Source organism: Xiphias gladius, chromosome 21 (genome assembly GCF_016859285.1).
Source record: "Xiphias gladius isolate SHS-SW01 ecotype Sanya breed wild chromosome 21, ASM1685928v1, whole genome shotgun sequence".
Taxonomy (NCBI): Eukaryota; Metazoa; Chordata; class Actinopteri; order Istiophoriformes; family Xiphiidae; genus Xiphias; species Xiphias gladius.
In genome coordinates this window covers 28,224,670-28,296,758 of record NC_053420.1, presented here as the reverse complement: position 1 = coordinate 28,296,758, position 72,089 = coordinate 28,224,670, and the positions used below count along the sequence as shown (strand labels likewise).

The window sequence follows — 72,089 nt, the reverse complement described above, 5'->3', positions numbered from 1 at the left end:
TTAACAGACAAAACAAATCCAGTATTAACTTCATAATGATATGCAACAGAGAAATTTACACAAATCGGCAGCTGAAGTTATTTATCAGTGACCAGATTTTCTGTTGGATCAGTATATTATACAGTTACCAGCCCAAGTGCTAGGGAGTCCATATGCCCTTTTCAGACATGCAGTTTGCTGCAAAAATGTGCTGGCAATTTAACAAGTTGTGTTCATGTTCCTTGCGGTGTGGGGCAAAAAAAGCAAAAAATTCCCCTCCGAGAACCTCATTTATCAAATTGCTAGCCAAGCCAGTTTTCAAGTTCCTTTAATGCCACCTGCTTGCTAGCTTCACCTGCTGGAAAGTTTTCTGAGAGGTCTACTTTATCCCATCCCCCCTCCATTCAGGTGCCACAACAAACCAATAGAAGTCACGTCTACAGTAGCAGGAATGTAAACCCTCACTGCCTTCCACCGAAAATCGTTGGCAGTTGGCATTATTATGCCACACAACCAAACTAGAAGTACAACAACTGAGAATCAAGGAGAGGGTGCAGGTTCTCAGATAACTACTAGTGGGATTAAAGTCGGCTTTATCAGCCGTCCTGCTTGTTGGATGTTTGGATAGCCCCCCCTACCCACACCACCTTTCTAACGTTGTATTAGAGGGGTGTTTGTCTGACCATTTCTGTAACTTCCCAAAACCGACAATCATTCACACCCACTTCATATAGGGGAGAAAAGTCTTTTTTTTTTTTTTTTTTTTTTTCCCCATTCTTGACACTGCTACTTTTGGCACTTCTCGTGTACACCTGAGTGCAACACTACTAATGTCTTTCAGGAGAGACTCTCTGAAAAGGTGCCCTGTTATCCCTGAATTTAAAAGATATGGTGTTTTTCCCCACTCTCTATGACGGACGTCTTTTCACCCTGTATTCTAGTGCGGTCGTTTTGAACAATTATAAACCCTTTTGATTTCAGACGTGGTCAGATAGCATGTCTTACAAACTAGTTCTGACAGAGGTTGAACTGGCCCTAAAACCCTTTCAGACTGTAAAGCAACATCCACCTTGTCCTGCAAACATCTTACTGCAACAAACACATCAGCCTGTCATGTTTTCACAGTTAATATGGAACTTGATAACAGCTTTATGTTTAGAAGTGGAAAAAGTCTCAGCTAACAGATAAAAGAACAAAGGAATATTACACATTCCTCGTCTGAGGAACATACAAGGGCATGAAAAGGTTTGGTCAAAATTTCTGTTACTGTGAATAGTTAATTGAGTAGGAGATGAACTGATCTCGAAAAGGCATAAAATTAAAGATGAAACATTCTTTTTAATATTTTAAGCAAGATTAGTGTTATTTTTGTTTTGTACAGTTTTAGAGGGGGAAAAAAGGAAAGGAGCACCATACAAAACTTTGGGCACCTCAACAGATTTGAGCTCTCAGATAACTTTTACCAAGGTCTCAGACCTTAATTAGCTTGTTAGGGCTATGGCTTGTTCACAATAATTGTTTGGAAAGACCATGTGATGCAAATTTCAAAGCTTTGTAAATACTCTGACTCCTCAAACCTTGTCCCAACAATCAGCAGCTATGGGCTCGTCTAAGTAGCTGCTAAGCACTCTGAAAATTAAAATAAATTATGCCCACAAAGCAAGTGAAGGCTCTAGGAAGATAGCAAAGCGTTTCAGGTAGCCGTTTCCTCAGTTTATTATGTAATTAAGAAATGGTAGCAAACTGGCACATTGGAGGTCAAGTTGAGGTCTGGAAGACCAAGAAAACCAGAACCCCCGTTTGACTACAAAAGACATTCAAAACATACAAAAGACGCTTTACTGTGCAGTGCCACCTGCACAAATATGACCTTGATGGAAGTCATCAGAAGAAAACCTTCCTCGCCACAAAATTCAGCATCAGAAGTTTGCAAAGGAAACGTCTGAACCAGCCTGATGCATTTTGGAAACAAGTCCTGTGGACTAATGAAGTTAAAATAGAACTTTTTGGCTGTCACGATCAAAGATATGTTTGGGGGGGAAAAAGGTGCAGAATTTCATGAAAAGAACATCTCTCCAACTGTTAAGCAAGGGGGTGGAACGATCACGCTTTGGGCTTGTGTTGCAGCCAGTGGCACGGACAACATTTCACTGGTGAAGGGAAGAGTGGATTCAATTAAATAATTGCAAATTCTGGAAGCAAACATCATAGTTTCTGTTTTTTTTTTTTTAAATTAAAAAAAAAAAAAAAGCTGAAGATGAAAAGAGGATGGTTTCTACAACAGGATAATGATCCCAAGCACACCTCAGAATCCACAATGGACTACCTCAAGAGGCACAAGCTTTTGATGGTTTTGCCATCAAAAATTTGTGGATAGACCTCAAAAGAGCAGTGCATGCAAGATGGTCAAACAATCTTGCAGGTCTAGATGCCTTTTGCAAGGAAGAAGGAGTGAAAATCCCCTGAACAATAATTGAAAGACTCTTTGGCTACCAAAAACATTTACAAGCTTCGATACTTGCCAAAGGGGATGTGAAGTACTGACCCTGCAGGGTGCCCAGTCTTTTGCTTCAAGACCTTTTAATTTATTTTGAAACTGTAAAAGATGAAAATAAAAAAAGTAATTTTGCTTTAAATATTTAAGAAATTTGTCATCTTTAATTTTATTACTTGTGGAAATCAGGTCATGTTTCACATGTTTAACTATTCACAATAACAGAAATTTTGACAAGGATTGCCCAAACCACTTTTCACGCCACTGTAATTTTCCATAATTGGCACATGGAGGATTGTTTTGGGCTTAACATAGTGAGCTTGTCTAAATATTCTAGTATGATGTGGATTGTTTAATTGATTTTGTCTACTAGCATCCCCTATAAAAATGCATATATCTTTTATATATCCCTTGTATAGGACATGCCCTATACAGATGCCCTAATCTTTTTGCATCTGCATTCATTCCTATTAGCTGCACACTTTAGTCTATAGTCCGGGTCACTTTTATTGAGCCTTGAAGAAACTGGCCCTTAATCAAGGTTGCAAGCTGTTTAGTTTGTGCCTCAGCCTGGGCTGCCTCCATAACTGTAATCTATTAGCTGGCCGTTACCAGAATCAGATGTACTCTTTATATCAATATTCTACCCTGACAGCTTCTTGGACAGGAAAACTCTGTATTTTTTGATCAGGTGTTTACTTGATATGATTTCATTTTTTTTTTTTAATTGTAGTTAATATGAAAAAAGTTTTTTTTTGTAAGGAAATCATTTTAATAGTCAGTAGCACTAAACATTCAACCACATATAATATAAAGGCCTATCTAACGTAATGTCAGTGTACTTTGCAAAGAAACTAATTTGTTAAAGTAATCAGTGCGTTACATGAAATTTTGTGGGACATCCATCTGTGTTCTGTTCCTTTTGTTAAACCATGTTCACACTGTAACACTTGCTGCCTGCAGTTTTTCTCCCTCCTGCTTCTCTCAATGAAACCCCCATCCTCACACAGTGGTGCAGAGCTCTGCAGTGGCTTAGCGCTGACACGCTAACTTATTGAGGAGACACAGGGGAATACTGTGGTCTACATACTACATAGTGTGTTGTCTTAAAATGCACACTGCATCAAGATGCACCGCGTTGTTACAGACAGATTCAATGTCAACGTTAATAATTGTACTCATCTTTACAGGCCCTTTTCATTGAAGATATATTGACATGTGTAAATAATCCAATAAATGATGGCTGAATTTAGGGCTGCAGCCATGTAAACTGTCAGAAAATATTGAAAAATGCCCATTAAAATTTTCCACAGCCCAAGGTGGCATGCTCCAGTTGTTTTGTCTGACCAACTGTCCAAAACCACAAAATACTCAGTTAACTGATATACATGACAAGGAAAAGATGCAGATCCTCTCATTTGAGAAGTTAAGCTCATATAATGTTTGGCATTTTCCAGGAAAATTGTGGAAATGATTAATTGATTATCAATATAGTTCCCAATTTATTTTCTGTTCATTTATTAATCAACTGATATTTTCAGCAGTAGCTGAATTCCATGTAACCGCTTCAGTTTAAGGGTTCTGGCACTGCCTGCTGGCTCACAGTCACACTGTCATGGCCTATTGTCACACTTAAATTGAACAGAGCCATCATTAATGTCATTAGTAACACCTGTTTTTTGCTACTATGAAACGTCCAAATGCTGTGAAAAAGGCTTGTTTAGGTTCCGTGTAGGCATTGTTATTTTATAATATAGTCTATGTGCAGCTGAACAGGTGACCTTTAATTATCACAGCATTGTTTGGATTCTGAAAATTGTCAAATTGTCATGTAATGAGTTTAATATTATTTTCATTAGTGTTCACATCTGATGCAAACCAATGGTTTGATTGGATTTCCATTCTGTTTCTTGGGAATTTTGTGGAGGGGACAACCCCAATCTGTTGTTTTTTTTTTTTTTTTTTTTCCTTCCACATTTCCTCCACCAAAATACTCTTAAATCTATGGTAGCACAACCACAGCATTTGCAGTGCCTTTGTGTGGAGTACATTGATACTGTGTTACTTCCAACTTCCATTAACTCTGTGTTTTATCGGGGAGGTCCAGTTATTAATTGGTGACTGGATGGGTTTATCTCACCATAAACTTCAGGTGTCTAGTAAATTATGAGACTTTCACGTAGGCCTTGGATCACAGCAATATTCAGATTTAGGCCAGGCTTCAATTTTACAGTTATATTAAAGTGCCATCTGGGTTTCAGCTACTCAGGGTATCCCCCAGAAAACTGGTTGGTCCTCACCACATTCTTTCTTCTCCTTCCGTATGTCCTGCTCGCACAAAATGTCCACACAGTACAATGCACTTCTCATTTAGATCCAAGTAAAATGGACTAAAAATGGACCTGAGGAAGATGCAAATACTTGCGCAGTGAAATGCTTAATGTTACATATTTGTGTATTTAGTTATTTGTAAAGACTTGGTTTCATGTTTATGTTGCAAAACAACTGCAATTACGTCTGCTGTGATTCAGTGTTGTAAAACGAAGCATAAAGGCCAAAAGGGGTGTATTCTGTGACTGTACAGTGACATTAACTAATGAAGTTTCCTCTCTGTTTGTCTGTTCCAGATCTTGAATGAGTAGTGAAGACTGTAAAACACAGCTATGCAGACCATCAAGTGTGTTGTAGTTGGGGACGGTGCTGTGGGTAAAACCTGCCTGCTCATCTCTTACACCACAAACAAGTTTCCCTCTGAATATGTACCTACGGTAAGTGTGTGAACGGCTGTTGTCAAATAGTCACGGCTGTGATTGATTGACAAGACTTCAACTCACGTAAATGTAAATATGGTCAATCTTTGCTAACTTTCTCACAGTTGACAGATGATATCCCAACTTCATAGCTGCATTTTTAATTGTTATGAAGTTACTTCAGAGTTAGTCAATTTCTTGGTGTTTATATGATTCTGGTTACCCCCTCTGTGCTACCTTGCTGCACTATCTACAAATATTTAAGACTGATACTCTGGTTAATATAACTAAATACTGTTTCAGTATGTATTCAGTATTTGTTTCATTCTAGTTTCATTCATAGTTCAGAACAGGATCTTCAGTTTGGAACATGACTGGTTTCGGTTTGATAAACCCTATTAACCAAATAATTAGGCTCTATTAATCTAATTACAGGCTATGTGTATCAGTCTTTCAGTCGGGTTAGCCCAGCTGGTGTCACTGATAATTGTAAATGTAAATTAGAAGTCTATTTTCTTCACTACACTTAACATGTACCAAACCATGGTAAACCAGTTTTGACCACCTCTGGCAAGATTGAGGTTCCTTTGGGAATGCAGCTAAAACAGTTTAGAGCTCTATTGAATAATATTGACAAGCAATAGATATTTACTCTTTAAACAGAAAATTAAATATATATTTAAATATCGACACTATATTTATCAAACTCTAGTGGTAATAGAATGTATACATACTTCACTACTTTATAATCACTAACCATTGGTTGTGGTCTGTGTGTTGTAGGTGTTTGATAACTATGCTGTAACTGTAATGATTGGAGGCGAGCCCTACACTCTGGGCTTGTTTGATACAGCAGGTATGTCTTTTCTTTTTCCAACGTACACTTGTTTAGGTCTGTTCAGCCAGGGTATCCAGTTTATATAACTAGTGCCTATTAAGCTCTTGTCATTATATACTGTACATTTAGTACTGTAGTATTTTTATGAAATAAAATGGAAATCATAGAAAATTTTTTTTGAGTTGTCTTCCTACACATTCTATACACAGACTAACTTTTGTGCATGTAAAGTGTGTTAATGTTTTATTTTAGACTAAGGTGTGCTTCTGTGGTTTTGGTGCACTGCCATATTCTGCTAACAAAGATATCCCACTTTTTCCAATGTGTCAGTGATAGTAACTCAATTGCCAGACGGTGCGAGCTAAACATGTTTGTATGTGGTTTCTCCAGGTCAGGAAGACTACGACAGGTTACGGCCTCTGAGTTATCCTCAAACAGATGTCTTCCTTGTCTGTTTCTCCGTTGTGTCCCCCTCTTCCTTTGAAAACGTTAAAGAAAAGGCAAGTATACCCCCTCCTCTTTTTCTTTCCACTGGTGTTGGCTGTGAATTTTTTTCACGGGGGGGGGGTGTCGGTCAAAATCTTAAAATAATCATAATTATGACTAATTAAAATGCCCCCTTAACAATATTTTAACATCTTAACCACAATTTAACATTGTGATGTGCATTTGATGTCATTGTCAGTTTTTATTAGTAATTGTAGGAGTTGGCCAATCCATACTTACATTTTTAATTAAATGTAATATCACAAAAGTTTTCATCAGATTAAAGGAGGACTTTGTAAAGTAGTAAAGTACAAAGAGTGTTTTGTAAAAATAATGCTTGCTCATGGCAGACCTACCAGAAATGTTGGCGCAGTTGGTCCCGTGTGTGTCTCTGCCATGACTGTTTACATGATAGCGTGAGCAAATAGAGCAAAAGAAGGAAAAAATGGCCGATACTGGCTGAAAACAATATTGATCCAAAGTCCCAAACCACTTCTGGGTTAGCTTCTGTTCTATTTGCTTTTGATTGTCAATGTTTTTTCTGTTAGAGGCTATCATTATTGCTCTTTTTAAAAAGCTGAGACAAGATGATTAGTTTTTCTGTCCAAATTCCAATATAAATGGGTATCCATTACTGTACTGTACAGAAAATCTGTCATTTTATGTAAGATGAAATAAACAGTTTTGTTGGCAATCATCAGCTACAGTTGCTCCAGAGTACTTCAGACCCCTTCGCTTTTTGCACACTTTATTTTGTTGTAGATTTAATTTTAAATGGAAAAAATTGCCATTTTTGCCCATCAGTCTACACTCAATAACCGCTAATGACAAAGTGAAAACATGTTTTAGACATTTTTACAAATTTATTAAAAATCAAAAACTGAAATCTCTTTTACAAAAGCTTTCAGACCCTTTGCTGTGGCAGTCCAAATTGTAGTCAGGTGCATCCAGTTTGCTTTAATTATCCTTATGTGTTTAGAATTTAATTGGAGTTCACCTGTTGCAAACTGAAATCATTTGACATAGTTTAAAAAGCCACACATGTATATAAGGTCCGACACTTAACACTCCATGTATTTGATTTTTAATAAATTTACAAAAATTTCTAAAAAAGATGTTTTCGCATTGTCGTTGTGGATTGAGTGTAGATTGATGGGAAAAATTTCAATTTAATCCACTTACAGTTAACTCTACAACACAGTAAAGTGTGCAAAAAGTGAAGGGGTCTGAATACTTTCTGAATCCACTGTATGGCTCTCCTGGCTCTAAAACTTGGACATGATCAGAACCTCATTTGTGTAGTTGAATGCTAACAAATAATAACTTTTACTCTTTTAGTTTGTAAAAATAATAAATTGCTCAAAAATCTTCTGTCCAGTACATTACTAGATACAAATTTAGCAGCAAATATGGACATAACAGAGAATTTGTGTGAAGAAAATATATTATCTGGCAGAAGCTAGAGCTTAGAAAGGAGGTGGTATTTTGGCTGTGAGTCCGAATAATTTCTGAAGGAATCTTTACATTTTTCTGATGGATCGGACCTTCACTGAAAGTGACAATGAATTCTATTGAAAACCTGATCTTAAATGCATGTGACATGGTGTGTTGATTGTTGCATAACTCTGGGTTTGTGTATCCAGTGGGTTCCAGAGATCACCCATCACTGTCCAAAGACCCCCTTCCTCCTAGTGGGGACTCAGATTGACTTGCGGGATGACCCATCAACTATAGAGAAGCTGGCCAAGAACAAGCAAAAGCCCATCACTCCGGAGACAGCCGAAAAGCTGGCAAGAGACCTCAAGGCTGTGAAATACGTGGAGTGCTCAGCCCTCACACAGGTAATATACACTTAGATATGTGCATATACAGGACTTACAGTCTCACGCAGGCACACATACTCTATCTCTCAGACACATACAATTCACACCATTATGGCAAGAACTAAGAAAGTGGAGGAAAGAGGGACATGTTCATATTTCCCCTTGGCCTTTGCATGCTGTGGTTGATGAGTTTTGTTTTGCATGTTTGTTTGGTTGATTGACCGTTCTAACTGGGTGGTTTTGCTAATTATAAATCATCAAATGTTTTCATATGGCTTAAAAATCCTGGTTACAGTAAGCAGTCATTTAGTTGTATTAGTGCTGGTGAAGAGAATAGTGTAGGCTGTAAGCAGAGTATGTAGTGGAATCGGTAGCTGATCAGATTGGACCCTTGTAGGGTTTGACATGTTCTCTACAAGCCTCTCCAATATAAAAGCCCAGTGGGACACTAATCTTGTCTGTTGCACAATTTTCCTGGGAGCATCCACGCAGAGTGGATCTGCTTCCCACACCCAGAGTTAAAGGTGGGCTGGTAGTGTCTGTAGTTTTAGAATGGGCACGGTGAAGCATTGAGGGATTTGCATTAAAAAATAAAAATAAAAACCAATAACTTAATGACAAATGGCCTCAGTTTTCCAATGGGAGGTAAAATGTCTTGTGACATGTGAAAATGCTGTTATTGGTGAAGACAAATACATAACTTTTTTTTTTTTTTTTTGGCAAAGGGGCCATGGTTATGCAGGTAAGCCTACCGATAGCCTCTTCGGTAGCATGGTAGCATGTCAGCCTTATTTTTCTGTTTCACTATTTTAGTTACATGTTTTTTAATGAGAATTATAATGGCCAGTGTGTGATTACATCCAACAAATTATATGCTCTCACTGGAAATGGTTAAATGGGGCAAAAAATAACAGCATGAATTACTGTAAAATTCAGATTTATTTTGTTCTTGAAATTGGATTTAATACTCAATACTTGTGTTGGGTTGTCTGATTAATAAAGCAGTCAATGCTTTTATGAGCTGTTCTGCTTGAGTACTTGTGTTGGTATTGATGGATTGAAACTCGAGGGGAGCAAGCAGAGAGAACATGACTCAGAGGAGAACATATGAGTTAGACCTCACTCAGACAGAGAACAATAGTGTTGATGGAGCTGAGCTGTAGCCCCCAACTCCCCGTTCTGCTCCTTCCTTCCTCCCTCCCTCCCTGGCACTACTGTTACATAGCTGCTGATGTCATTTCCTGTTTCCTGTCAGAATCTCAGCACTTGGTCCACACCTCACTTTCAGCCCACTGTTGAATGACTGCCCTCTCTCTTTGCAGTAGAGTTCAACTCAACACTATTGTAATTCACTCTTCATCTTTGTACCATGTGTTACCTTCACACAGTCATCTTGCAACTCTTACACCATCTTTCTGTATTTCACACATACTTTCCTGCTTGTTCTGCCATGTTCCTCTTATCCTCCTCTTCCATCTATCTCTTTCTGTGTTTGCTGTGCTAACTGTGCTGTTGTTCTCTTCCTTCTCCTGTTGTTGTAGCGAGGGCTGAAGAATGTATTTGACGAAGCTATCCTAGCTGCCCTAGAGCCACCTGAGACGCAGAGAAAGAGGAAATGCTGTATATTTTAAACTCTATGTGCCACTTCTCTCATCTCATGTCTTCCTCCTCTGATCGCCATTATTCTCTGCATTTTTCATTCCTTTACCCCATCTCTCTCCTTTCCTCTCTACCCCTCACTCTGTCTCTTTACATGTGCTGCTTTTTAAATCTAGACCAGTCTCAATCTCAGCCATCCCACTAACCACTCCATCATTCTGATACCGGTCTAACTCTCAATACAAACTACTCTGTATTGACAGTGCATTCCAACTAATCTCTGTCTTCTGGCCTGATTCGCTCAAGGCCGTTTCTGCACTTCAACGACTTGTTGCCTTTTCTAACCTGTAACTGCTGACAACTGGTTAGGTGTGGTAACGTACTTTATATCTTATTCACAGAGTGGTTTATGTTTGCTTAGTTTTACATCATAAATCTTGTAGGTCACCAGTGTAACATTTTTAGTTTTCCCACTTTGACCCAGTGCTCATTAATGTGGCCCTTGGCCAACAGTAGAGCCATATTTTACAGAGGATGTAGGATGTAATTTGGGATGTAGCCATTGTTTTAGTTAGTCTTTCCTCCCTGTCTTGGGGTCTATTCCAGAAAGGAGGTTTAACAAACTCTGAGCCTAACCCTGGATTCTGAGTTGATGGGCCCTGAGATGGGAAACTGAGTTATTGGTTCCAGAACAGCTGATCAGAGTCAGTTCAATCAACTGAGTACGTTCACTCTGAGTTAAGCAGGTGCCAGGTTAAGCAAAAAAAATGCCATCATCAGTGGAGCTCCGATAATGCCATTCACCATGGCAACAGGTGAATAAAGAACAGAGCTTCCATTTTAATCCAGTTGAGCTAGAAGATTAATGTTTGGTAATGCACACGTATCTTTACAAAACAGCAGCAGTGAAAGAGCCTGAGATGGAGGAAAGAGTCAATAAGTGAACACTGTTACGTTTTATTCAGCGTAGGCAACTAGACCACATCATTTTGCAGGCTTCAATTTCCTTAATGAATGCTAAAGTGCTGAAATCCTACTGTTTGTTAGATTCAATTTTTAAATATATTCATTCACTTGTAACGTGATGACGACAAAGTGCTGGTGGTAGCTGAAGATGAAAATATAGATCAAACAGGTAGACACAACTTTATAGATCTATGATATAAGCTCATAGCCTGACCCAGTAACAGCCTCATGACTTTGGTTGCAGTTGAAAAAGCATTGAGCTTAAAACTGAGTGCAAATTTTCGGATGTCCATTTTACATTTAAAAATCTTGCTCAGCAGCATTTAATGACTATATTTCAGACTGTAATAAATTTAAATGTAGTGATTGAAATGCTGTCAAAAAAAGGTCAGACTGTATGCAGCCTATATTCAAAAAGTCACTTTTTAAAAACCACATCTAGTCCAGTTTTTAAATGTTTGTCTTTTGAGCTGCACTACAATCATCTTCCCTCAGAAATATCACATAATATACAGTCTGATATGATAACTATGGTAGGAATGTCCCATCAGGGCGACCATTTACCAGTCACACCATGAGAAATGATTATTCATAGATCAGTGTCTAAAGCTTCACACAGATTTTTGCAGCAGTTATTGCACGGTAAGTGTTTCAGTGCAGGGGAAATGATTGACAACTTGACAGTTGGGGTAACACACTAATGTTCAGTCGGGATTTTAATCTACTGCCAAGGTAAACTTAACACGCTCCAATACGCACTTTGATAACAACTGTATGAATGAGAAAATGGAACTCGTGTTGACAGAAACTCGGGTTTTTCACTGAGTAAGTTACCATGGTAACTGACTCCGAGTTAAAGTAATTTCAGTTTCTGAAACAGAAAACCCGGAGTTTCCCTCATCTCAGGGTTAACAAACTCAGTTTTTTAACTAAACCCACTCAGGGCCCTGTAGTAGTATTTAATGTGGGGAGGATTTGGACTACAGTAAGGGCGGTGGATTTACATGGCACCACACTGAGATTCATCTCAACACTAAACAGAGCTTCCATTTCTAATGCTAATGTATTTTTTGTACTACCGTTGATGTATGATAAAGCAGAACTTGGAATCTGACTATGGGTGATATACAATACATTCAGAAAATATTTATACCCATTCCCTTTTTTTACATTTTGATATGTTGCAGCCTTATGCTAAAATTTTTTAGCTAATTTTTTTCCCTCATTAATCTACACTCAATACCCCATAAGGAAAAAGGGAAAACAGAATTTTAGAAATATTTGCAAATTTATTAAAAAGGAAAAATGAAATAACACATTGACATAAGTATTCAGACCCTTTGCTATGACACTTTAGCTCAGGTGCCTCCCATTTCTCTGAGATGTTTCTACACCTTGATTGGAGACCAACAGTGGTAAATTCAACTGATTGGACATGATTTGGAAAGGCACACACCTGTTTATGTAAGGTCTCACAGCTGACAATACATATCAGAGCAAAGACCAATCCATGAGATCAAAGGAACTACCTGCCTGCCCCGAAGGTTCCCCTTCCAACAGGAAAATGACCCTACACACACAGCCAAGACAACGCAGGAGTGGCTTAGGGACAACTCTGTGAATCTCTTGAGAGACCTGAAAATGGCTGTCCACATACGGCCCCGATCGAACCTCCTTTAGGGGATCGGCAGAGAGGAATGGCAGAAAATAACCAAATCCAGGGTTTCAGAGCTTGTCGCGTCATACCTAAGAACACTGGGGGTTGTAATCGCTGCCCAAGGTGCTTTAACTGAGTACTGTGTAAAGGGTCTGAATACTTACGTCAGATTGATATTTCAGTTTTTCGTTAATAAATTTGCAAACATTTCTACAATTCTATCTTCATTTTGTCATTATGGGGTATTGAGTGTAGATTGATGAGGGGAAAAAAAATTTAATGATATTAGCACAATGCTGCAACATAACATCAAAAAAGTAATGGGGTCTCAATACTTTCTGAATGCACTGTGGGACTTTTAAATACTAATGTCAGATATAGGGGGTGTTTGGCCATTTTGTCTACATAACTTGATAAACTTTTTCCTGTTTGTTAATATAATGATACTGTCTTATTGATTTGGTTTATTGCTAAGCTACATTTGCTGTTTCTTTAAGTTGTAGTATTCTGAGAAATGTTTTTTGACTTGTTTGGCCCAACCTTCTCTATATATGACATTATTGTGCCATTAACTGTGGTGCATATCCTGCTATCTTGGAAGTCCAGATAATAAAAAAGCTATGATTGTGTGAAATGACCTGTGAAATTAATTAATAAAGGACAATAAACTTGCTCTCATCTCTCTGGCTCCCTTCTTTTCCCAGTGCTTTGTCAGAGAAGAATTTAGCAGGGTTAGTTGACTGAGTTAAGCAATGCTGAGGGGCTTACTGGTTTACTGCATAGTGAAGCACTGTGTCAGAGCAGCTCTGGTTACTTCACATGACCAAGCTCATGGTGTAAGCAGCTCTGCTCAAGGGCAAATACAAAGTGAGAGAAAACAACCACCTCATAAACTGAGCAGTTAGTTTGTGGTGGTTATTTTAAAATGTGTCTTTTCTATGTTGAATCCTGATGTCCTCTTGCAGGGAGTCAGTCAGCAATTTTGATCTGACGAGTAGAGCCAGTTAAGTCGAGAAAAAAAAACCCCACAGGAGGTGAGGGATAAAAATGGTCATTCCATTTTTGTTTTTGCGCTATAGCATCAGGGATTATGCTGTTTTTCCTCCACTTTCTTGTTTGACTTGCCTTTGATTTCAGCTGCATTTAGCACTTAAACACGAATGTGATATATGTTGACTGCTGACACTTGGTCTCTGACATGTCTCTCACAACTAACTGAAACAACCACATTTAAAAGAAAACTCTCGTTGTTTGATATAGATCTGTTTTAATTTGCTTGAAATCATTTATATCTTCGTTGAAATTTTTGTCCCCAACAGCTCTCTCACATTCTGTTAGTTATGATAGCCCACTAAATTATGTTCAATACTGTTTCTGTTTTCACTTGGTTATTTTTCTTCTGGTAAAGCTGATATTGTGGTTCCCCTCAACCTTTTTCATTGTGTGTGTGTGTGTGTGTGTGTGTGTGTGTGTGTGTGTGTGTGTGTGTGTGTGTGTGTGTGTGTGTGTGTGTGTGTGTGTGTGTGTGTGTGTGTGTGTGTGTGTGTGTGTGTGTGTGTGTGTGTGTGTGTGTGTGTGTGTGTGTTTGCGATGCCCCCTCATTGAGCCCGTGTGTTATGTGTTTGTGTTCACAGAAAGGCCTAAAGAATGTGTTTGATGAGGCGATATTGGCTGCACTGGAGCCCCCAGAGCCCAAGAAGAAACGCAAATGTGTGCTGCTATGAGAGGCTCCTACCTTTTTCAAAGCACGCACATGACACATCCACACATCTTAAATACATACACACACACACACACGCCCCCCTATCCCCACGACCCTTTCCCTTGCTCTGCTAAGGCTGGTTGACAGCATTGTCTTCCATAGGGAAGACTAGAAAGAAAACAGCCTACCAAGTTTCAGATGATTCTCTGCAATAATAAGAAGCTTCACCCCCAAGTCTGAGTTTGGGAGAGAAGATGAACCTAACCTGGCCAACAGGCCACTGTGGGCTCCGGGCAGGGTGGCATAGCCTCGGACGGTGATCCAGATACCAAGCTTACATACAAGTAGAATTCATTCTGTTGAGCTTTTGATAGGTTGATATTAATTCAGTCAGTGTTGTGGCCTAATCAACTTTTAGAAGCCCAGCCGTTTAGTTGACCTCAGCAACTGTAAAGGTTTCATGGATATAAGCCCCACCACAACCCCTCCCAGCTACCCGATTGGTGGCTGCTCATGCTGCTGGTCCTGCGCCCTCTTTTGACGAGCACACTTATCGTCCGATTCCCTACGTTTGTCAGCACTACCAGAAGAAATGCAAAGGGTAGTTTCGTTTGCCAACAACCCCTTTCCCCTCAAACACATGACAGGTCTGAGGTATTTATTCCACGTTCCAGATAGACACACTCTCAACCACTAAGAAAACTGTGTAAGTCTGACAGGACTTGGTAATTCAGAGCAATGGGACTAAAACTCCTCACAGCTCTCTCTTTGAGGAAACTGGTAAATATTGCCATCTACTATCCAGTCCTCTTAGTGTGGACTTTCACAGTGCAGAGTCACAGTCAATTTGGAGTGTGGTAATCACTTGAAAAGCTAAATGCATCCAGTGGTAATGGGTCCACTAGTTGACCACAGGAATTGGCCTTTTAGATGCAGGGAACTTAAACAGTGTTAGCAGAACAAGCGGTGTGTTCTTCATGCGTTGCCAGGGACCAAGGGAGAGTAAAGCAGCATACTGTTTTAACATTGTCATCACTTTACAGTTAGAATGGGTACAGCAGAGACATCCATGTAAAACAAATGTTTCTTGGCTGGAGTTCCGTATTTAGAGAACTGATCAATGAACAAGAATTTCCACCAGATTTCTGTGCTAGGTCAGAATTTGGTGCCTTCCTGTAGTGGGTTGTATCCAGGCTGAATGTCTGAGATGTGAAGGGCTGTCCTGTCTGTTGTACCCATTCCAACTGTGTGGTGCTGCATGTAGCTGAACCTTGGCCTCTGTTCTAAATGATAGGTTTAACAGATGTAATTATAATGTAAGCTGGCACACAATGTTGATGTAGGCTCCAGGTGTTTTTACCAAAATCTTTTTTTTTCTTCATTATCTGTTTGTGCTGTTTTGTTTTTTTGTTTTGTTTTTTTTGTTTTGTTTTTTTGTTTTTTTTTGTTTATTTTCTTTTTTTTTCTTTTTTTAAAATTTTATATATATAAATATATAAAAAAGGTTGCTTTCACTCCTTTTACATTAGGGGTCGGAACTCATCTGAACTCTTACCTGCCAGTTCATACCAAGAAAACCTATGATTGGTTTAGTTGAATAAAAACCTCTAATAGCAGAGAGACTGTTTGTTAAAGATTATTTGTGATTGGTTGGTTCTTGTTTTTTCATTACTGGTGGCTTAGAGTTGAGTTGACATCCAGCCCAAAACAGTATAATTATTATAACCTGTTGTTGTTTTGGTGCAAAACCAAATGCTTTGTCTAAAGTCTTTGTTCTTTGTATATGCATTCTTTTCAAAAATATTAAACTTATACCTTAATTGCCTTTACCACTTTTCCCTTGCCATTCTTTTTATTTTTACTGCGACTGGTGAAATATAGAATAACCTACTTATAACCAAACAATTGTTTTCATGACTGGAAAATTCCATCTGTTTGTTACCTTGCTTGTGATAAAGTAATGCCATCAATGGACAAGTATTTTTTTTAAATCCTCTAACGAGGTATTATTCTCTCAGAAGTTGCAAAAAATCAAAAGGAAAAGCATGCATATAGGTGGACCTATAATTTAAAGTGGTTTACATGCCATTTGTACATATAATTTTTCTAACAACAATATAAGTCGGATTGTTCCCTTTCCATGTCTTGGTGGCAGTTTCTACTCCAAATGTTGGGGGCATCACTGCTGGATGATGTCATGGCATGTTCAGTCAGTAGGAGGTGCTGTTCACCCAAACATCACACCTGTTGTTTGTACCCTCCTGGTTTACAGTGAAGCTGATACATGAAAATGTGAAGAACCCGTGATGCCATTCACAATCCACCTAGTGCATTTATTCCTGTTGTATATACTGATAATTGGATATTGACACTGCGATTGTTTGCGCTGTTTGGTAGTGAGGTAAGGTGAAACTCAATCACATATGAAGATAGTTTTTGAAGTATAATGCTGGAATAAAATCATAAATGTTAAGATGCACTGCACAATATGTGAAAAAAATATAAATGCTGATCATGGTTCCAGCTCTACTAATTTTTTCTTTATTTCAAAATAAGAGCATGTTGTTCAAGATAACTTTCATCCAAAATTAAGAAATCAACCCTTAAAATGCGTTCAAAGGACCACAGTAGCTCGGTGAGAATAAACAGGGTTAATTAAGCCTAATGGCATCATGTTAGCCTGAATTAGTTAAGTCACATTTGAAGAATGGGGTCCTGGTCCAGAAGACTCTTGATAATCAATGGCTTTATTACATAGAAATAGTTTAAATGCTTAAAGAGAGAGAGCACTGATTTTACACATCAGATCGAATCATCATGAGTAGTACTACTTAGCCCGTGAAAGCAGTTTTATTATGTCTTCTATGGATACGCGGGAGGATTCTGTGAAAATGACCTCTGATGTCATCGAGTTTATTTTCTCACACTTTGGCTTGGAGGGAATTGTAGAATCCAACATTCATGAAGCTTGACCCATATAGTCCCTTGTATGGGCCACCCATTGATTAGAAGTAGACAGGGAGTTTACTCAGAATGTCTTTAAAAAGGAAAAGGTACTCTTGAATCTTCCCTCATAGTTTTAGTGAGACCCATCCACTGCACACATATATTACAGCGATGAATTTAAATAAATGATAAACAGGATCACACCTATGCAGTAGTGAGTCGGATGCATGCATGTACAAGATGTCACCATAATCCCAAACAGATAAAACTATAGACTGAACAAGGGTTTTCCTTACTGCAAAGGGAAAGGATATCTTAAAATTGAAATAGAAACCTTATTTTGGTTTAAGTTTCTCTACAAAGTGATCAGTATGAGTATGGAGAGTTAATTTCTCATTCAGCTATATTATAATGTCAGAGAGATATTTGAAAGTCAGGACCATGGTTGAAGACTAATATCTACCTTTTGTACAGGATAGGCACAGAGAAATTGATACATTTAGTTTTCTGTGCATTCCGGGGTATTTTTAATAGGTGAACTGATGAATGGAGTTTGTGAAAAGTAGTTTGTGGGTCAGTAATAGCTTGATTTGGACAAGTGGAAACTCTAGGTAACTATTGTTTGCATGCAAAAGAATCTTCAATTGCTGGATATAGAGTATTATTTATAAAAATAGAAAATATGACAGATACTAGTATAGAGCCTGGTGGTACACCTTTTGTGATGTTCAACTATCAGCAGAAACACTATGATCTGTCTGAAATCGTAATGCATCCTTGCTTTAAACTCTGTAATGATCATTCAGTTAACAGAATCAAAGGCCTTGGACAAGTCAACAAATATAGATGCACAATGTGGTTTCTGACTCATGGAAGCAATAATGTAAAGTTAGTAAGTTAGTAACATATTAGGCTGCTGATCTTGACCAATTTAGCAATAATCTGTTTAAAACCAGAATAAGTATTTGAGAGTATCCCAGCTTTAAGTGCAACATGAAATCACTGTGAGTCCATCATCGAGGCCCAAGCCCTGCTAGTCGTTTGGTAACTGCTACACATTATACAGATGATCAAAAAACTTGCAAACCATTCTATGAAACTTAATAGTAGAAGCACAACTCGTATACCGCACTGAAAATAGGTTCTATTAGTTTATGATAAAATTAAATTAGTTTTTACAAGATTTGTTACTCAACCTACACTTATCCCCTGTCTATCTCACATACACGCACACACACACATACACAAAGTATTTAACAGTGAATTGCTATAATGTTGGTGTTGAGAGATCAGTATCACTTTAACACAACTTACACAGATGTCCAGGAATTCCTCAAATGGCAGCAAATGGGGGTGACCTCCCAGGTTTGGTGACCTGGATCATCTGCCGCAGACGGTTGGGAGGGATGTTGCACTGTCCCCCCCCCCCCCGCCTTCGCTCCCTCATCCACCCCTGTGAGGCGTTCACACATTCCCTGCGTTTCTGGAGTGCTGTCTGTCAGCGCCTTCTTCTGCTAAAGAGACGCTGACAGCCATTAATTATCATACAGGCTGAACGAAGGGCATTCCTCTCTGCTGAAATATTGGCGTACACACACGCTCACGCACACAGATGCTCCTTAGGCCTCCACACACACATGCAGACAGACGCCACCTGGCCTCCATTGGTCTTCATCATGTTTGACAAATGAGTCTAAATGTTTTGTCCTCTGGGGTCGTCCAATCACCATCGAGCCTAGTCGAGCGACTCCTCTGGTTGGAACGAGCAGGCAGAGGTGGGGATGTAATGACCAGGCAACACACACCAGGACACTTGATAAACCTGAAACACACACACACACACACACACAATGCTGGTGGTGCGCTCCCTGTGTGTGTGCTGCACCCATTTTATGAAACGATTTTATGATGTTCTGCACAGATACTGACTTGTGATGAAAAGCACGCTGAGGGTTTTAGCAGTTTATCAGAGCTCAGCAGTAAATCAGTGTTCAGACATCTCAGCTATATACGGTGCAAGGGCATGCCTGCTATGTGTATGTGTGTGTGCGCATGAAAGTAAATCATTGCTGGCTGAAGCTAGGACACAACCTGCATAGCCATGCCGGTACTGAACCTTTGACAGTCTCTGCTGTTCCAGTGTCCAAAGCTCCTGCCAACACATGGAACACAATGTGGTTTTCATGTAGATGTTGGCTGTGGTGTAGAGGTGCTGGTTTGGCCCGCGCAGGCTTGGTCTAAATGCTCTCCAGCAGGTAGGAGGAGGGGCTGGAGTAAGAGAAAAGGGAGAGGGGCCATCTTTATTCCTAACTAAGCCATATTGTAAATCGTGGGGAGAGTATCTCTCAGCTCCAGCATGGTAGCAGTTGGATATTTTGCTGTAAAACTGCTTATCTTTCAGACAACAGCACTGAAAGTACAGCTTTTGAAGGGTTGGTTTCTCCAAATTGTTTAGAAAAAGAACATGTTTTCTCACTCACATCTAGTGGCTTTAATCCATAATTTTGGTTTTCTGTGCCAAGGTTTAAGGTATCCATCACAGGGATTTTTGCTGCCACCCCAGCACAATGAAGTGTGATGAATGGACGGTCATTTGTGGTGCACAAAGAATTGTTGCCTGTCTTTCCTGAAATAATGTTACTCTGGATAATCTACAGAACGCACTGTTAACAACCAGACCACTAGTAAGTGTTTTTGTGGGGGAAAAAAAGAAAAAAGAAAAAAAAGAAAGTAGGTTCAATGAAAACTGTTGATGGTCAGGTTTATTGACATTGTTTCTGGAAAGAAATGTTGCTGTTGAATTTTTTAAAATTGCATTTTTCAATGCTCTGAGTGACACGCACAAAATTCCATTCACCTCCACTGTACTAGGATGGAGGCAGAAATCTCCGACAGATATCTGAAAACCTGGATGAATAAAACCACAAATAGTAAAATGGCCAAACACAACTAGTTAAGTGGAAAGTGAAAATATGTCTCTTGGTAAATAGGTTGAACTGACCCCTTTAAAAAGACCGTTCCAACATGGTTTTATAAGTATTTAAAAAAACACAAAGAAACCGAGGCTAACTTAATTTGACTTGAATGAAAATATACCTTTCAAATGAAAAAGTATTATCTATTTATTTATTTCATTATCATGAAACTTTCATGATAGTTTCATGAGTGAACCTCGTTACTAAACCCACAGTGATTGGACTGTGTCAGTGAATGTGAAAGAAAAATCAATCAAACCACAGGAATGTGAATAACAAATTAGAATAAATTTAGACAGACAGATCTAAAGAAGTCATCTTTATTTATGTGTTATTGCGGTTTTTGATTATTTCATGTGCATTTAATGAACTGTCAAACAGTGAGGGTCAGATGAGCATTTGGGGCTTGATGAATAATTCTGTCAGACAGCTCCGGGTGAGATCATCGGTGCTGCGAATTGTATTTTTCCATCGTCCACGTAGAATAGAGTTGTGCAAACCATCATCTCCAGTGTTATCGGATTGTTTCAATTTGTTGGTGAGCCAGCTGAATCCCGGCTGCCATCAAAAATATGGTCTGAGAGTTCATTATCATTCAGTTTTCAGAAAACACTGTTGCGATGAGGCACATTACCTGCAGCACATTACTGGCTGTCTTTTGTGAACACGGCCTACTGTATTTTCCTGAATTTGTTCAATGTGCAGCCTTGATGATGCTGAAAATCAGTGACAGCAGGATGAAAACAGAAATGGATTTTTAAAAACATGGATGGTACACAGAGACTGAGGTGGCCATTAACATACAACATTTCTGTTGGCCTGTTACTTGGAGAAAGCCTGGGGGGTTCCTCAGCTATTTGTGCCTTGTAATCCCATATGGGGGGGGGGGCAGGTATTGGCATGTCACAGAAATAAAAACTTTACTAGATCCAGTGTTGCTACCACTTCAATCAAAGGCTTTGCTCACTGGGCAGCATGTTCGTCCCTGATTTTTTTTTAAAAAGGCGATCTGATGGAGTGGCACCAGGGATGGCCAGTTAGAATCCAAGGGGTGTCCCACAAAAACTCCTCTGTATGCTATATTTATTTAAACTGATCTATTTTCTCATGTTTAACTAGCACTTTTTTGCAACCAGCATTAATTCCTCTATTTTTCTACGTTTCATTCTTAATTCTTCATTTTCTTTATCTAATTGTGGTTGCATTGGGTTGCTGCTGTTACAGATGTGTTTGCCTTAAAAGAAGCAGATCCAAGCATCATGATGTCATTTTCCATTTCCCAAAACAACTCTATGTGTGTGTGTATGTGTGTGTGTGTGTGTGTGTGTGTGTGTGTGTGTGTGTGTGTGTGTGTGTGTGTGTGTCAGTGTGTCTATCCCACGATAACCTGAGGTGGCTGTGTGTGAGAAGTGTACCTGTCTGACGCTACCACCGGCCACTGTAAGGATTATTTTGACACGGCAGGTTGCTGTTGGCTAATAGATACATGTATCACACACGTTCCAACCCCTTTCACCCACACATACACACACCTAAATACACACACATCTTCAGGTGTGTGTGTGTGTGTGTGTGTGTGTGTGTGTGTGTGTGTGTGTGTGTGTGTGTGTGTGTGTGTGTGTGTGCTCAGTGTCCAGGTGTTAAGGGAAAGTTCTTTGCAGTTCATCTGAAATCTCCCTGATGACAGACACATGGCTCTAAGCACAAATAGAGAGTGTGTGTTAGTGTGTGTGTGTGGGTGTGGAGCGAGGTAAGCTCACAGTTATCCTCCATACCAGCATCCAGAGATGAAGCTGTGGCAGCTAAAGCCCCCATCAACAGCCTGATCCATCATCATTGTGTGTGTGTGTGGGGGGGGCAAGAGTTGTGTGTTGTCACTTTCACTCCTCCTGAATGTTCTTCCTTCTCTCTCTGATCCGTCCTTATCTGATCTGTCCATGCCGGGATAAAAAGTAGCCTGAATGCCTGCAAGTTTAGGAATTCATTACAATCAAAAGCTCCTTCACTGAATTTGTATGGACAGATGTAAAAACCAACCCTGGATCAGTTTCACTGTAAATGTCTGAGAAAATGTGTCTCTCTGTCCATCACTTTACCCAGAGCTGGGTTGTTTTTTTTTAGACCAGGTCAAGTCTCTTAGCAGGTCTCAAGTCTTCCTGAGTCTCTCTGAACACTAACCCAGCCCATTAAACGTGCAGTTTCCACAGGTATATCCTCTGCGGTAGTCTCTTACCAGACGTCACTACCCCCTTTGATCTGCTGTAAGAACACTGCCTGATTACATTTCTCTTTCTTCTCCTCTTGTTTTCCATTCCAAATGCATCTTGGATCATTCATGGAAAATATCCATCTATGCAGTTCTATATAGCAGAGGTTATTATTATTAGTACTATAATATCAGACTTGTGGTCTTTCACAAACTTGTTAGACCAGAGATATTATGTTCAGAAAAATCATAGCTGTTTTTATTGCTCCCTAATGTCCCTTCTGTTCTTTCAGGAATAACAATATCTCAATTGTTGTTTGGTGCCGTGTCTGTCAATCCCATTACATGATGCCCTGGTGATTAAAATTTCTCTGTCCTCATGACTCTTCCTCGCACCTCTCTTACGTCTGTGCCGGGAGGAGAGGTGACGCGAGGAAGACGCGCGAGAGAGGGAAGCGAGGAGCTACGTTAGCCGAATGGAGAGCACCCGCAGATTTCCCCCCACTGGCATGCTTAAGTACAGGGCTTACTCACGAAATAATTTTCATAATTTCACCAGGTTTCAGGCTACAGCTCTTTGTCTCTGTGCGTAGCTGAGGGATTGTCGGTCTGTCCTTCACGGCCCACAGGGGTTTACCGGTAGGGAGTGGAGGAGCGTAGACGGTAAGCTCCTGTGGGTCACCTACATCCCTCTACAAAATCAACGGCCAACCTCCTGTTACCCGCCTGTCTTGTGTGTTTGTGTCACCAATCCCTCTCCCACAATGACTTCAGATTCATTCACTGATCAGCTGTCTGTCCTCCTTTGCTATATTATTCCTACATAACTCTTCGTCGGCCTGTTACCCTGCTTTGTGGCCCCTCATTAATATTTATGAGATAAGTTCGACGTCATATGACTTAGAAGTTTTCTCCTATAAACTATGTTCATACGCAGCTAATGAGTTACCTTTGCAGCTGCAGTGCAGGAAATCTTTCATATCGTGAAACGGAAGTTTCGGTTGTGGAGGTTGATGGTTCATGTCCATCCTCATACTTATTTTGATAATGCAAAACTGCAGCATAAGAATGCAGTTCGTAGAAGATACGGCTGTATGTGTAGAGATGGGAAAAATGAAATGAATGAAAGTAGACTTAACACTTCCTGGAGGTCCCAGTTTACCCACCTTTTGATAGACTTTATGTGGACTTGTAGGGTAGAAAGGACATCACACTGACAGGCAGTGTAAAGGCAAAATACAGCGAGCTAACAGGAAGTCTGCTGCACCACTATGAAGCCACGTCAGATGTGAAGTCCGGTGTCCGTGTCTCGATGCCCACGAGCCCGACTCGCTTGCCCGCTCCGCTCATGTTGCACAACGTGCCTGTTTCGAAGCGAAAAACAGCAGAGACACCAGAGGAAAGCCGAGAGGGAAGAAGAGGGGAGGAGGGCTAGGGGAGAAAGAATTGCAACTGTCATCACAAACAAGAACCATCTGTCTCATTTGTGTAACTTGTTTTCTTTTAATATGAGAAGTATGCTGAAGAGATCTGGGAGTTTGAGAGAGGCCTGGGAGGGCTGGGCCCTGGGCTAAAGCCAGCCTTCTCCTGGGCTCTCTGAGTGAGTGGCATTAGTATCCAGCCAACCTGCACAGTTAACCCTTCACACTCACAACACACACTAAGAGAGCGACAGACAGCATCAGCACCTTTCATCTAATTTATGCAGCGATACCTGAGGTGTAATTTGAACGATTCGCTGCCTGTCTGGGAGAAGAATTGGCTGGAGGAATTTATGTGAAAGAGTGAAATGACACTGTTGTCTCATTACTTCTCATACCTTTGGGAAGTATTTATTAAAGAGGAACCAGTGCTTATTTTTGTTGTGAATAACACATGCTAATTAGAAAACACATCAATCAAATTGTATTTGTGATGTTGTTTTCATTATAATGTTTATGTGATTCACATGTGGTTGGCAGTAGCCAGTCCTGCTTATGTTTATATACTTAATAAAAATTAGTTCAAATTTCAATCATTTGCAAAATTTCCGTAATGTCCAGCAGAAGCGTGTCCAAAAGTCCAAACTGTGCACAGGTGTTTGCTAGAAAGACCGCTTGGCATCCCACTTTAGGCCCACATCGTGCTGCATTGTCCCCAGGCCTTCAATATGTAGGTTTACAGTCGGGTTAACACTGTGGCTGTAGAGAGCCAAAGTGAAACGGGATGTTCAGGGCTGTTCCAGATGTAAGAAAACCTCGTTCAAAGTCTCATTGACATTTGTAATCATGTAAAAAACTTAAGGTCCAGCCTTGGAAAAAGAGCCTTTCTCAACAGCATGTCGTGTGGCTCGCTTCATGTGTTTAGATAAGACTGGATGCAGATTTGTCTTAGAATGCAGAGACTCGAGGAACACACTTAATTTTTGCAGAAAGACTGGTGAAAGAAATGTTGAGTGTGAGATTGCACATGAGTTACGGAAGCTTAAAGGACAGAGGTGCGGACGTGACGTCCTGACTTTGGCTCTCTATGGCCCTGTTACTATGGCTATAGTACAGTGTTCATACCCATTAATAAAGTCTATGTCTCTTGCTGTCGCAATGCTTTATCTAGATTATTTCTACTACTGCTATATCAAGCTCATATTGACTCAGTTTTGACAAGTTGAATAAAATTAGGTTGGTTTCTGCAGAATTTTACTGTTTTAGCTATTTACCAGGAGCCAGATGATCTCAAAGATGCCCGTCATTCTAATGGTGTGGTGAGTGGAGAATTTAGCTTTAATAGGCTAGTTTCTGTTTGTCTTCCAGTTTCAGTTCCATTCAAAAGTACAACAAACACGCGTTACATTTTTCTTCATTTTACGATGATTTGTAATATCTCTGTAATTTACATATTTATGAGTCCACTAATTTCACCTAAAAATTAAAGTGAGTTGCAACTTTTGTGGCCACAAGTGATGATTACAGGATAATGGTCAGTACCAAAAGTTTGCATAACTGCAACACGAGCACAGAAGAGTCATAAAGTCGGTGGACTGACTCAGTAAATTCAGTTACACAGCAATACCTACCTGATGTTTGCTAACATTAGCTAACATTAGCCACCGTAAGCTGCTGGTCATACCAGAGCAAGTAAGACAGTAGCAGCAAAAACCCCTGAGTGTAATGAATCGATAAAGAGTGGGCTTTGTTGCTTATGAATTCTGCCCCTCTCTGTGTCACAATATGTACAAGCACAAAATAAGCTAATTTTTAATTTACTTGTGGAAACATTTGTCGAAGAAGAATTGCTAGGCTAGTGTTTTCCTGCATTTGAGCATGGCTGCTTCCTGATCCATTATTTGAGCTAGTCTACGGGACTTTTTTGCCCTGACAGGAGTCTGCATAGATGTTAGGTATTACCAGCACAAAATGAGCTAGGAGTAGTTTCGTTCCACAGATATTTGTATCATCCTTCATAAACCCATATTTGTTGCATCTTAATTTCAACACTCTCCCACACACACACACTAAGTGGTAAAACCTTACTGTCAGCCTCTTGTCTCTGCCACAACCGCAGCAAACCACAAGAAGCATTAGAGTTCTTTGACTGACTGACTGCCTGACTGCCTGACTGTACATCTGGCTGTCTGACAGACTGAGCACACACACACACACACACACACACACACATGAGCCCACAGACATTCCCAATCAGTGTGGCCACCACCACCCATCTCATCTAGGCCATCATGGTGGCTTAATGAAGGACAGATCCCCGCCGTCGCAGACCAAGAGCGGTTAGAGTTACACTTAGGGGGAGCGGACTGGAACCGACGTAAGTCAAAGATATTGCAGGAGAAAGAGCGAGAAATCCGGAGAAAGGGGGGAAGTATGCTATTGATAGAGACAGGAGGAGGGAAAAAGCTTGTGCCATGTGGTCTGCATTTCGCTGTAATCCCTGTTCTAGGCCGGTGTTCCTGCCTCTGTTCCTTCTTCAGCCCAAACCCAATCAGGCGGTCGCTGAAACCTGAGCGGCATCTCTGGTTCTTCCCAGAACCAGACTACCAGGTTCCCAGCGCCGCGGGAAACACATCCATCTATCTCTGGTTGATTTACTGTATGTGGTGATATACTGCGCATAAATTGTGTTTATAGGTGTCAGGGGTGCAGGGAAGGCCCTCGGGGCGTAATGTACCTCACACAAACAGCACACACACACACGAAATGCTGCACGGTGCGCACTGCGGGCACATAATAATGCAGCTGAAAGACACGGGAAATGGACGATTTTATTGAAATATGTGTATGTCTGTCGGCAGGGCTGTGTGTGTGTGTGTGTGTGTGTTTCAGGGCTTGGTGGTGGAATAAGATCTGCTCTTTTTTACTTTCCATCTTTCTGTCCTCTTAGGTTCTTTCTTTCCTTCTGGGCAACATTGTTTTTGTGGCATACTTTCTCTCTCTCTCTCTCTCTCACACACACACACACACACGCAAACAAACACACACAACAACAAGTTTTTTCTTTTGAAAGAATCCACAACAGTCATTTTTGACACAGCATATATTCTGTATTAACATACATTCATAGGCAGTATAGTCTTCTTCAGTGTATAAGTCTTTACAGATCTACAGTATGTCTCTATAATGATAGCACGTTATTATAGGAAAGCTTGGCTTTATGGTGGTGGTACAAGACAACAAGAGAATCCTGACAGTGGCATGGGAAACTGTGTGTGTGTGTGTGTGTGTGTGTGTGTGTGTGTGTGTGTGTGTGTGTGTGTGTGTGTGTGTGTGTGTGTGTGTGTGTGTGTGAGCCAGAGAGAGAGAGAAAATGTGAAAGTAGAATATGTGGTTAGATGTTTGTTGCTGTGGGGCGAGGGCTCTATGTGCGCTTGGAGAGAAAGTGCTTCAGTCATCATGCATGGTGAGCATGCAACCCTCTGGCAGACCCCTTTGTGTGTGTGTGTGTGCGTGTGTTTACATTGTGTCTGTTTGCTGGTGCATGCATGTCTCTGTGTGTTTACTTCTGTTTGCGCTAAGCCAACTAGCATTTGGCAGATGGCGACGTGCAGGAGGACGGCAAGACCGACATTAATCCAAATGAGCATGCAAGATTGTCACAACATGATGTTCCGAAATGGTAACAAATCATTTTAGATCTGATCGGAAAACTGTTTAAATACAAGGTGTTTGGTTTCCCGTTGCAGGTAGCAACTACGCATGAATACAGATGTTGCTCTGGAGTAAGTTTGCTGAGTATGAGAGTGTTTTGTGTCTGATGCCCATCACCTGCCAATGCTACTGGCCCACAGAAAAGACAGAAAGGAGCTGACAGTGGCTTTCACCTGTTTATCATCCTCTCTCCGACAGAAAGAGAGTGAGTGTGTGTGAGTGGAGCAGCTTTAGGGCATTGCAGGTGGCAAAATAAATGACTCAACGGCAACCGAACCGCAGCGCAGCACAGCCATGTACACTCAGGAAGCAATTCACAGAAAGTCCATCTCCGAGTCGTTCCTCTTTGTTGGTTAAGTCTGACCTCTGACAGACTTGGCGTCTCCCTTTTTGACATCCAGCACAGTCACCGAAGCAGTAGCAGCAGCAAGGACAGAGGGCAAATAACACTCCTCTTGACCCCACCCTAAACCCCTTAATCCCACCCACCCATCTGCCCACCCATGGGTCCAGTTTTTTCCCTTATCTCCACTCGTCTGTCCCCTCCGTCTAGGTCCGACCCCCATCAGTGTCCTCAGTCTCAACAAATAAGTTAAACATTACAAAAATAAGAAGCATCAATGACAAAACCAAATATGAGAGTGAGGGAGGGAGACAGAAAGTGAAAGATGCTCACTACTAGAGAAGAAACAAACTGCCTCTGTAGCTTTGTAGGAAATCCCATGCATAAACTACTGATATCATTATGGTGGCATAAAATGAATAGGATGACCTTTGAACTCTCAGCCACTCAGTCTGTTTCCGTTGACCAGTAGTAGGAGGGTGGGGTGGTTTCAAGCAGGAGAAGAGGGAGCTTCACAAGTCCTCCGCGCTCCCTCTAGCCTTGGTAATTGAGAAAGAGTATGGGGTGTTTGTTTTGTTTATCACCAGTGCCTTCTGTGCTCCAACTTCCATCACCGGCAAGTGTGCATCTCCACCATTTTGCGGCACTGTTTGCATTTGACATAACAGCACCAGTGGAATTTACAGCTGCACCTGTCCACCACCTCCACCTCCTGCGTCTGGAAGCCACGACCGCAGCACATCAGCTCGCAGCCGTCAATGGCTTTTGAGGTTCTGTTACACTGGCGGCCCACCGTGCCAAGCATACCCGGTGTGCGTGGATCATAGTCGCAGAAATCTGGACTTGGGTCCAGGTAGACCAAGTCTTCATCCGTGTGAGGTTTGAACTGGGAGTTGCGAGGGACCAGGACTTTGGTGGTGCCCACCTTGCGCTGCTCCACCTCAGTGGCGCCATCAAACTTCTCCTTGATGACGTTGCCCACCTTGCGGAAGGGTGGCATGGCTTTCCAGCAGGTCTTTACCTCACAGGAGCCTGACACGCCGTGACATTTGCACTCCACACGCATGTGGGACAGGATGGCCTGGAGAGATGCCAAAGAACCTCTTGTTAGCTGACAGACACTGAAATAAGATGATGGCAATGCATAATATAAAAAATAATTGCTGTGGACGCCAGCATCCATCTTTCGAACATTGACTTTGCTCACAGTAACAACTACAACAAAACTTTCTACTGCAACCAGAGATGTAGACTTGAGATTTGGACTTGAATTGGACTTGAGTCACAAAAATACAGGGTTGGGACTTGATTTTAACGGGATTGCTGTGAGACTTACATTAGACAGACTTGGAACTGACTGGCATTTTGCTCATAAAGACTTCTGACTTGACTTTCCATAAAAAGACTTGAGACTTGACTTGGCTAGTCTTGAAAGACTTGAACCTTGCTTTGGACTTTTTTCAAATGACTTGAGATTTGATTTGGATTTACCTCAAATAACTTAAGATTTAACTTGGAATCGTTTCATACGGTTTCAAACTTGGACTGGACTTTACTAAAAGTAAGTGAATCTTGACTTGGACTTAACTCGAATAACTTGAGACTTGACTTGCAGTTGACTCCAATGACTTGAGGCTTGAATTGGTCTTTACTAAAATTATTTGAAACTTGACTTGTCTCAAATTACTTAACACTGGAACGTCTCAAATAAGTTGAGACTTGACGTGGGCTTTCTCCAGAAGACTTAAATAGCACTGTCTCTCAATTTTCATTCTTCTCAGCCTTGCTGCTGTTATAAACTCCAAGATACTCATGTAAGCACACAACAGCATGTCGAGGTTAGTTCTAATAAACTCAGCTTATTATAATAAATAAAGCTCATTTCCCAAAACTTTTCAGAACTTTAGAAAAAAACTTCCTCTACCATTCAAAGAAGTGCAGTGTTCTACAAAAGGGTTAATTTTGCTTCAAGAGTAGTGAGTTACCTTTCTGCCTGCCTCGTTGTTATGCAGGTTCATGAGAGCCCGACTGGAGGACTGGCCTTTACTCCTTTCTCTCACATCCACAAAGGACTGAGAAAAGGCCACTCCATACGCAATGTTATCACTGCAGCCCGACCACTGGAACCCTATGACACGATATTAAAATAGAGACACAATGTGGTTTTCTATATTGCTCTGTCGTCACCCTTTAAACATTACATAAACACTACACTTGAACAGTATTTTACAAAAACTTTTATTATTATTTTTGTATTGGTGGTTGATTGTAGTCATGCATGACCCGGTACTGATGTTGTATAAGATCTGGCTATACACACACAAGGGGATAAGATGACATAGTTAAAATGCTACCAATGATATCTGTTGGGTCTTTTCAAATTAAAATAAATTTTTAAATGTCACATTGTTTATTGCATTAAAATGTAGAGGGTCCATTGTTCTTTCTGTTTCCTTTGCGCGTGTGTGTGTGTGTGTGTGTGTGTGTGTGTGTGTGTGTGTGTGTGTGTGTTTGTGTGTGTTTGTGTAAAAGAGAGTGAGAGAGAGAGAGAGAGACCTACCCTCTGGACTGACTCCATGTACATTGTGGTCGCAGCCACATTTTTCCAGCTCTCCGCTGCTGCAGGCCCTTGTGACCGCAAACGCCACACTGGCTGCTGAGATGGCATACACAAAGGCTGCCTCACGGGTGCCTAGCACACACAAACACAGTCATATTGTTTCATTATGTAACTGAAAGGAGCGTCTCATTCTGAAGTGCAAAAAACAGTGTGTATACAGATAAAAAGCGTATTAAAGTCTAAACAAAGGAGCCCAGATGTAAACACAAATTGAAACAAATTTTTAAAAATGTCACAATATCTTATAATGACATAAGTCATTTCAAAGATATTTAGAAATATTGAAGTTGACTGATAAAAAACTTTTAATGGTAATCAGCTTTATTGCTGCCCATCATAACCAGCCCAAATTCTTGCTGGGCATTTGCGACAGGAATCGCTGCAGTGTATAATCTTACCCTGGGTGACCACTTTGCCAAACACAGGCATTGTCTCGAGAGTGGAGCAGTTCCATCGACGATTGCGAAACTGAAACTGACACTCATCTATAGCCAGCTGGGCCCCGCGACGCACGGCATCCATCACCTCCACACTGCGCTTACAGATCTGAACCTGAAGCAAGCAGACAAGAGCTGCGTCAGCTACAGACAAATTATACATAAAAACTAAAAAACTGAATTTAGACATTGATATGTTGTTATCTAATTAATTGCAGTACTAGATATTTTTAAAAAATTATATTGGTTTTCAGGCAATTATCAGGAGGTACAAGAACATCCCAAAAAAATCTTGGCAGGTGCTAGGCAACAGTAAACTGCACAAAAAGACACAAAAAACAAAACAAACAAACAGTTACAGGTTACATACCTTAGCTTTAATAAATGTATAATTAAAATGACTGCGTTCTATAATGTGGACCCAACAGTCTCCACTTGCAGCAGGAAATATAACTTTTGGAGGGTTGGGGAAAAAAGTGGGTAAAAACCATTGTGCCTAAGGTAAAGGTGAGGGTGTGAGCATACTTGTTTTTACTGATGAGCTGTGATAACCCGTCCCCTCATTATCTGTAATACATGTGAGGAAATATAAACCCAATTATTCTAATAAAGTAGCACCACATTAGCTAGAATCGCTAATGTTGCTAGCTTTAGACATTTCAGAGTTTGTTACAAACCTGGTAGCTGCTTCAACATGGTGATATTTTAACAAGCTGATATCTTTGTTATCTAGTCTCAATATGAGGCCAATTTGTTATTTTGCAGTTGTTGAAATTCAACAATGCACGTAAATTTTTTTATCATCCATCTCTTAGTTCAAGCAGTTGTTAACAGTAATTGGCTGCACCCACAAAGGTCACTCAGGTCAAAGCTCAACAAATTTGCTACTTCTCGGCGCACCCCCACTCTGCTCGGTGCAGCCATCTAAGTCGAACCATTACATTTCTCCACATACACAATAACGGTAAGGTGCATTCAAAAGCTGTTTCCATGATAATGTGAAGACACCTTAAGTGTCTAGTTCAAAAGGGCAGATCTCTGCCATGAATTAGCAGCAGAACAGCTTATCTACTTGTCTAGTAAAAGCCTCTACAGGCCGCGCGAGGAGTCCCACAGAGTTTAGTCTTTTTGTTCTTCGTGTAACAAGAATGTCTGAAAAGAGCCATGTACATAGAGTTATAAATTTTGAAACATTATTGTCAGTAGTTAGAGGTGTGAACCTGTCTCTGGATGAGGCCTCGTAACCTCTCGCATGTCTCCTCATCCCTGATGCTTCCCACTGACGACAGCTTGGCCAAGTACCTGACAGAAAAAAACACAACAGGATCTCTTTAGTGTGCAGTAGTAACGTTTTCTTTTCCCAAAAGGAAAAAGAAAGTGTTTACAGGTGACCTGAAAGAACATCCATAGGAAAAAGAAGTTGAAATGACTGAATCTGATGTCCCTGGTACAAGCTAAGATACACGCATTATCTCCATTACAGTCTCACTTTGGTTCAGTTACTGTCACAGTTAATGTTCCCTTTCAGACCAGGATGGTTGAATTAGATGACACCATTTGGAAGAAGCAGAGATGGTGTAAGGAAGGTTAATTCCCATGACGTTGTGGGAATGTTTTGGATAAATGTCTGGTAATGAGGACACTGAGAGGAGGGAAAGTGTTTTATCACACACACCACCTCCAGGCCAGACAGGTCAGGGAGATATCCTGCATACACACACGCATAATCTGAGAAAATGGCATTGGTCTGGATGCCTTGACCCTCACACATCCACCTCAACTCACTTCAGTCTCATATCTCGTCGCCCAGCTGCACCTTACAGAAATAGGCTTTCTTATAAGATGGTAGTGAGACTCCTACAGCGGTGAGCAACCTGTATTATGTACTGTCTACAAGTGTCTTAAGACATCATTTAAACATGTTGAGTCTAAAAATCGTAGTTCTTCTAAAACAAAGAGAGGTGATAATTCCTCATCTCCAGTGCAGTTTCTCGACAGTAATTTTTCACAGGACAGATCACTTCTGAAATCGCTTGCCTCAAAGAAACTGTTACAGCTTATTTATTTGCACTGTAAAAAGTTGAAACTAGTTTGCCATGTTGTGTTTTTTTTGTTTGCATCTTTAGATTTTTTTTTACTGCAGTGTCAACACACTAAAACAGTTGCCAGCAACTGACTCATTTAGCATTCAACACACTGTTTTACGGAGCCTGGCAGGTGTCTGCAGACAAATGAGTAATTCATGCCCTCAAATTACTTAATCATGCTCTCGAATTAACAGAACACACGAAACAATAGTGTTACTGTTTTGTTTAAAGGAATAGTTCAACATTCTTGAGCTTCAACAAGAAGCTCAATACAAACTCATGTGTGTCTCTTAACTACAGATCTGGAGTCAGGAGGTGTTTAGCCCAGTTTAGCATATAGACTGGAAGCTGGGGCAAACAGCTAGCCTTGCTCTGTCTGCATTAGGGCTACACAGTGGTATATGTACTGTACAAATACAACTGATAGCAACAATGGGAGCATATAATGAGAAATGCAGCACTGCAACTGTATAAAAAATAGTGTTTAAGGGACTAGGACAAGTATGATAAATATGATAACCTAACTATTTGAATATGAAGGTATGAATTCAGTTTTTGCAGGCTGCTCCATACAATGTGGAGATTATGACTATCAAAATGGCCCTTAATAGAGGCATATTCCAACAAAATGAAGTTTTAGGCTATTATTCTGTACAAGTAGACATGTTTTTCCTTAAGGATTCTCAAGCTTGTTTTATGAGTTTCAGGTTATGATTTCCCAAGACCACACATACCTCTGTAAAGCCCTCTTTGCCCGTCTCAATCAAACCCTGACACAGATCCAGATTGAAAACAATACTGCTGTCAGGTTTTTGACGAAGCTATAATGCACAACATAAAGTCACGCTATCAATGTTTTACACCAGTGGACAGGATTAATGGGCATAACAATGGCTTCACAACATCCTGATTATCTGTCTTATTTTGCCTAAGTCGGCTGGTAGCTACATCTCAGCTCTTTATACCCTCCTGAACTGGGGTGCTAAAAGGGATAGTAAGTACTACACATCTAGCATCAGTGCATTATTTTTAATACTATCTGTAAATGTGGTCGTATAATTAGTATATCATCCTTTCAGAGGTCAAACAGCTCCTCCTCTCCATTCACCCTTTCATCTGCTCCTCTCAACAGTCCAGATAATCTCGCTCTCTTTCTCACTGCCTCTTTGATGGCCGCCTTCTTCTCTTCCCATCCAGACAGTGTCAGTATTTAGCACTCATCGCTGTGATAACCCCACTCTCTCCCACTCCACCACACCTCAGCCACATCCGCTCACATCCACGCTCAGGGGTGACCTCACTCTCTCATAAAGTTTAAACACCATCAAGGCCCCATCCTTCAGCAGAGTGTTTGCAATGTTTTTATGTCAGGAACCCTCGACATTTTGTTTAAAGCTGCACTGATCAGTATTTGAATTTTGACAATGAATTAGGAGAGTATTTGTTAGGGAATTGCTGTAGTTACACTCAGCTCTATGGCGTGTTGAGCATGTTTAGCACATGACATGAGAAATATGACTAGCTCTGATGAACCCACTGTATGCTACAGTTAGAGACCAGCTGGTGAACATAGTGGAGCTTTTAGCAGCCAAAGACCCAGATATTTCCCTTAGGGGGTGGTAGAGACCAAAAATAGAGATAAAAGGGTCAGGTGGTTAAAGAAAAAACAACTACATGTTTATACATCGAAATGAATACTATACTATTGTTGTTCCATGTATACCACTTGTATAAATGGACAAATGTTTGATCACATGTTCTCCATAAAAACATTGGTGACTATATTTCAATGTAGTGTTTTGTTCTGCTGTTCCCACATGGTCAAAAAAATCTAGCAATGCAATAAACTGTTGGGGGAACCCTGGACCCCACTCTCTGTGAAGTTATTTCTCCTCCTAAATCAACAGGTCTGCCCCCCCGATGTGGATCGAGTCCAACTCAGCTCTGCCCTGCTCTGATTTACTCCTTTGCAGTTGCGAGGCTTTCATCAAAGCCATGAGTCGCGTTTGATCTCTCTTTGTTGTTTAGCATAGCCCTGGGCAGGGTGCTACGTTTAGGCTGAGGCATCCAGCTGGGAAACCATCAGACAGAAAATAGAAAATACAAGACAACAATGGAAAGCTGCTCCTCCGACGGGCAGCACCACACACACAAAGACGCAAACAGCTGGATGGCATCCCGCTGGCCTGACATTCACCCTGGAAACATTTAATAAACATCGGATAAGCTGTTATTCAGGTGATTTTCTGGGTATGTGTGTTGTGTGTGTGTATATACGCGTGGGAAAAGTTCAGTGCAGGCCTTGGGCGAGTGTGTGTGAGCCTTTTCAGCCCTGGCTCGCTTTATCTCTTCATTTTACTGTGTGTACCCTTCACTTCCCAGAGATGAGGTTAACAAAACACCTCAGCAAGAAGACAGAGGAGTCAACCCGTAGAAGGACAGGGCAACACACATACAAACACACACACACACACACACACACACACACACACACACACACACACACACACACACACACACACACACACACACACACACACACACACACACACACACACACACACACACACACACACACACACACCACCATCCCACATCTCATCTTTATTCCTCTCCCTCTTCTCTCTCTGGCCTCTGGTGGTTGCGTGCTTAAATCCCAGAGGCCTAAGCCCAGTGGAGCCAGTGATGTTGTGAAGGCTGCGATGTGTAATGCAACACAAACACACAGCGGCCTGCAAACGCACTAGTGTCCAGGTGGAATGCGCCATACCTCCCACCCAGAACCCCCCACGGCCTCATGAGAGGCTGAAACTGAAAATAACAGATAATTCTAAACAGAGGAGACACTTATGATGCAGGTTGTTATCTGTAGACGGGAAATAAAGGATAACATAAAAATGGTGAATACCAGGCAAAAATCACTTTTGAACCACTTTTATCAATAATAAATATGAATTCCTGCAATTTCAATAAAAAAGTGGCTCTGGTTTTTCATTGTAGGATCAGTGGATTTGTGAATTAGCTGATCAACATGAAATTAATCAACAATTTTTATAATAAAATAATGGTAGTGTAACAAAACAATCTAAGCTAAAAGGTCAACTTACTAGCTTTCGGAGCTTCTTTCTGAATGACGACCGTGAGATGCAGATGCAGAGATGCAATTTGTTAGACATAATGTTACCACAGGCTTTTTTCCAGTGCTTGAAGGAATAGTTTGACATTTTTGGAAAATGCTATTTTTTGCTTTCTTGCAAAACGTTAGATGAGAAGTGCGATACCACTCTCATGTCTGTAGGGTAAATATGAAGCTATAGCCAGCTAAACTAAAGACTGCAAACAGGAGGAAACAGCTAGCCTGGCTCTGCCTGAAGATAACAAGTGCCTCTAAAGTTTTCTAGTTAACGTGTTATATCATATATGTTTAATCTGTACATAAAAACTTTAGAGTGAAAATGAGTTTTGGTTTTATCAGAGGTTTTGTGCCGGACTATTTCTTGGGCGAGATCAGTGACTTCCTCCAGCATCATATCGAATGGCCAGATGTGAGAGTGGCATGGATTTTCTCGTCATTACTCAACCATATTTCCCATAATGTAAGAATTTGCTGCTTTTTCCTTTTTTTGTTTTGTCTTACTTTAAATTCGGCTATCTTTAGACTATTGTCAGACAGAAGAAGCAATCTGTATATATCCCTTTGTTAAATCTGTTCAGTTTAAGGAAATCCAGGTCAGTAACTTTTGCTAACAAGGTGCTAAGATCCCTCAACCTTATCCTGCCCACTGTTGTCTTCTATTTTTTTGTACTTTAACACCAATGTTCTTCCTGCCATGGTGCAGTACTTGTTCTGGTTGAAATATATCCGGCCAATCACTTTTAGGCAAGTCTAGGTTGTCATTATTTTTATTCAACATTGAGCATAATGGCTGGAAAAATAATTTGTATCATATATAAAGGAGACATTAGGCCTAGTAGAGAAGAGCAAAGTTGGGGGAGAGAGGAAACATAGAAGCTAGACACATCTGCATGACAGTAATATGATTCGGTAAAGTACACAGCGTTCTGCACACACACACACACACACACACACACACACACACACACACACACACACACACACACACACACACACACACACACACACACACAAGCACACACACACACAAGCACACAATCACACACACAAGTACACACACGCATGCACACACACAAAATGACACAAATGCTCACAAGCTGTGGCACACTCTCTGTGCCTCCATCATCTCTAATGTGTATTTATATGAAAATATCCTCATGTTTGCCTTTCCAGCACTGAGCACACAGCGGAGGTACACAGTGACAGGTAAATATAGCATGGATGGGAAATGCAAGGAGGAGAGCTGCAAGAAAGAGACTAAGAAATGTCTTTTCTACTGCGGCACTGTGCACAGGTTTTGAAAGCAATACTGCAACAAGTTACAGATGAGTCTTTAACTTGATACACTGACAATATTTTTCTTTAGTTTATACCAAAAAAGTGCCATGAAGTGAATGAAAATGAAATGAAGCGGTAGATCAGTTTCACAGACCCAAACAATAAACCCTTACATTCAGTACTGCCAGTGGGAAGCCTGCAGGCGGCAGAGAAAAGAGCTCGTAAAGACAAGTGTGACTGTGGTGTGACCTGAGCTAACCCTCCCCGTCCCCTCTGCAGTGGACACTTACAGTATGTAAAACATATAGTGACCTCTAGAGGGCACTATTATCCCAGTTTACCATCAGACGCCTCACTGCGGAGAACAGTTTTGGATGTTTGGTGTCCTGGCAATTGAGGAAAGACTATCCTTACCTGAAGGTCTGTTTTTCCAGTCTGTTCAACATGTTCCTGAAAAGACACCTCCATCTGCTCATTGCATGTCAATCTGAATAAAGCAAACGTTTAAGTTCTTAAATTACAGATGGGTGCTGGAAAATAAAAAATACAAAACTATCTTTAAAAATATTCTGTGTGGAACTAGTATTAGAGCAATTTTTGAAGGTCTGATGTTTAATAGCTGTTGGAAGCCTCTATGTACCAAGAGACGCGGATGCCAGTCTTGATCAAATATTTCCTAAGGACGAAGAATAAGAGGAGCTGCAAAGAAAACAAAAGGAAAAACCAACACTGACCTCTTACAAACCTCATATTGGCCTCTGAACTTGTCTCAAGTCCAATGTCAGTGAGCACCTGCCCTGAAGTGTCAGTGAGGAAGACAGAATTCTGGCTTTGCTGTGCTTCAGCTGGCCTCTGAATTCTGTTTCTCATAATCATTTTATAAATACGGTAAATATTTGTCACAAATCTACTGTTCGTAACAAATAGTACGTCATTTTGAAGATCTTGACTGAGTGACTCAGACATCATTGCCTAGAAGACACTATCTCACGCAGTCCATTTGGTGTTTGGTTGAAGTCATAGTTTCTTTTGCTTAATTTAATTGACATTCACCATTTCAGAAAAAAAGGTTTTCTTCTGAAAAGAGTGTTAATGCCTAGTACAAGCTTTGGCTGAACATAACAATGTCTTTTGACACAGACTTACTTTGAGAAGGGATCTGTTTGCCACCAGTATGGACAGGAGAAACAAAGACAGCGACTGATAAAACTCTCTCTGTACATATAGCATGTGAGGATTGTAGGAAGACAGAGCTGAAAAAAAGTAAACTTATCCTTTAAGGTTTGGTATAAGTTTACAACCAATCTCCTATCAACTACTGTACTGTACTGTACTTTATGTCTATATTACATGTACCATTCTGCAGTGTCCGTTTGTCGACAGTCAGTACTCAGATTGCCTGGTTGGTGTAAGTTAAAAAAATATATCATTACGCCTCAAACATAATTCCAGTCAACAGGTGAACTACCATAAGTAGGGTCTATTAACCATACCAACGGTACTTCAGCTTCATAGCTTCATGCTATGTTATCACTTCATGCTCATTGGTAAAACTTACCCAACAAGTGGTTAAACAGAATATAATCAAAATGGATGGTAATTTACACAATTAACACATTTTTAATTAACACAGTCTAACTTTTCTTTCTTTGATAAGTGTCCAATGTAAAAGGCTGTTAATGCATTCAGAGGTGTCTCAATATATAAACTGACTCTGCGGAGGAAATGCCATGCTGCATCTTTAACACCTTGTTCATTATTTGTTGATTCGTTGACATATTATTGCTTACATGTCGTCTTCTTGTTCTATTGCAGTAAGTAGTTACATTTGTTCATAAGACACAGAGAAATGTAAGAGTGACGAGGTTGAAGAATGGCAGCGCACAAATGGCCTGAGTTTGCATGTTGGCTCATGCCAGTAGTCAGGCTTTACTTTTGCATTAAACTATTACCATGATCTCTCTATAGGCGTAATAACTGTAAACATACTTCAACATAAACTCTGGCATAACTGTCGTGGATGTAGAATGGCCGCAGTCAAGAATTATCCTGTATCTCAAACACATGTTGTTGATGTCATGTTAAGATGATGAATATTTTAACAATGTGGTGATCTAGTATAAATCTAATGACAAAGAGTAGGAATTTACAAAAAATATTTGATTGTAAAGATAATCTGTGCTTTGACATACAGTATAAACTGTAAAGCATTTGGGAATTGACTCTAGTAATATTCTATCTGTATTTCTTTGTCAGGAGTCAAAAAAGTATGAATGATTTAAATGATGGCTATGTCACTGAAGAATAAAACTCCCCAAATGCTTATGAACCAAAACATCAAAATGAAAAACAAAGAACTGCCTACATACAGTCATTGGTTCAGGAACCTTAGGGTGGTGGTAATAATGGGTTGGTGATTAGGTTTCTGTATTGGAAGACTAGGTGGATCTAATTTTGAGTCATAATACTCAAAATAGCCTTGCTCTTATGTATTCAGTGACAGATAAAATAAATGTAGGAGGGAGAAAGTACCTCCAATGGAAAGAATGAAAGATAAGAAGGAGGGAGGATGTGAGGGGAAAGACAGTGGAGAGAGGACAGAAGGGAATCATAGTCAGACAGTGAAGGGAAGACAAAAAAGTGGAAGCAGAGAGACAGTAAAGTTATAAGACGGGAAAGAGTTAAAGGAGAAAATGAAAACTACCTGATGAGTTCAATTAACACTTTTACCCATCAGCTAGCCGCTCGCACTACATGACTATTGTGTGTGTGTGTGTGTGTGTGTGTGTGTGTGTGTGTATGTGTGTCCTGGTGTATTTTTATGCTGCTGGCTCCACTAGAGCTCATTTCCCCCTAAAAATAACATGCTCTGCCAACACCGCAACCCTCACACACATGCATACATATACACACAAAAACACACTTTCTCACACGTTTGGAAAAAGAGGCAGTAAAAGCCATGAAATTAACCTCCTTGCTTGGTGTTTTTGCAGTGGCCCGAAAAAACTAAGGGAGCCAATGAGTGTGTGTGTGTGTATGCGCATGTGCGTGTGTACGTATAATGTTCATGGGCACCAGCCTCATCACACCATAGTCTACAGCCTGTTGTAATGTCACTGTCCTCTGATTCTTTGTCCTGCTTTCTATTGTATTTCAGGTGATGTAACAAATGCTCTGGCGGCCATGTTGGTGGTCTGTAGCTCTTAGGAAACAATAGCTGTGAACAGCTGATTGTTTCTAAATGCAGGACTTGGCTACAGCTGATTCCTGTGCTGTGTACCTGTGACCATTTCTGCGTTTAGGTAAAGTCAGCTTGTTAGCTAGTTAACTATGGGTAAAGCTGGTAAAAATGTATCATACCACCAAAATGTGACGTGGTGGTTTTGCGCTGTTGGGTTTGGTTGGACAAAGATGATAGGCATGCATGATCATATCAGCTTTTGAGCAAGCAAGTCTCTACATCTCTGTAAAACATTATCCATTCACAGGGCGGCAGCTTTTAGTTCTCAATTTATTTCCTTTTGTAGAACTTCTTTCATGAGTTTCTGAAAAGCTGAAACATGTTCTTGGGTTTTTCCTTTTAAATGAGTGTGTAATAGTACTAGCTGGTAAAATTCAGGTGTCTTGTCATTTCAACCAATTTCTAAACAAAACTGATCATCTAAAGAAATGCTAGCAGCTCTGTGAGGGCAAATTCAATAACAATTCAAACAGCTCTTGGGATGCTTTTTTAAAAACCACATATGTCAACTTCATGTTGCCACTAGAAGAAACATGGCCAACAAGATTCCAGTGGGTGCCATTGTCCCTTGATCCCTCTGACCCATCATGTCAGTTTGGCCATTCTTATTAAGTTGCAGGCTAAAGTAGTTTGAGTCAGCTGAGGGACAAAAGTAACAGTGTATCAACGTTTTAACTGTCATACAGTTTAAACACTAGCTGATAGCAGTAAATGGCATTTTAATACTTAGAAACAGTAGATAACCTAACATTAATTACTGAGTACCTAATTTCTATTTTTTTAAAAGGGGGAGGGGGGTTGTGAATCAACCTGACTTCGTAAATTATGAGGACATTTCTTAAAGCTGCATTTTTGACCAACAGGGTATCAAAGAGGCACAATCACCTCTGATGTATCATCAGATTATCATAACTTACATTTCCTTGCAACAATTTCCTGTTAAACCACAGATGCACACCAGACATTCTGAACATCTAACAAATGCTATTAGTTCATGTGTTTTGGTCTCCACCAGCAGCTTGCCAGAACTTCGACTTTCTTCACCAGCCACTCGTTCACTTTGGGTACAGCCAGCTTGTCTGAGCTTGTTTGCTTGAAACAGTTGCCTATGTTTTTAAATTGATGAGAGCAGGAAGACTCAACCACACAGCCTATGTGTGGGCTAAACAACCAAAACACAAGGTAAAAGGGCCTAACAGGTGCCAAAAGTGGCTAAAACACTGCATAGAGTTAGAAAGAAATGAATTAGAAATTTGTCTGTAGTTATTTTTAAATCTATGGCAGGGTAGATTTGTGAGAATTATTGTTAACTATGGCCTTTTTAAAGTCAATGTGCTGCAAGAAGAGAGTGAGTTGATAATAATATGTCTGAGTTCCCTGAGGAAATTTAGTGAGAAAAGATCCAATATGTAATTTGAAATTTGGATCAATTGACAATTTCTAAAGACACAGGAGCAAATTGAGCGAGTGATCAGGTTGGCTTTACAATAATGCACTGGCAAAGATATTATACAACTCATGACAAGACTAAGGATTTGATCTCGTACACTGTCACATTTGTTGGATACAGAAATTAATAAAATTGCAAACTGAAAAGAATGTTATTTGCATCCATATCTCTGCATTGAAGTTGAGTTTTTTTACAGTGTCAAAGATGAATTTATGGTTGTTTTTACTTTCACATTCAGTTTGGATAGATATCAAGATAAGCTTGCTTGTCAAATCAGTCATGCACAGTGGACAGAATTGGACATGCACCAGTTACCGCTTCTACTTAATGTTTACACTGTTAGCACATGTGTAAACTGTGTGTTGTACACAAGTCTGTATATAGAAAGAGCTCTCTGTGTATAAGGTTAGAATTCATTTTCAGCATGGTTCTCCCTTATCTGGTACCTCGCCATCACTACTGAACAGAATCCCTTAGTTTTACATTTTTGCTTTTGGCTTATAAACCAAAGTGAAGCCTTGAACATTACCTTAAATACCTTTAAATGTTCCTAATGCTCCAAAGTTTGCTCTTGCATTAATAATTAAGGGGTATTACCCTGGACAGGGACTTGACATAAGGGACCCCTAGTTTACCTTCATCTAAATGTTTGCCTTCATCACCATCTATGACTATGACCATCATAGTTGGACTGGCCATCCGGACTACTGGGACAAATCCTGGTGGGCCGGAGGACTGTGAGAAAATTCCAAAAGTCTTTACTGGCCCTGTATGTCTGTTTACCAGCCTTCTCTGTATGCATTTAATTTGGGTCGCACATGAGAGCGTCCTGCGTGCGTGTTCCAGGACTGGGCTCACTGGCCAATCACAACCAAGTTCAACCCTCACCTACTTCACCCAAGTTCCCTGCCCCCCCAGGCCAGTTGCAGCTGAAAGGTCCAGGGCTGACTTTCTGTCCCATTCAGACCTTGATGACCATGATCTTTTGATAGTCGTAATAACTGTAAACATTTCTCAACATAAACTCTGGCATTATTGTCGTGGATGTAGAATGGCCGCAGTCAAGAATTATCCTGTATCTCAAACACATGTTGTTGATGTCATGTTAAAGATGATGAATATTTTAACAATGTGGTGATCTAGTATAAATCTAATGACAAAGAGTAGGAATTTACAAAAAATATTTGATTGTAAAGATAATCTGTGCTTTGACATACAGTATAAACTGTAAAGCATTTGGGAATTGACTCTAGTAATATTCTATCTGTATTTCTTTGTCAGGAGTCAAAAAAGTATGAATGATTTAAATGATGGCTATGTCACTGAAGAATAAAACTCCTCAAATGCTTATGAACCAAAACATCAAAATGAAAAACAAAGAACTGCCTACATACAGTCATTGGTTCAGGAACCTTAGGGTGGTGGTAATAATGGGTTGGTGATTAGGTTTCTGTATTGGAAGACTAGGTGGATCTAATTTTGAGTCATAATACTCAAAATAGCCTTGCTCTTATGTATTCAGTGACAGATAAAATAAATGTAGGAGGGAGAAAGTACCTCCAATGGAAAGAATGAAAGATAAGAAGGAGGGAGGATGTGAGGGGAAAGACAGTGGAGAGAGGACAGAAGGGAATCATAGTCAGACAGTGAAGGGAAGACAAAAAAGTGGAAGCAGAGAGACAGTAAAGTTATAAGACGGGAAAGAGTTAAAGGAGAAAATGAAAACTACCTGATGAGTTCAATTAACACTTTTACCCATCAGCTAGCCGCTCGCACTACATGACTATTGTGTGGGTGTGTGTGTGTGTGTGTGTGTGTTTGTGTGTGTGTGTGTATGTGTGTCCTGGTGTATTTTTATGCTGCTGGCTCCACTAGAGCTCATTTCCCCCTAAAAATAACATGCTCTGCCAACACTACAACCCTCACACATATGCATACATATACACACAAAAACACACTTTCACACACGTTTGGAAAAAGAGGCAGTAAAAGCCATGAAATTAACCTCCTTGCTTGGTGTTTTTGCAGTGGCCCGAAAAAACTAAGGGAGCCAATGAGTGTGTGTGTGTATGCGCATGTGCGTGTGTACGTATAATGTTCATGGGCACCAGCCTCATCACACCATAGTCTACAGCCTGTTGTAATGTCACTGTCCTCTGATTCTTTGTCCTGCTTTCTATTGTATTTCAGGTGATGTAACAAATGCTCTGGCGGCCATGTTGGTGGTCTGTAGCTCTTAGGAAACAATAGCTGTGAACAGCTGATTGTTTCTAAATGCAGGACTTGGCTGCAGCTGATTCCTGTGCTGTGTACCTGTGACCATTTCTGCGTTTAGGTAAAGTCAGCTTGTTAGCTAGTTAACTATGGGTAAAGCTGGTAAAAATGTATCATACCACCAAAATGTGACGTGGTGGTTTTGCGCTGTTGGGTTTGGTTGGACAAAGATGATAGGCATGCATGATCATATCAGCTTTTGAGCAAGCAAGTCTCTGTAAAACATTATCCATTCACAGGGCGGCAGCTTTTAGTTCTCAATTTATTTCCTTTTGTAGAACGTCTTTCAAGAGTTTCTGAAAAGCTGAAACATGTTCTTGGGTTTTTCCTTTTAAATGAGTGTGTAATAGTACTAGCTAGTAAAATTTAATTTAATTTTATAACTTACACTTCCTTGCAACAATTTCCTGTTTAAACCGCAGATGCACACCAGAGATTCTGAACATCTAACAAATGCTATTAGTTCATGTGTTTTGGTCTCCACCAGCAGCTTGCCAGAACTTCGACTTTCTTCACAAGCCACTCGTTCACTTTGGGTACAGCCAGCTTGTCTGAGCTTGTCTGAGCTTGTTTGCTTGAAACAGCTGCTTATGTTATTACATTGATGAAAGCAGGAAGACTCAACCACACAGCCTATGTGTGGGCTAAACAACCAAAACACAAGGTAAAAGGGCCTAACAGGTGCCAAAAGTGGCTAAAACACTGCATAGAGTTATAAAGAAATGAATAAGAAAATTTGTCTGTAGTTATTTTAAATTTATGGCAGGGTAGATTTGTGAGAATTATTGTTAACTATGGCCTTTTAAAGTCAATGTGCTGCAAGAAGAGAGTGAGTTGATAATAATATGTCTGAGTTCCCTGAGGAAATTTAGTGAGAAAAGATCCAATATGTAATTTGAAATTTGGATCAATTGACAATTTCTAAAGACACAGGAGCAAATTGAGCGAGTGATCAGGTTGGCTTTACAATAATGCACTGGCAAAGATATTATACAACTCATGACAAGACTAAGGATTTGATCTCGTACACTGTCACATTTGTTGGATACAGAAATTCATAAAATTGCAAACTGAAAAGAATGTTATTTGCATCCATATCTCTGCATTGAAGTTGAGTTTTTTTACAGTGTCAAAGATGAATTTATGGTTGTTTTTACTTTCACATTCAGTTTGGATAGATATCAAGATAAGCTTGCTTGTCAAATCAGTCATGCACAGTGGACAGAATTGGACATGCACCAGTTACCGCTTCTACTTAATGTTTACACTGTTAGCACATGTGTAAACTGTGTGTTGTACACAAGTCTGTATATAGAAAGAGCTCTCTGTGTATAAGGTTAGAATTCATGTTCAGCATGGTTCTCCCTTATCTGGTACCTCGCCATCACTACTGAACAGAATCCCTTAGTTTTACATTTTTGCTTTTGGCTTATAAACCAAAGTGAAGCCTTGAACATTACCTTAAATACCCTTAAATGTTCCTAATGCTCCAAAGTTTGCTCTTGCATTAATAATTAAGGGGTATTACCCTGGACAGGGACTTGACATAAGGGACCCCTAGTTTACAGCAGGGAATTTCAAAGTCTGCCACTGTGAGCCCCACACAGTCAATGTTGGGGTTATGTTGCCACGGATTCAGTGAGCTAGCTCTGGGCTACAACTTGAGCCCCGTGTCTTTAGCTATTAACATTACATTAGCGGTCTCTGTTTTCAATGTACCCGTTGATGTAGAGACAATTATCACTTGATAATTTTCACAGTGAAGAAAGCTTAAAAACGTAACACTGAACCTAAAAATATGTGTATCATATCTGCGTGTTCCCCTGGAAATCGGGAACTAAGGGTTTTAAAGTAACTTAACTGCCTCCATGAGCTGTGTGTCACTGCCATTGCTGCTGCCACTGTTCTTCAGGTTGTTATACAGGACAAGTCAGTGGGCTAAACTACACTAACTTCCCGTTGCTTTTGGAACATTGGCATACACCTGACCCTTTCACCTCATGCAATATCTATGCCTCATGTCTCTCTCTCTCCGCACCCCCGCATCCCCTGGGGAGGCGCACCTCGCAGTTTGAAAACCTCAGGTTTACAGCAACAGGTATTTGCATATGATCAAGATTTTTTAAAACGTTTTTAGGGAAAGTTACTATTCCCACCTTGTTTAACTTGCTCACTAGCTATTGCATCCAACACAATCCGAAGTGTAAATTCAGAAATACAATCAGCTGTTCACAGCCCAGGAGCACGTGCCCTCCAACATGGCCACCAGAGGGTGTGTTAAGTCTCCCAAAACCCTGTGTACCCCTATGTGGCTCTCCCAGTTCTGTCTCTCGTCTTTCAGCAACCCTGGTGTTTTCTCGTCGGCCCCGAGCTGTCCTGGCCATAATCTGGTTATCCTGAGTGATTCCCCGTGGCTCCAAGTGCGTCAAGGTAATTGTACACACTCTGGTGACACGAGGTCTCGAAATAAAATGCCACAGCTTTACCACATTCACGTGTGTGTGTGTGTGTGTGTTAGAGAGTGTGTAAAAGAAGTGTGAGGCGCCAGCATGTACCGCAAGTACCGCGTACCCAAGGTCTCTGCTTTCTCTTGTTACCCATCAGCTGCCATCTCTTTAGCATCTGGTTGTCCAGGACATATGTGTATATGTTCACACGCTTACACATACACTCACACACTCACACACACAAAGAAACAGAAAGACAAAGAGAGAGACTGAGAGGGAGACACAGAAAGAAAGACCAGTGTGTGTGCTCCTTATGCTGCATTATATAAATGGATGTCGATGATAAGTGTGACGGCCCTCCCACTCTGTGTGCCTGCCTGTTTTGCTCTGCTGTGTTTTTCCCCTGCAGGTAGCTGGTAGGCGGAGTGGGTAGGCTCGTTTGCTCGAACCTACAGCATCTGGAAAGGACCTCTAAAGTGCATAAAGAACTGCCGTTTAGGCCACCTCTGTCTCTCTTCAGGGTTCCAGCATCCTCCCTAACCTACCTCCTTTGTCTCTTTCATTTGCTGCACCGTACAACACACAAAAAACCATGCTTATACCCATCCACACATTACACACACTATTGACTTCTGCCCTATTTACACGCCTCATAGTTCTGTTAAAGTGTTTTGTTCTTTCGGGTTCAATAATTGACTTTTTGTATCCTAATTCTGTGTATGGCCTCCCTTTTTGTTGCCAGCCTTGACCCAGGTGGTAACATAGCCATGATGCTTCCGGCTGAATCTTGTACAAAGCAGGAATAGCAAAGCAAAATTTTAAAATCAGAACTATCCTGCCTAAACCAGAATATTACACCCATATTCATTTCCATATTCTGTTTGCTTTGCTGCTGTATCTTTTGCATGTTGACAGTAGCACATGGCATCCAAATTTGAACCCACTGTTCTCTACTGAAAGTGAAGTGTTTAAAAAGCAAACACTCAACTCTTTCTAGTTTTTAAAGGAGACGTGCTTTCCTAAGCAAATAAATGAGGATTCTGCAGAGCAGATTCATGACAGTTTAACTAAACAAATAAATGAAACTGAGCAAGGCCTCTTGTTTTTTGACTTTTCTTTAGACACATGCCAGATGTAATCCTTCTTTTGCCACAGCAGTGGTGGGAGTAATTATTCCCAACCACTGTGATTACTTTTTCCCAGGTCAGTGTTTGAGATTTTTTACATTTTAAGTAACTTTTGAAAACATTTTGAAACAAGGACATAGAGTCAATTGATTCCGTTTCTGTATTAAAAATTTAATTAAAAGTCAAATGTATAATTGTAATATGGTAGAAACAAGAGTAAGAGTTTACAGCCATGCTAGAATGCCATACATGCTGATTACTAACGTCAGTAAACTAATATACTCACAATGACTTCTGTGATTGCTAAGCTAATGTTTAGCAGGTATAATGTTTACCATGTTCACCATCTTTGTTTAGTGTCATTGTGCTGCTTGCTATTTAGTATGAAACATATATACTGCTGAGGCCGATGGGAATGTTATTAGCTTTTCAAGTATTTGGTCTTAAACCAAAGCACTGGACAAATTGAAATTTTGACCTGACGATGTCACTACATGAAAAGTCAGAGGATCACCAAAGTGATTACAATTCATCTTCTGAGGACCACGAATGTCTGAACCAGATCCATCCAATAGTTCTCAAGAGTAGTTGTCAAGTCCATCACTTTGGTCAACACTGAAATATCTCAACAACTATTGGATGAATTTTGTAGATTTATGGTCCCCTGAGGATGAATCCTAATGACTTTGATGATCCCCTGACTTTTCATCCAGCGCCAGCATGAGGTTGACATTTTTGATTTGAATGAAATATCTCGACGGCTATTTGATGGATCACCATGCAAGTTAATACAGGCATTCATGCCCTCCCCTACCAGGAATAATGGTAATCACTTTAGTGATCCCTTAACTTGTAATCCAGCAACATCATCAGGTCAGAATTTTTTAGATTGATTATAGATTTTTTTGGGGGGGGGGCATTGTTATACCTTTATTACAGACAGTACAGAGAGATGAGAGGAAACAAGGTAGATAGAGATGCAACGAAGGTCCCTCGCTGGACTTGAACCATTGATGTCGTTGTTCATGGTCAGCAACTTAGGACGGGTTCACATTCTAGTCAGTCTTAAAAAAATCCTCAAATGTACACGTACATTGAATAAGGTTTTAGTTGCTGTCATCATTCATACTGGCTATTAGGAGACATCTTCTTAATATATTTCCAATGTAAGAGATGGGGGACAAAATTCAAAGTCGTGTTCCAAATGTTATCTGAAGCTAATATGAGGCTTAGGGGGAGTTAGACAAATATAGTGGTTATCTTCCAAAGTTTGTTTTTTTTGTATGAAATTCCCTATTTTTGCTTCTGCTGACAGTGTTTCCTCACTGATCTGTGGCAGAGGAATAGTAACCTATCCTTTAACCCCTAAGCCACAGGGGTTGCACCGGAATTTTTATTTTTCCAGTGCTTTGGTTTATGCCTCAGCTGCACTGTGTGCAAATTAGTACATGTTAGCATGCTAAAATGCTACACTTGGATGTCACCTACGGTATCTGGGTAGCTACCCATCACTACAGAACATAATCCCTTACAAATAGACCTCCACTGTAAAACCCCTTAATTGTATACGTAACCTAAAGGGTTAAAGCAGTTTCTTCTTCTGCAGACTAAAGTGAGACCACTTGCTAATCCATCTGGTTTCTCACCAGCCTGTGTATTTCTACATTCTTTCATTTGATTTCAAAACACACACACACACACACAGATGCACAACTTTCATCGTCTTCAGGTGTGTATGCATCTATGTGTGAGTTGGAGTGTGTGTGGTGCACTCTAAGTGGCTACCATTCTTCTGCAGTCAGTGTGGTTATTACTGAGTGTGTGCCACTGTTGAGGGAGATGCCAGCTTACATGTTCCATCATAAAAACAAACAAAACAAAACAAAAATCATACACAGAAAAACTCAGACACACACACACACAGCAGACCCTGAGCAGTTTGCAGGTGCAGGATAACCAGTCGGTGCAGGGTAAGAGGAGGAGGAGGGTGATGACGGACAAACTAATGAAAAGTAGCATTGATATCCCTGTTCGGCAGCGGGACACACACAACATGACTCAGCAGCCACCGAGATTTGGCAAGGTGATCACATCCTGGCTCGTGGGCTAAAGGTGACAGTGACAGGCAGAGCTACAGGTGAAGTAAAGTCCGGATCAGGCTGTGGTTTAATATGACGCAAGAACAGCAGAGAGGTGTTAGAAACACTTCAGCCACTAAGAATCATTATCAGTGAATGCAGATTTAAAGAAACGTTTCATGTGTGAAATAATAATAGCACGTCATACTTCTCCAATACAACAGAACAAGGGCTGCGATCATTACAATTATTTTCCTTATCCATTATTTTCACGATTAATAAATACTGATTTGATCTATAAAATATCAGAAAATAGTGAAAAATGCCCATCACAGTTTCTCAGAGCCCATATGACACATGGTGACACATATGCTTATTTAGTCAAACCCACAGTCCAAAACCCTTAAGGTATTCACAGAAGAAAGAAAACAAGAAAATAGTTTTGGCACAATTAATCAATGGCTGTTTAATACATTTCTAAAATGCAATATTAGTGTAAGTGTAAATTTGCTGTCTTTCAAGTACTGAGTATTTTGTCAGTTTTGACCTACACTAGTTGCAATATAAAATGAAATATCTATTACTTGTGGGAAACCAAAATTTAACCTACTTTTAAAAAGTGATCACTATCCCAATTAAGTTGCAAGACTAATAAACAAACAAAACAATCGGATTAATCTGGTAGACTTTAGTTAAAGGGGCACTCAAGTCCACTCCCATACTAGGGAGTAAAAGTCACGATATCTCATCCTCTGCTGCTTCCATTGTGACAATTTTTTAAAAATCTGTCTCTTCAGAGTTGTTTAAAAGTGCAGGACAAAATCACTGGGCTGCCCCTTTAAATTGTATTAACCTTTTCTGTCCAGCCCCTGTTATCATTAGTTCCATTTTCGGTTTTGTCTCTTAACTTCCTGTTGCTGTTGCTGTCTATAGTAAATACAAGTCGCAGTCCTGATCAGGTCACACAGCCTGCTATAGCTTTCTCAGTAGGGAGCACACGTCCACATTTACAAATGAGGAGGCCATATGACCTGACATCACCTCGTACACGACGGATTATAAAGGCAATCTTTGGTGCAAAGTTACATTCTGTGTGAAGTGGTTTCCGACTGGCTCAGCTAGCTCACTGTACGTTGCAGCAGCAGCTTGTTTGCTTCTGTGATGGAAGATTTCAAGAGCTCTGATGCTTAATTTATCAGTCCAACAATGCAGGTTATTAAGTTATCAATAATACTGGCATTTGTCACTAACAATCACTACACCTACAACTTTTCACCCAACTATGTAACATGTACTGTATGTTTTGTTAATAATATAATTTTGAATAATATACAATTCAAATAATATTACGCCCGCAGGACTGTGCAAAAATATTGCACTAAGACGCATTTTGAAAGGCCACTCGGACAACATCTGTTATATTATTTTGTTATAAACACATAATAAAACACAAATACCAACACATGTTAGCCTGCACAGCGTTTACACATTCCCATGTAAACAGGAAGTTAAAAAACAAAACAATGGAGTCGGAGCACTTCCTCTTTGTTGAAAGGTCATTACATTATTATCATTATTATTATTCTCATTATGTAATGCTGTCGGCCATTAAAAATGTATTAAAAGGAGCCTTGGCCATGTAGCTGGACACTCCTCCCACCCACGGTTGGATGGCTGAACGGACCTATCAGGCACAGACCCAGAGGCCCAATAGGTCAGGGGACCCCAGGGCCTGTGCTCCTCCGCGGGAGGGGGCCTTTCATGTCTGTGCCCAGGGGCCCATTGTCTCCTAATCCAAATTCTCACATAATTTCATAGAAACATTTGATTTACAGTCAACCAGAATACAAGATAAACACGGGACATGGCAGCAACAGCGAATAGTAACAAATAGCAGGGATATTGAGAGATGCTTATTCATATTCATTCCTCAATGTGTTGCGCATCATGAAAACACACTAACAGTTGAAATGAACAGCCATGATGCCCTGTCCAGTCAAGTGCTGCCGTGGTAAACTGCTCCGTAGATACAGTAGGGTAGTTGTCGCATGTTTTTACGGTCCGAGCTACCACCACTTGTTAACCGCAATAATCGAATTGCTTCCCATTCTTTGACCCTAAGCGTAGCCTCTGCTGTGAGACTGAAGCGTGAGGGTTTGTTGAGGTGTCGAGGACTCAGATACAGTTCACACAGCCCCGCACAGATTTTCCGCAGCAGTGTAATCCCGTAGAGCAGACTGGCAGCTCGGCAGCTTGCCTGTGCATGCCTGCTCCGTGCTGCTGTCACCACGCCTTCGGCCCCAAACAGCACAATTACCCTGCACTCAGAGAGGGTAGGCAGTGCTCTTTGGCATGGCCTTAATTTGACTTATTCTGTGGAATCTGTCGACAATATCATTTGGGCCGTCTGCAACTCTATCCTGATATAAACATAGTAGGCTGTTGTGATCTATTATGAATCTTATAAAGGTATTAACACAAGGAAAGGAGGCGAAATAAAAAGACAAATATGAAAGTCAACATGCAGCAACCCTTTAAGCGCCCACAGGAAGATTATAAGAATAGGGCAGTGTGTCACAAAATAGTAACTTTATCAATATCAGGTATAATTCATATCAGCCGAGCCTGGATTCGGTGGAGGAGAAAAGAAAGGTCCCCCTTAAACGATGAGTGCTGCTTGTAAAAGTGCTGAAGCTGGGAGGAATGAATGGCAGCAGAAAATGGAGCGGAGCCTGCGGAGGAATGCAGAAACCCACCTAACCACCTCCCACAGGCTGCTGGGAGAGCAGGCACACACATGCGACCGGCCCCAGGAAGAGGTGGCACTGTGCAGTTCACGGCTCCCGCTGTGCATTATCCTCGACGGGGACTGAAACTAGACCCCTGCAGTCTGACTGCTTTAACATCCTTTACCGTACAAACATGAAGGAACAATAAAATATTCCTACATGTGCTGATGTCAGCCTTTCCTGACCTTGTTGAGCTCTTTATTTATTCTAATCTCCAGAGATATCCCTATGATATTGTATTACGTTTCAAGTAAACAGTTGGTTTCCACCTGCAGAACTTAGAGGTTAGTGTTTTGATTCTATTTATGTAATTATGTATTAAGTATTTTAGCATAACTGTGGTATTCATGTGGTATTTAGGCTCTGAATATGTGGCTGTAACATCTGTATGTGTATTCATTTTATAATTTGATTTCTGATTTTTTTTTTTTAAAGGGGTTCTTTGGCTCAGATGCTGCTGAACCCTCCCACACCCGCCTCATAATGACTCTTGTCAGTGTTTTTCTTTCTCTTGACCTGCACCGAGCTCTCAATGTTGACAAAACCTTGAAATCAGGAGTGTCCTAAAGTGTTATTAAGGATGCAGGACGGAGGTTTAACGGCTCTGTGAACTCCTCACAGGTCCTTGAAATGAAGATTTGTTAGTTTTCACATTTTTTATTGCCTAACAAGAAAATTAGCTCATTAGGGTTTTACAGCCTGCAATAAAGCAGAATCTTAAATCTCTTTACTAGGTCCCTGCTACGTCGTTTCCAAAATTCAAGGATCAGACTCAGAAGAACAGCTCCTCTCAAATGTAATGTGACTTTCACTGAAGACTGTGAAATTTCACCTATATGGAAACCTGCGCCTTTTCAAAAAGAACGTGCTTTTTCACTTGTGGGTTGACTTTTTTTTGTAATGATCTTTGGGGGGGGGGGGGTGTTGGTAAGTTATTAAGTCTGGGGGAGAGAGCGCGAGACAGACAGAGAGAGTGCGTGTGTGATCGCGCGCGCGTGTGTGTGTGTGTGGATGGTTAACGATTAACCCGAGCGGCCACTGAGCTGGAGGGAAAGGGGACGCAAGAGGAGGATGTGAAGATGAGGAGGAAGAGAACAGGTGAATGACAGGAGTGGACGTGAGAAAGAGTGAGGGATGGGGTCCACTCTCTAAAACCGGGAATCGGGGTTAGGTGTGTGAATTCCAACTTACAGCCAGTTACTCGCGTTGGCGGAGAGGAGCGCACAGCAGAGCATCAGGACGCACCGCAAAACATAGTCCTCGGTCATCTCGAGAAGGAGGGAGAGGGGGTCGGCGAGAGCTGAAATAATCCCGAGGTGGACCGGCGGTCGGCGATGAAAAAGGGAAAACGGCGGCGGGGTCCGGGGAGGGCGGTTAATCCATCATCCCGCATCCAGTGGATCGGCCACCGGGGAGGCGCGCAGCTTCGCGATCCGTCCGCCCGGGTCTCCCGTCCCTCCCTCTCTGCCGCTCCGCACTCAGAAGGGACGGGGAGAGGGGGAAAAGAGGGATGCTAAAAATACGGTCAAGACTCTGGAGCCGCTCGGGCTGAATCGGACCCCTTCTTCTCAATCAACTTGTGTTTGCTTTCCCTCTCAGCTGCGCGCTAACGTGAGCCGGGAGAGCGCGTGCAGAGGCAGTCCAATAAGAGCCAGATGAGCGAGCTCTCACGCGCTTCTTCCTCCTCCTCCTCCCCGAAGGCTTCTCACCCGCTGCCGGGTCCCGCTCTCAGGCAAGCGGGGCTCTGCTGTCCGCGCACCGCGGGATTTCCGACTCTCCCCGGGCACATGCACACCCTCTGAGCGTCAGTACGCGCGGCTCCTCCTCACACACCACCGTCTCTCGGTGTGTCTGGCAGAGGAGAGAGTGTGTGCGCTGACTTTAGTTGAGGGGCGGCGCGAGGATATAGAGGTATGGCAGCGAGATGGGAGTTTTCTGGGGATAAAGGAGGCGGGTTTAGTGAGCTGCTAAGGTACTGTGTGTGTGTGTGTGTGTGTGTGTGAGAGAGAGAGAGAGAGAGAGAGAGTGAGAGTGTGTTTGTATGCGGGACTATGTGTGTGTTTTAAAGGTCTCCTGGGAGGATGCAATAGCACAGCCATTCACTAATGCCCTCCCCAGTCACCCTCCACTCCTCTCCAATACACACATAAACACGCTCTCTTTCAGACACACATACACACACACACACACACACACACAAACACTTCTCACACCGCACACACACTTCTTGGCAGCACCTCACTCTCTCTGTCACACACTCAACCAAATATTCTGCGGTCAACAGGCTATTTAAAGCTTGGCTGCAAAATGTCTGCATTTGGAACCAGCAAACCCCAATAATATGACAAATGTCAGCTACACACTACTGATTGATGAAAACCTTGCAGGAGGATAATAAGGCGAGGCCGCCACGCGGGCCTCATGTAGCCCCACTGAGGACTCCGCGGGACTCACCTGATCCTGGCGGAGGAGGAGACCGAGGTGGCGGACCGGGGACTGTGGGGTGATATTTAGAATGATTTACTTCGCAGAAGCATTTAATTGGAGAAAAACAAAAAGGAAACCAAACACACTGATCTTATAAAAGGTCAGCGTGTTTACAGGGATCCACGCTGCCTGGGTCCATCTCTACAAATGACCTCTTCTTCAAACCCACAGGAGCAGCGAGGATCCCAAAGTTTCCTAAATCACCAAATACTGCACGTCAGACTGAATGATGGAGAAAGGTGTCTAAAAGGATGCACGAGCACGTAGCGCAGTTCTCCTCTAAATGTCGCAGCCATAAGACTCATGGCACCGGATTAGGGTTTGAGGGTCCAGTCAGTATCGGCGACAGTAGGTTGAACGAAAAGATGAAACAGGCAGGTACAGATGAGGGATATTCCACAGATATCATACAGCACCTTTAAAGTTATTCAAAGGGAAATGTAAAGGTCAAACCAGGATCTGAGAGGGTAATAACACACATAGATACATTACAGTGCATAAAGTACATACATATATCCATAAAAATATACTATATATAAGAGGAGATAGTTAATAACAAAATCAAACTTTAACGATCCAAGGAGGAAAGTTTCGCATTATGTCAACACTTCTCTGCATATAGTTTTCTACTTTTATTAGTATAAGGTAGGATAAGACCAGATTGGCCTTTATTGATCCCCCAGGAGGAAATTTCAGGTGTCGCAACAGCAGAAAGGCAGAGAAGTAAGTATAGATGCATAAAAAAAATAAATAAAAATACATAAAAAAGGTAATAATAAACAATAGGGGTAACACTTTTGTCCCCCATTTATATACATCATTCAGCCATGGATCCATGGTTTATATGGCTCATTACAAATGGCTTATAAAAGATGTGAGCAGAATTAAGTCCTTCTTAATGTATATGTCAACTCCTCCTTTAATTATCCTCCAGATAATTACTGACAACATCGTAAAAGACAGTAATAATAATGTAAAATATGTCTGCATAGGAGAAGTTGTAATTGTCGCCAAACACTGTACATTAATAAACACTTACAAATGTCCTTATATCGGCTAACAACTATAAAATAATGTGTTATAAACCATTTATTAAATGTTTATATAGTGCTTATCAAGGCTACACAGAGGACTTAACCAAACTTTATCAGATACTGTACTAAACACCATGTGTATTGTAAAATGATCGTATTTGAGATATTATATTGCACCAATTAGATTATATCATATATATAATCTAATAATCTATAATATATAGTGTATTATAGCAGCAGTGTAAGTAATATATTTTAGTGTAAGCATAAAAGTAATACGATACAAACCATTTTAACAGTGTACAATATAATATAATATAATAGGATAAGTATGAATATATAAGTAGGTATGTATTAATATAGGAATAATATAAAATAGTGTATAATGTAATAACATAGTATACTTACAAATAATAATATATAACATAGTATAGTATAATACCAACACACGAATACAACACAAAATATAATATAGTATAATATGATGAATATCATAAAATATTAAGCATGCATGAGCTGCCACTTCTTAGTATATAAATACATTGTAAGAGCATAGTGTAATATGACCATGGGAATTACTGCTGCAATTAGGACACCTCAAATTTCAAGTAAAAACAAAACAAAACAAATGGAAACAAACAAACCAATCAGGTGTAAACAAAATGTCATGAATTAAGAGAAACAGACAACACAGAACAGAACAAAACCCACGAGACAGACATATTAACTTGTCGACTTTGTTAACCCCACTGACCTGCTGGTGGGCGCGCCGGTACAAAGTCATGCTGTTGAGCCAAACTTTGTCCAGACCCACAGTTTTATTTCAAATTCTAATGAATTCTAGTGGGGAAAAGCCTCCAAAGATACAAACTATGTCAGGCTCAGTTTAGGAAAATGTGAACAAAATGATGCACAAGACATAAAAAAATGGGGTTTGAATATTTTACTCAGTGTGAAGACCATACAGCTTCAACGACGAGCTGGAACAAGTCCATGCAGAATATACACTATGTTACAGTGTCAGTAACTGTGGAACATGATGACTTTTCCAACCTTAAAGCTGCTTCAGAGGGTATTACAGAGGAAATCTACATGTTAAGGACAATGAACATGTGTGTTAACATGTGACATCAGAGCTGCTCTCAGTCACAACACACAGATGTGGAAAGACCCAGAAAAACCTTACAGACATGAGACCTCAGCAGAAGCCGCTCTTCACACATGGGCTCAGTCTTAAGCTTGTGTGTGTGTGTGTGTGTTATGTGTGTGTGTGTGTTCATATGTGGGTGGTGGTGGTGGTTGAGGTTTGGGTTATGTGTGTGAGTGAGTGTGTGTGTGTCGTCTAATCTCATTTCACTTATTGGGTTTTAGGGAGCTAAGAATACACCCTGCTGGGACGAGACGCTGCAGCTGCACCACCAGCTGTGTGCAGTGTGGCTCCTGGCTGCCAGACACACACACACACACACACACACACACACACAAACACACACACACACACACACACACACACACACACACACACACACACACCCACGCACATACACTGTAGCATTGAGTAAGACAAGTCATCTGTCTGATTTTGGATACTTAAAGATAAGATAAACGTGTGTTGATCCCTGTGGGGAGATTGTGCTGCAGTAGCCAAACTAAATGAATTCAGCAGTGGAAAAAAGCGGAATATGAGCCCAGAGTATCAGCGAAACATTGAAAACAGTAACTGACAGGGGGATCTAAAGTTTTTTTCCTCTGAGCAGAAAGTCTGCAGGTTCCCCAGAAAAAGCCACAGAGTAGAAGCTCCTGGACAGCAGAGCACGGCTGGTGTGGGAACCCACTGACCTACATTCTGTGTTGTCAGTTTCTTCCAAACCCCTGCTCCCGCTGAACCCGTTTCTGCTTCACAGTGAGACAGATGGCACCTGCACCAAGCTCAGGGGAGTGTGTAAAACACCCAGCGCAATACAGAGTGAGTACGAGAGGGCTGCCGCCGCGGAGTCTGCTGCTGCGAAGGTCTCGGCGTGCAGCCGTGAAGTGGAATGAAGAGAACGGCATCTCCCGAGTGCATCTCGGTCGTTCCCCAGAGGTCACCTTCATCAGCTCTGCCGCTGATTGGCCAACAGAGGGGGGAAGTGAGTAGAGGAGCTTTGTGGATGAGCAGCAGGGAATCACAAATTCATAGATGGGTCTTAAATTATGAACATCTATCAAGCAGTACAGATGTCCATTCACAGCAAAGGTAAACAATCTGCAAGAATTTTTCTCCACTAAAGTCACATAAATGTGTTTTAGTGCAGATCTATTTCTATGGTGTGAATAAAACATTTCTCATATAAAATAAACATGAATCCTCTTTAAAGACAAATATTTAAAATGATGCAACAGTCATATAAAACCAACAAAAAAATTGAATAATCCGCGGTTCAGTCCTTGTGGAACCAAATAAAATGTGTTCATCTGTGCTTCGGGACACTAGCACAACAGTTTTTTGGCAATGGATCTTCTTTTTGAGTTTTAAAAAAAAAACACAAAGTGCTGACTTGTTTCCTCTGCATACTTCCTATACATTTCAGTTTGGACACAGTCCTTTGGGAATGAGATTTGTCAGTGTCCACAACTGTTATTGTGCTTAAATGGACAGAATTATTACCAATATTATTAGTATCACCCTGGATTGACCTGGTTACTGACTGTATTTTCTTTGAAAACATCTAAAAAAATGTCCAGAAACATTACTGATATATAAATTTCAACAAATATATAATCAAATATTGTATTTTTTGCCATGGCAGTTTATTATCAGAAGACTCATTTATATTCAGTTTGTGTCAAAAATTGTCAGCTCCACCACCTTACCATGTTTTTGAGTCATTATTACAAAGTCATCAGACTTTTCGGGGGGTGTGAGTTTACAAAATTCGGCTCAGTCAGCCCTCTGAAACTAAACTACATTTAAAAGTATACAAATAGTTGTGAAAATTTCACCACATGTCAAGTGTGATTTGTCTGACGAAGCCACCTCAAAATGGGCTCTACCAAACAGCTGTTACCAGATAACTGTTAGCTGCGAAGGGTTAATATTGTAAGTCATCCACATTCAAGTTTTCATATAAAAATGTCCAAAATTGTCCAGTTTTAATACAATACAATATCATGAATAAATCATTTTACGACAGAAATCTACAGAATAAGGAAAATCCCTGTAGAATTAAAATTCTTCAAATTTTTATCACATTAGATCCAGTTTTTGAGACTGTTTCTGTCTGCCATTATTCAGCTACAGCCATTAAATGTATTTACACAAACGTGTTACCTCTCTGTGTAGTGATATGCATTGTCAGTGGTGGAGTCTGCCATTCCTGCGCTGGATTCAAATAGCGCGCATTGCCCTGCATGATTGAGAAATGGCCCTTTTGTGATGGAATTCTGGGACTTGTATTATTCTTCGTGTCAAGACCACCAGTAACCACAGGTGTCGCCAAATCGACCAGGACGGAAATCTTAAGGATTCCAACTTTGAATGGTACCTAAAAACTTGAATGGTGTTTATCTGCTCTTACATAGTTGAAGTGATGAGCTTTGATTTTTTTTAAATGTATGTGAGAGAACGTACATGGTGAGCAGTCACGTACAGTAGCTGTCAATGCACATGTTGAGGTTTCGACTGAATCCTCGGTTTGCAGCTGTAAACTGAACTCCTGCTGTGTCCTCAAATCCTGTGCTGCTCACTAACAGGATCAGATCCAATTTGCATAAAACACATAATTGTGTGAACACTCATGCCAACACTCCGCAGCTTCAACCCATCGCTTCCTCTCCAATGCTGTGTATGTGCGTGTGTGTGTGTTGTAACTAACTCCCATTCTCCCATTCATTTGTTGAAGTGACATCGCTGCAAGCATGTGCCACTACTGAGGGCGCGCACACTCAAGCAAATGTTAAATCTCTCTCTCTCTCTCTCTCTCTCTCACACACACACACACACGCACACACACACACACACACACACACACACACACACACACACACACACACTACTGCCTCTGAAAGAAACCATTATCCCCCATGGAGCCCCAGACATCTGGGCTCGCTACACACAGCATGCAGGCAGCCCACACACACACTCACACACACACACACATCTGTGCATGACGGTGTGTGGCTGATAAAGACAGTGACATAGAGAGACAGACTGGCATGGACGGTGTGTGTTCTCGCTGGACACATGAAACACAGTCAAAGGGGGGTCATGACAGAAAAGGTCTGAGTCAGGACGTGTTACCCCAACGACCCCCCCATCCCCATGGCAATGCGGGACACTGGCACACATGCCTTGCACAAAGGCATTCTGGGAAAGCACAGGTTTTATATTGCCCCTGGCTTCACACTCCTGTGCCATCACCCCGGTAACACTAATGCTGCTCGACCCTCTAACATTTACTCCCGGGTGACACACACAGTTGTGCACAAATGAACCGATGCACACACAAACTCACACAGACAGTGTGTGACCTCTGGAAGAGTTACGACAAGTCTGACAAGTGTCTTCCTCTCTCCGTGTTTGCCACTGTTTCGTAATCTCTCTCTGTCTATGAACCTAATACATCCTGCGGCCTGAAAAGACAGAGAGACGAGATGTTTGAAAAAGAGGAAAAGGAGAGAAAAGGTAAACTGGTGTTATGTTTCGTGTTTACACATGTAAACATTATATTAAACTTTCAAAAACCTTGATAAGATCTTATTAGAGTTATTATTAGATGATAATTATTATTAGTGGAAAATTGTTGCTCTGGGACACTGTAGCATTAAAATACCTTATCTAGATTTCTGATCATTCTCTAACATCTGTGCGAATTTGTCCTCAACTGGAGTGGAAAGAAAAATTATGATGATAGATAACACAATGATGGTCTACATGCTGAAATGAAAGTCACTGGATAGTGATAGTATCCGGGGAGGATAAGTCGTCTCATTAATGATGGTACTATGGAAAAGCTAAACTCCGGCAGAGTGGTAAATACAGCTGAGATCAGCCAGAGTCCAAAGAGGGATAATCCTGAACTACTGAAGAAACTCAGTTAGAATTGAAATGATCGATTTGCTGGATGTGGAGGAAGTACTTCCACACCTGACCTGTTTCATGTGGTTCAAAAAAAACTGGTGTTTTTGTTTAGTTTGGTGTGAAAGCAGTCAGTCAAACTTTGGTATGGACTAAACGACAAGATCAAGATTGCCTGAATGGGCCGGTCCTGTTCTGTCAGGCACTGGTGCGATTTATTGCTGGTGTAAAAGCAAAGGCGAACAAGCACAATTCCTGTAGCCAGAGGAAACTTCTTGGAAAGGTGTTTGATTTCCCTGAACAGGTTCTTTTTTTCAGCATTAATCCTTAATGATAATGGGAAATCATTTCCTTTTATATCAACAATATTGTCGGAATTCAGGAATAAACTGGTGAATTAGTTCATCTAAATTTCTTGAGAAGCTGCTGTACCTTTTGCATCATGATCCTCCTGAAAGATTCCCAATAGTTTTTCAGTGTGACTTTCTTGCTCAACCAGTCTATGCATGCAGTGCATTTTTGATTGAGCCGATAAAACCACAGCATTATAGTTCCATTTAATTACATTTTGTGACGACAGAAGACAAAATCAGTACAAATACACACCAGCTACCTGGGCGTGGGGGGTGTTGCAGCACCCTCAGCACCCCTACCTCCAACAGATATGGCTGAGGGCGATTTGTCTTAGTGTTGAATATCAGCCCCAGCTGCGCCTGATATGTGGCACATCAATGCTAAGTACTCACAATGACTTTCCACGATTATCAGTCAGTCAATCAGAAATTACTAACTAAATCTAAATAGATTTTACACACCCGTAAAGTTTTGTGACTGTATCTTGCACGGTTGTGATGCTGTCATGGTGACAACATCTCTCCAAAGACAGACAGACATATAAACACCTGCCAAAGAACTCAAAACCACATCTGTGGTAGTTCCTGCTAAAGTACATGTCTCCAGGACCACATTTTGCCACACTGACACACAGACACGAACACACACACACACGGACAAACAAGGTGAAAACAATACCAGCCACATTCTGTAAGTGCTGTGCGAAGGCAACTGGACTTGCTTGAAGTTCTTGAAAACATTTCGCCTCTCATCCGAAAGGCTTCTTCAGTTCTACCCGACTAGTGGGGCGTTCCAGGTGTATACACTAGTCTGGTTAAAAAAAAAAGAGAAAGAAAAAACAGGGTCCAAACCAGGATAATAGTGTAAACACACTTCGTTCAAACACTGCATTCAGACAGACACACACACGCACACACTTGATGGGAAAAAGTGTTGTGCATATTTCCTGTCTTCTCTCTTCAAACACAAGTTGGATCAATGCTGTTCAATATTGACTGTAGAAATCAATGATGACATCACGCCGTCTTCCTCGGTGCACTCTGACTCTGTGAGCCATCCATTATACTGATGAATCTTAAGGCCTGATTTCTCTCAAAACAAGTGAAAATAATCTGCCAGTGGGAGGAAGTAATTTTAGAATAAACAATTCCCGGTGCAACAGCAATTTGATAATCAGATTCAATTGCAATTCACTCTCACTTGTTTAAAGTTCAATTGTTTAACAGCTTAGTAGAGATGAAGATAAAAATTATTTCTAATTTGTTGATTCTGTTTCCGTAGGTGGATTTACTGCTTTACTGTCGTTTCATTGAATTTTCAGTTTCAACAGTTTATCTGCTTAAATTCTGCTTTTCATTCTGATGAGCCCAATAATCACTGCACTTTCACTGCTGCAGTGACTGAAAATCGCCTCACAGGGAATCTTTTAAGTTTGTGGTTAATTGTTATGCTTACAATATATCTACTGTATAAGTGCTACTTTACTGCTTTGACAACACAGGTTCATTTCCTGCCACCCAGATAAATCAGACTGAATTCTGTTGTGCTTCTCCTTCACTTTCTGTCTATTTGTGTGTCGTATCTAGAGTTTAGTTACTGATTACCTTAGGTTGTTGTGTCCTTTGACCCCCCCAGTGCCCTAGCCACAACACAGAGGTCAGAGGTCAAATGCCCTTTGGCCTCCCCCCTCCCCTCCCTTGCTTTGTTACCCTCCCTTCTCATCCTCCTTTTCGTTTCATCCTCTTTTCTCATTCTGCTTAGAAGTTTTTTCACAGAGTGGATGTTGATGTATTTTCTGCTAAAAGAGGTAGAGAGGTGCAATGAAGTAGAAGAGGATGATGTTGGAGATGAGGGTGTGTGTGTGTGTGTGTGTGTGTGTGGGTGTATGTGTGTGTTAGGTGTCACGAGGGCTGTCAGGGGTTAGGCCAGTAAATGAACAGCTGAGAGCGGTGATTTAGTCTGTATAAAAGGAGCCCAACTGTCATAACAAAGACACTCTGACAGCAGGCCAACCGGAGACAAAGAGGAGTCACCAGCCCCCAGGAGGCCTCCAAAGACCCCTTTGGACACACACACACACACACACACACACACACACACACACACACACACACACACACACACACACACACACACATATATACATACACCACATACACACTTACACAGACAATGGGGAGTCAGCAGCAGGCTCCCAGAGGCCTTGCGAAGGTCCAGGGCCCAGACTGAGCTTGGTTGAAAGGACCTGAGAGGCATCCACTACAAAGCCTGGCAGGCGTCACAGGAACCCAGCAGTTAGTGGGTCACCCATGGGTCCCTTCCACCCTCTTTCAGCCTCAGAGGGTGAGGCGTCCTCAGCAAAAATCGAAAAGGTTCTCATCCGATGCAGAGATGTAGTGATGTTAAGTGGTATTTTGTCCATTGGACTATATTTGGCTTGAGCCAATTACTCAAGAAGGTGTAACTGTTAATTCAGCATTGCGCTCCTGTAACACTGTCCGACTCACAATGGGCTGTTTAAAAAAAGGATCAAAATGGATGCAGCAGAACCAGAGATATTTACTTTACTTTTTTATTTCATACATGTTTCTTCCTCGTCAATACCTGGCACCTACATTACCCGCGATGCAAATTGACTGCTGACAGTTCTGCAGGAGACTCTAAGGCAATTTACACTTTCCGTGTCAGTGTAGCCACAAGGGTTTGCATAAAGTTCATCAGTCTTGTTCCCAGCCTCAGCAGGTAGCTGTTTTCAATGAAAATCTTCTGATAAACCGTCTATATACAGTACTACCGGCCCATCACCAAACAACAGATAGACACAGTTAACGAGCTGGTGAACTTAGTGGAGCATTTCGGGAGTTGGGGGAGACCAAAAGAGAGCTGAAAAGAGAGTGAATATTGGACTTACATTCATCAGGTGGAGAGAGACATTACTTCATATGGATGCTAATGTTGCTTGTCTCTTGGATGTGTAATTCGGCAACTGTTTGCTAACATGTTCACTATATATATCTTACAGGCTGCTAATATCAAAGTTGGGTTTGCAAGTTATTCTGGTGCCCCCAAGTGGTCACAAAATCAAACAACACTACTTTTACCATGTAGTTTTAAGCAAATGCACTACAAACCTATTTTGCCCTTTAGTTACTAGGACTTGTTGGATAAGTCCGCTTTCTCCCCCTTCCTTGGAGAAATTAAACTTTGTCTGATTATTACTATTGGGATAGTTCATCTACAGTGTCATATTTAGAGGACATGATAAAAAATGGCTTAATTGTTGTTGTTGTTTTTTATATACATCCTGTTGATGTAAAAATTATTTCCAGAAATCCTCTGAAGTTTTTCTCCTCACAGTCTCGTCTGTTCTGTCAGTCAGCCGGTGTCCTCCAGGCCTGTCCAGTCTCAGTAAAAGGATGAGTGTGGCGCCTCCATCCTATTAGGCTCCGATTAATCAGCCTTTTCTTCAGGGTCGAGGAGCGTGATGAGGAGAGGCATTGAGCCCTCTGTAACCCCCTGCCTCAGCCCCCTCCTCTCCTCCACCCTGCTACCCATCCACCTGCTGTGGCTTTGTCTGTGGCTTTGGAAGAGCTTTGGCTTTCAGCAAAAAGCCAACACTGACCACACACTTCAACACGATGTGCACACACACTCAAGCTGGCGTAAAGGCTGGAAAAATCAGCTGCCACAGAGTGCTCTTCTTGTCCAGGTGGAAATGCCACCAGAACAGGGTTTGACCATGAAGGGACGCTTAAACTCTCCCCTGAAACTCATATTGCTGAAATTTTCTACGTTATGATTGCAGACAGGGCGAGGCGAGTTTCACTGCAGGTTTTATAGACTTTAGAGAAAAATTCTCCCACACCACAGTGGAATGATGTGTCTGCTCAAGAGATCTGATACAAAAATAAACATAACTCAGTCCTGCATAGTTGGTTGGTGGAATCTGATCAAATTATAATTAGACCTTGAAAATGACTTTGTCCATGTGAGATTAACAAGCATGAAAAAGGTCTGGAGACAATCTCATCAGAGAATGCATTATACTGAGAACTTTAGCCTTTTTACTGGCTCTGGGTACAGAAACAGCCCTCTCCCGAGCGCCCTATTAGCTTTCCAACATTAGCCAATCTAAAACGCTAACTTTTATTCACAATTTTACAAAATAAAGGTTCCGATCTTCTCCATTTCACTTTGATAATATTCCATCACAAAAGGCCTGGCTTGGGCTGGCCAGTCTTAAGAGGCCTATATATTTTCCAGAGGGTCCCATATGATCCCCCTCTCAGCTAAGAGGATTTAATTCAGAAGATAAAAGCTTATGTCAGGGATGGATGTGGCAGCTCTGTTACTCAGCAGTGGATTACGTACTTACTTCTCGAGTAGTTCTCTTATATTTAGTTTTCTGTGTGCTAAATATATAAGAAAATAAGGCACCTGTTTGACCTCTACCTCCATTATTTTCTTTATAACACATCTCTTAGTGTACTGAGGCCACTTGTCAAAGGAAAAGAAAAGGCTGCGTTTAAATCACCGCTTTAACCCACGGTTAACAAAATGATATTATGAAAAATGGACATTATTGTTTTACTGCAAAGCATTACTCAATGACCTGCATCTGCGGAATCATACCTTGTACGCTCCTAAATGGTAAAACTATCTCTTCTTCAGAAGCTGATTTAACTGGTACACCCGATGCACTAATAACCAGCATCTTTCAGTGAGTAATGACATGCATACATTTATATCATCGCTTTTCGTGGGGAAATAGCAACAGGTTTATAGACCCGTCCCACATCCACAACCCCACTGAAAATTAGACAAAAGGCAGGAACAAAAAGGTTGTACAAGCTATGAAAAAACACAGATGAGCCATGCTGACACTTATAAAAATGTAAACTAAGATTAACGACAGTTATCTAGGGCTGTGGATATGTACCTTTTCGAGTAACCTTGCGATCATTGTAACTGTAAACACGGTGACCACCGTGACACGGTTCCCCCCCATCAAAAAGTTAATTTTTGAGGAAAACTTGGCTCAAAATGTCATTTATTTTTATTTTTGTAAACTAAAAATAAACTAATTCTAAATGTACTTATGATGACATGGTAGGGACATAATGGAAGGAAACTCATTTACCTACCTGTTCTTTATTTTGTGGTGTCAGCCTTTCCAGGGCTGGAAAACTGCTTTGTGATATACACTCAGTGACCACTGTATTAGGTTCACCTGCCCAATGTAATGCAATGTTCTATAATGTTTTTTGTTGACACTGTCAAAGAGGTGTTTATTAAATTATATGTTTTATCTATGAGGTCCTTGTTAGTGGTAGTGTTGTACTGGACTACACTATATTGAGAGGTGTTTCTAATATCCTGCCCCCTTGTGTATGTAAATAGATTAAAAAAACTGAAACACCTCTCAATATAATGGAGTCCAGTACAAAACCACCTTTAACTTTGAACTCAGTCATAGACATGTAATTGAATTCACACATTTCTGACAATCTCAAAAAAAAAACTGAACATTTGTAACATTTTGAGTTTATAGGTGAGCTGTTGTATTGGATTGCATTAGACTGTACATTTGTACCTGGAAAACGGGCCACTGAGTGCACATGGAACAAATTGATATGTATCAATATGAGATTAGGGTTTATTGTTCTCCAAGAAAAGTAATGAAGATATTTGACTAGTGAAGTAATGTTTTAATGATTCTGATGATTGACAAGACTTGTGATGATGACTGATGACGAGTTTCCTTCTTTTTATTCACCTCTGGTAATAAGGATCCGTGCACTCCTAGCGTCCTTAATGATTAAATGAAAGCGTCTACCACAGTGGACTGTGCATGCTGTGTGAGTGTATATAGGCACACACACACTCTTACACACACACAACTTAAATCTCTGACCCTTGACTTCTACCCTGCCTGGGTCACGCACGGTGGTTATGGAGTGTAAGAGCCGGTTAGGCCCTCGAGTTGCTGACTACATAGGTGCTGGCTTCAGTGTTGGTTGGCCCTCTCTTTCCCCACATTTACTGGCTGTGACTTCCTCGGTTTTTAGTGACAGAAGCCACAGCTATGTATGTGTTTATTCCTTAGCGTCACTCAGCAGCAAACAGTTTCCTCATTAGCAGGAGGGAAGTGTGAAAAACTGTGTTTTTGTGTACGGGAGGCCTGTGTGTCAGCAGTGAAAGTTCCAGTTTCCTACATGCATGTCGACGGGAGCGCCCTATGCCATCTTTGAGACGATAAGTGGTGTATTGCAGCGTAGTCAGAGTGTGTGTGTCAACGTATTGAGAAGTCCAGGTCCTTGGGGTATGTTCACCTACACTATAGGAGCCATTCCTACAACGGACAGGAAATCAGAATGTTGCCTTCTGCTGTGAAGGTTTGTCCAAGTATTCCAGGCATTAACCCCAGAACCAGTGTGAAAACAACAACAGCCAACAGCTCCAGCCTGCCGGGCCTCGCTCTCACCGCGGGCTTCCCTTCTTTGTGCAGCCCAGTGTCATTTTGGCTCACATATAAATACACGCACTCACAGCTGAATTTAATTTGGTCCATTCCTCTGTTTTCTTAGGGCGCTGAACCGCGTCACCTCTCGCTGTCACTGCGACTCAGCCGTCAGGGATTTACCGTGAATGTGCTCCTCTTGGGCTGCTCAGGCTACAACATGCGCACAGATAAACACTCATACAATTGACATGCACATACAAAGCTAAGGTGGTGTGCAAACTACGCTCTTTCATTACACTAAACTACGCCCCTTGACTCTGCAAAGATGTATGGACATATTCAAGAACTTAAAATTTTAGAAGGACTCTCGTTGCAACAAGAGATAAGAATGGAACATACAGGGTATTAGTACGCTATCAGAAATCACAACAGTAGAATGTTAAGCCACAGGTACGTGAAGCCATGGGTGTATAATTGATGAGGAGGACACAATTAAGTCTAAGTTGTCACAACCAGACAGAAAATGATAAACTACAATATGTGAATGCTATTTATTTGCACATATTTATACTAACCAGCATAAAAAAAACAAAAAAAAAAAACATTATACTAAAATTGGTCTTTGTGTCTACCACAAGTCTAATGAAAGATTTAGAATTATGGTCTAAATTCATGCATAATGCACCAACACTGAAATGTTTATTTTGTTTTATTGATAGAAATGTAATGTTTTAGTCATCAACAATCAATTCTTTTCTCAGAAACACTGTCTTTATCTGTCTTTGCTTTGATTGATGCTCAAATGGTAGTTTCTTTTTAGTAGAGAAATAAAAAGTCAAAACATAAATAAATCAAATAATGAATTTAACGTTTTTCGACTGAGTATGGGTTGCCAAAAGTGCTTCCTGGGTGTGTAGAGCACACCAGTAAATCTGAGGATTAGGGCATCCACTGTGTGGCCTGAAAGGTGAGGTTTAGGGCCAAAATAGTTCTTCATATAATAAAAGAGAAAAACAACCACTGAATAAAACTGACAAAAAAATGTAAGAATTGAAAGAATACATGCAAGGCGTACAACATTTAACCTCTGTAACCTAGGCTAACCTCTAGTGTTGAAAAAAAATTGGACACTATAGCCTATATGAGACTGTCTCATCCAAAGCTGTGTGTTGCTCTTTAACAGAGGTGGGGTGGTTAACCAGACATGTATTTACCAAACCAACCAGTTAGCCTGTATCACTTAAGTCTTTTCTCTTGTAAAACTGAAATATGCTTCCTGAAAACTCTTCCAGTAAGGCATAAATCTAAACTTTGTGTCGCTTGTGGTGGCACATATTCCCCCCAGTGGCCACAAAGGGCAACGGTGAGTCCATTCTGCACTCACAAAGGTGAGATTTATGCCTCATTGGAAATTTTCCAAACAGTTTTTTTTCGATTTTAAAAGTTCTCACCAACCATCACGTACCAGTGGGTGTTTCCTGCTCTCTGGCCTCAGGGGGCAGTAATGAGCCCATGAGAGCTTGGTGCACAACAATGAGGCAAAGAAGTCGTTGCACTAGAAAACTTACTTGGTCAAGTAGCCCAGAGGTGAAATTTATGCTTTATCAGCTGTGTTTTCAAACAGTATTATTGCGGTTTTGTAGGAAAAAAGACTTGGATGAAGCATGAAGACTTACTGGTTGGTCTGGTTTGTTTAACATCCCCACCTCGATTAAAGTGCAGCGGACAGCCACTTCCCTGAGCTTCTCTGGTAAGGGCTAGGTAAACTAGGGCCTTCTCACAGTGCAATATTAAACCTCTTTGCAACATTACTCTTGATTTTTTGTAACATGCAATGTTACAATATTGCAATATTAAAACTCTTTGCAACATTACTCTGGATTTTTTGTAACATGCTGCCGCTCCTTGAGGATGAACATTAACATATTGTGTCATCTGAAAGTAGAATGGCACACATTTGTGCAGTATTTTCACTAATCATCACCCCCTCATCAGCTGTCCCCTTACGTCCCCAACTTGCTGCTGGTCCCCTTCGTTATCCTCTGTACACCTCTGTGTCCCTCTGTGTAGGACTATCAAATGGCAGACAGGGATTTAGGGTGTGTGATCTTTGCTGTGTGAGGTCAAAGCTCTGGTATTTCCAAGGAATCACAGTACCATGTAAAACCGCAGCGTCAACCCCACGATCCCCAATTACCAGCACACACACATACATAGACACATTCACACACAAACACACACACACACACACACACACACACACACACACACACACACAAACAAAGCACTGCCACCAATGGACAGCAGGGTTAATGCTTAGTTACAGCCTTGTGGACAATGTGAAGACACACACACTTAGATTTGCTATGTACACTCAATTGACCTGTAGTGGTTAAAGTCAGCTCTCAGTATAGAAAGTACAGGGATTCAAGTTTTGGTTTCAGATGGGAAGGGGAGTAAAAGCTGGGTAAGAGCTATGTTTAAGTGCAGGGATATCAATTGTTTGCAAAGGTGAAAATGCATTTGATGATTCTCCATTATCAATTTCCTGAGACTGAGAATATAAAGAATCTGATACTGTACCAATCACAAATCAACCACTGCTTGAAACATCAAGAAAAATTTAGGATAGGAACTTGATGCCACTACTAATGTAGAATGCGGCGTTGTGGATGTAGGATAACCTAAAAATTGTTGCGTTAAGCAGCCGAATGGACGTGTTAAATGAATAATGTGATGCTGTAGACTTTTCAGTTTGGTGGTGTCTGTAGTACTGCATGTTAATGGTCCAGAAAGAAAGGTCAAGTCGAGTGTCTCTGTTTTTCATTTTAACGTGGTGCACACGTTGTTAAGAAAAGAAAAAAAAATTAATCGTCATCCAGTATAAAACCCCACAACCATTAAATGCCAGAACAGTGTGCAGTATTTTTGCTATGCTAGTGGCATGGCTCTGGGCATGGTAATGTCAGTGACTGCTACAGTTCGTACAGGCATTCATGGTTCCCAGATGATGAATCCTATTGATGTAGGGGATTCCTGAACCTTTCCTCCTGCCACCAAGTGGCTGACATCTGTAGTTTTGAGTGAAATGTTGGTGATCTCTTTGACTCTCAAAATTCAAAATTTAAAAATTCAAATAATTAGTTTGCCCACTACTTTGGTTTATGGAAAAATACCTTCAAAATTAATGACATTTCCAAAAGCCTCTGCTGTACTTAGTATATGATGATAAATAGCAAATGACAGCATGCTAAGACACGAAACAAAATTGATAAACATGTAAACTTTACACCTAAACATCAGCATTGTCATTATGAACATGTTAGCACGCTGACATTAACGTGAAGCTCCTGTTGTGCATAAATAGAGCCGCATAGAGTTGCTGCAATGGCTGTAGACTCTTAGTTTTCATTTCGTAGTGTAATGGCAATGTGGTGCTTACTTTTTTCCTAATGTGCAACCCTTAAAGGGGAACACCATTGATTTTAAACATCAAAGTCTGTTTACAGGTCTTGGGAAGTACTATTGCATATGGGGAAAAGTTGTATAAAGCTTTTTGTGTCTCCAGAGGGAACTGTGTGAAGTGAACTGTCACTTGAGTCAGCGTCAGTTGGTGCGGAAGACTATAAGTTTGAAAATGGAAAAAATCAGGAGGTGTGGTGTTAGACAGAAGTGAGCTTACAAGACCTTTGGAGCCTGCTCCTCATCTCTGCTTGAGGCTAGACCGACAACTCCAAGTGAAATGACTGAGCGGTGGTCAATCAAGATTTGGTTAAAACCAAGTATGTGGCAGGACCACCCTTAATCAGTTTGCTTCTCTCCTACTCTCTGT

The 72,089-nt window shown here is 40.9% G+C and overlaps 2 protein-coding genes across 3 annotated transcripts in view; one reads left to right on the top strand and one right to left on the bottom strand.

Moving 5' to 3' along the window:
- Positions 1 to 16,123, top strand: part of cdc42 (cell division cycle 42) — an 18,260-nt gene extending 2,137 nt beyond the window's left edge. The window contains exons 2-6 of one of the 2 annotated variants that reach the window (XM_040158734.1): positions 5,101 to 5,241; positions 6,007 to 6,079; positions 6,452 to 6,561; positions 8,191 to 8,388; positions 14,227 to 16,123. In XM_040158734.1, coding sequence (XP_040014668.1) covers positions 5,137 to 5,241; positions 6,007 to 6,079; positions 6,452 to 6,561; positions 8,191 to 8,388; positions 14,227 to 14,316 — 576 coding nt within the window. In that variant the 5' untranslated portion in view covers positions 5,101 to 5,136 and the 3' untranslated portion in view covers positions 14,317 to 16,123. Of the gene's footprint in view, positions 1 to 5,100; positions 5,242 to 6,006; positions 6,080 to 6,451; positions 6,562 to 8,190; positions 8,389 to 9,911; positions 12,166 to 14,226 lie in introns of those variants that run through there. The other variant, XM_040158735.1, reaches the window with a different exon arrangement.
- Positions 16,124 to 28,058: 11,935 nt separating this feature from the next.
- On the bottom strand, positions 28,059 to 54,705 carry wnt4 (wingless-type MMTV integration site family, member 4). The gene is made up of 6 exons (XM_040116210.1): positions 54,055 to 54,705; positions 32,177 to 32,258; positions 30,918 to 31,071; positions 30,460 to 30,591; positions 29,885 to 30,027; positions 28,059 to 28,980 (listed from the first exon to the last, which is right to left on the bottom strand). The coding sequence occupies exons 1-6, from the start codon at positions 54,129 to 54,131 to the stop codon at positions 28,510 to 28,512; spliced, it is 1,059 nt and encodes a 352-aa protein (XP_039972144.1). The 5' UTR covers positions 54,132 to 54,705; the 3' UTR covers positions 28,059 to 28,509.
- Between the last annotated feature and the right edge of the window lie 17,384 nt (positions 54,706 to 72,089).

What these genes read in the sequence shown, in the direction of transcription:
- wnt4 (XM_040116210.1), bottom strand. Translation starts at nt 54,131, where the DNA reads ATGACCGAGGACTATGTTTTGCGGTGCGTCCTGATGCTCTGCTGTGCG. An exon ending in GAGGCCTCATCCAGAGACAG is followed by an intron (nt 31,072 to 32,176) that starts GTTCACACCTCT and finishes TGCTTGCTTCAG; the next exon opens with GTTCAGATCTGTAAGCGCAG. An exon ending in ACATGGAGTCAGTCCAGAGG is followed by an intron (nt 30,028 to 30,459) that starts GTAGGTCTCTCT and finishes ATCGTGTCATAG; the next exon opens with GGTTCCAGTGGTCGGGCTGC.